This window comes from Cucurbita pepo, chromosome LG13 (assembly GCF_002806865.2).
Source record: "Cucurbita pepo subsp. pepo cultivar mu-cu-16 chromosome LG13, ASM280686v2, whole genome shotgun sequence".
Classification (NCBI taxonomy): domain Eukaryota; kingdom Viridiplantae; phylum Streptophyta; class Magnoliopsida; order Cucurbitales; family Cucurbitaceae; genus Cucurbita; species Cucurbita pepo.
Window position 1 is genome coordinate 6,604,424 of NC_036650.1, and position 67,111 is coordinate 6,671,534.

General features: G+C 36.9%; 12 protein-coding genes, 3 long non-coding RNA genes and 1 pseudogene across 20 annotated transcripts; 5 read left to right on the top strand and 11 right to left on the bottom strand.

Moving 5' to 3' along the window:
- The first annotated feature begins 363 nt into the window (after positions 1–363).
- LOC111809164 (cleavage stimulating factor 64-like) lies at positions 364–7,767 on the top strand. 2 transcript variants are annotated; one of them, XM_023695542.1, is made up of 11 exons: positions 364–802; positions 1,063–1,141; positions 2,069–2,243; positions 2,628–2,661; positions 2,769–2,986; positions 3,067–3,144; positions 4,300–4,335; positions 4,475–4,954; positions 5,984–6,268; positions 7,092–7,160; positions 7,272–7,360. In XM_023695542.1, exons 1-10 carry the CDS (start codon positions 772–774, stop codon positions 7,128–7,130), a joined length of 1,455 nt encoding a protein of 484 aa, XP_023551310.1. In that variant the 5' UTR covers positions 364–771; the 3' UTR covers positions 7,131–7,160; positions 7,272–7,360. The 2 variants fall into 2 exon arrangements, with proteins under 2 accessions (XP_023551310.1, XP_023551309.1); XM_023695541.1 differs by lacking the exon at positions 7,092–7,160 and having other exon boundaries at positions 366–802; positions 7,272–7,767.
- Positions 7,768–9,430: 1,663 nt separating this feature from the next.
- LOC111809447 (uncharacterized oxidoreductase At4g09670-like) lies at positions 9,431–11,440 on the top strand. The gene is made up of 2 exons (XM_023695913.1): positions 9,431–9,951; positions 10,634–11,440. Exons 1-2 carry the CDS (start codon positions 9,490–9,492, stop codon positions 11,252–11,254), a joined length of 1,083 nt encoding a protein of 360 aa, XP_023551681.1. The 5' UTR covers positions 9,431–9,489; the 3' UTR covers positions 11,255–11,440.
- A 1,054-nt stretch (positions 11,441–12,494) lies between these two features.
- On the bottom strand, positions 12,495–14,596 carry LOC111809446 (annotated as a pseudogene).
- A 1,294-nt stretch (positions 14,597–15,890) lies between these two features.
- LOC111808570 (G-type lectin S-receptor-like serine/threonine-protein kinase At1g34300) lies at positions 15,891–18,950 on the bottom strand. Its single transcript, XM_023694652.1, has 2 exons — positions 18,865–18,950; positions 15,891–18,783 (listed from the first exon to the last, which is right to left on the bottom strand). The coding sequence occupies exon 2, from the start codon at positions 18,648–18,650 to the stop codon at positions 16,101–16,103; it is 2,550 nt and encodes an 849-aa protein (XP_023550420.1). The 5' UTR covers positions 18,651–18,783; positions 18,865–18,950; the 3' UTR covers positions 15,891–16,100.
- A 2,266-nt stretch (positions 18,951–21,216) lies between these two features.
- On the bottom strand, positions 21,217–24,352 carry LOC111808579 (alpha-(1,4)-fucosyltransferase-like). The gene is made up of 3 exons (XM_023694666.1): positions 23,750–24,352; positions 22,058–22,231; positions 21,217–21,962 (listed from the first exon to the last, which is right to left on the bottom strand). Exons 1-3 carry the CDS (start codon positions 24,233–24,235, stop codon positions 21,402–21,404), a joined length of 1,221 nt encoding a protein of 406 aa, XP_023550434.1. The 5' UTR covers positions 24,236–24,352; the 3' UTR covers positions 21,217–21,401.
- A 145-nt stretch (positions 24,353–24,497) lies between these two features.
- LOC111808569 lies at positions 24,498–31,308 on the bottom strand. Its single transcript, XM_023694651.1, has 10 exons — positions 30,799–31,308; positions 30,354–30,463; positions 28,145–28,889; positions 27,909–28,053; positions 27,649–27,779; positions 27,351–27,539; positions 27,010–27,237; positions 25,752–26,085; positions 25,472–25,655; positions 24,498–25,154 (listed from the first exon to the last, which is right to left on the bottom strand). The coding sequence occupies exons 1-10, from the start codon at positions 31,003–31,005 to the stop codon at positions 24,677–24,679; spliced, it is 2,751 nt and encodes a 916-aa protein (XP_023550419.1). The 5' UTR covers positions 31,006–31,308; the 3' UTR covers positions 24,498–24,676.
- Positions 31,309–33,386: 2,078 nt separating this feature from the next.
- LOC111808590 lies at positions 33,387–34,718 on the bottom strand. The gene is made up of 2 exons (XR_002817099.1): positions 34,011–34,718; positions 33,387–33,822 (listed from the first exon to the last, which is right to left on the bottom strand). It is a non-coding gene; the product is annotated as an uncharacterized LOC111808590 (long non-coding RNA).
- Positions 34,719–35,206: 488 nt separating this feature from the next.
- Positions 35,207–39,926, top strand: LOC111808568 (receptor protein-tyrosine kinase CEPR2-like). 2 transcript variants are annotated; one of them, XM_023694649.1, is made up of 3 exons: positions 35,207–35,624; positions 35,980–38,638; positions 39,336–39,926. In XM_023694649.1, the coding sequence occupies exons 2-3, from the start codon at positions 36,082–36,084 to the stop codon at positions 39,707–39,709; spliced, it is 2,931 nt and encodes a 976-aa protein (XP_023550417.1). In that variant the 5' UTR covers positions 35,207–35,624; positions 35,980–36,081; the 3' UTR covers positions 39,710–39,926. The 2 variants fall into 2 exon arrangements, with proteins under 2 accessions (XP_023550417.1, XP_023550418.1); XM_023694650.1 differs by lacking the exon at positions 35,207–35,624 and having other exon boundaries at positions 35,899–38,638.
- Positions 39,927–40,040: 114 nt separating this feature from the next.
- On the bottom strand, positions 40,041–40,836 carry LOC111808591. The gene is made up of 3 exons (XR_002817100.1): positions 40,442–40,836; positions 40,281–40,356; positions 40,041–40,206 (listed from the first exon to the last, which is right to left on the bottom strand). It is a non-coding gene; the product is annotated as an uncharacterized LOC111808591 (long non-coding RNA).
- Positions 40,837–41,579: 743 nt separating this feature from the next.
- On the bottom strand, positions 41,580–44,620 carry LOC111808584 (adenylate kinase, chloroplastic). The gene is made up of 7 exons (XM_023694672.1): positions 44,248–44,620; positions 43,799–43,894; positions 43,298–43,426; positions 43,091–43,225; positions 42,583–42,729; positions 42,313–42,387; positions 41,580–41,967 (listed from the first exon to the last, which is right to left on the bottom strand). The coding sequence occupies exons 1-7, from the start codon at positions 44,437–44,439 to the stop codon at positions 41,863–41,865; spliced, it is 879 nt and encodes a 292-aa protein (XP_023550440.1). The 5' UTR covers positions 44,440–44,620; the 3' UTR covers positions 41,580–41,862.
- A 941-nt stretch (positions 44,621–45,561) lies between these two features.
- On the top strand, positions 45,562–46,290 carry LOC111808587 (protein phosphatase 1 regulatory subunit INH3-like). The gene has a single exon (XM_023694676.1). The coding sequence runs from the start codon at positions 45,680–45,682 to the stop codon at positions 46,019–46,021; it is 342 nt and encodes a 113-aa protein (XP_023550444.1). The 5' UTR covers positions 45,562–45,679; the 3' UTR covers positions 46,022–46,290.
- Positions 46,291–47,192: 902 nt separating this feature from the next.
- Positions 47,193–48,087, bottom strand: LOC111808586 (protein EPIDERMAL PATTERNING FACTOR 2-like). The gene is made up of 3 exons (XM_023694675.1): positions 47,970–48,087; positions 47,807–47,862; positions 47,193–47,625 (listed from the first exon to the last, which is right to left on the bottom strand). Exons 1-3 carry the CDS (start codon positions 48,073–48,075, stop codon positions 47,431–47,433), a joined length of 357 nt encoding a protein of 118 aa, XP_023550443.1. The 5' UTR covers positions 48,076–48,087; the 3' UTR covers positions 47,193–47,430.
- LOC111808589 lies at positions 47,496–49,387 on the top strand. The gene is made up of 4 exons (XR_002817098.1): positions 47,496–47,589; positions 47,743–47,836; positions 47,981–49,155; positions 49,271–49,387. It is a non-coding gene; the product is annotated as an uncharacterized LOC111808589 (long non-coding RNA).
- A 1,942-nt stretch (positions 49,388–51,329) lies between these two features.
- On the bottom strand, positions 51,330–53,868 carry LOC111808572 (ETHYLENE INSENSITIVE 3-like 1 protein). Its single transcript, XM_023694654.1, has 2 exons — positions 53,767–53,868; positions 51,330–53,679 (listed from the first exon to the last, which is right to left on the bottom strand). Exon 2 carries the CDS (start codon positions 53,613–53,615, stop codon positions 51,759–51,761), a length of 1,857 nt encoding a protein of 618 aa, XP_023550422.1. The 5' UTR covers positions 53,616–53,679; positions 53,767–53,868; the 3' UTR covers positions 51,330–51,758.
- A 185-nt stretch (positions 53,869–54,053) lies between these two features.
- On the bottom strand, positions 54,054–56,508 carry LOC111809300 (ETHYLENE INSENSITIVE 3-like 1 protein). Its single transcript, XM_023695742.1, has 2 exons — positions 56,342–56,508; positions 54,054–55,139 (listed from the first exon to the last, which is right to left on the bottom strand). The coding sequence occupies exon 2, from the start codon at positions 54,945–54,947 to the stop codon at positions 54,054–54,056; it is 894 nt and encodes a 297-aa protein (XP_023551510.1). The 5' UTR covers positions 54,948–55,139; positions 56,342–56,508.
- A 3,364-nt stretch (positions 56,509–59,872) lies between these two features.
- LOC111808576 (type I inositol polyphosphate 5-phosphatase 10) lies at positions 59,873–66,088 on the bottom strand. 4 transcript variants are annotated; one of them, XM_023694662.1, is made up of 12 exons: positions 65,852–66,088; positions 65,185–65,247; positions 64,905–64,980; positions 64,432–64,516; positions 64,226–64,330; positions 63,444–63,987; positions 63,162–63,355; positions 62,911–63,019; positions 62,235–62,383; positions 61,741–62,141; positions 60,176–60,579; positions 59,873–60,078 (listed from the first exon to the last, which is right to left on the bottom strand). In XM_023694662.1, the coding sequence occupies exons 2-10, from the start codon at positions 65,215–65,217 to the stop codon at positions 61,931–61,933; spliced, it is 1,506 nt and encodes a 501-aa protein (XP_023550430.1). In that variant the 5' UTR covers positions 65,218–65,247; positions 65,852–66,088; the 3' UTR covers positions 59,873–60,078; positions 60,176–60,579; positions 61,741–61,930. The 4 variants fall into 4 exon arrangements, with proteins under 4 accessions (XP_023550430.1, XP_023550431.1, XP_023550429.1 ...); XM_023694663.1 differs by having other exon boundaries at positions 61,657–62,141; XM_023694661.1 differs by having other exon boundaries at positions 59,875–60,078; positions 60,176–62,141.
- Between the last annotated feature and the right edge of the window lie 1,023 nt (positions 66,089–67,111).

Sequence of the window (67,111 nt, forward strand, 5' to 3'; positions counted from 1 at the left end):
GTACGTGGTGCACGAGATTCAGGACTAAGTAGGGTTTTGTTGGGATTACAAACTCAGGTACGTGATGCACGAGATTCAGGACTAAGTAGGGCTTTGTCCTGATTACAAACTCAAGTACGTGGTGCACGAAATTCAAGACTAAACCGTATATTAACGTGAATCACACATAAAACTCGTGTATATGATATATGAATTTCTCGAGGCAGATTATGGTTCCTTTCATGTATTGTATCGTCTGCGTTGTATATTTTTTTAATCTTAAATAGAAACCATTTAATGCGGTTTACTTAGAGACTCGAACCCATGGAACCGTTAGAGTCGCCCTAATTTTTATAATTCCTATGCAACTATCTATATTTGTTTTTATTTATTTAAATTACATTATTAAAAAAAAGCCGAATATAAGCTTGATGTTTTTATTTTATTTTATTTATTTATTTTACGAAGAAATATTAACATTTACTGAAAGCCGGACCTCTGAAATAAAATCTGGTCGGAACAGAATCCTCCCGGAACGTTTCATTCTTCTTCGCCGTCGCCGTTGTTTTGTTCGGAATCTTCGAACTCTCATTCGATTTGTTTTGAAGTCCTTGTTATTGAAGACGAACCATCGCTTAGTTACGAATTCAATTGATCTGCGTTCCATTTGCGGAGCTTGTGTGCAGTTTTGAGCTTTAGAGCGTCAATGGGAGGCGGTTAAGCTTCAAAGGTATGCCGAGGAGGAAGAAGATGAAGCAATGCTTCGGCTTCTTCTTCTTCTTCTGTTGATTCATGGCCTCCTCTCAGCACCGCTGTGTTTTCGGTATGTTCTGTATTCTTTTTCTACGTTGATAATTTTGATTCTCTGTTTTGCGATTTGATTTGACGGGGAACTGTTTGTGTATATTGGAGAATGGCGGATTTGAGTCGTATATATTGGCAAATCCTTAGTGTTGCTTTTTATTTCGTTTTGTTTCGCTTTCAATTGTTGTTGGCTTTATTGGCCACGGTTGATTTTTTTTGGTGATTTGATTTCTGATGGCTTTCTTTGCGTCTTATTGTGTTGTTGGATTTTGATTTCAGTCGGGAATATACCTTATGATGCTACTGAAGAGCAGCTTATAGAAATCTGCCAAGAAGCTGGGCCCGTAGTATCGTTCAGGTCTGTGTTCTATGCTCTTTTTTCCTGGGAAACGAACCCTAAAATTTATATTTTATTGAAATTTGGGAGCTAGAATGAGATTAAGAGCTTTGAAGTCATAAAGATGGGGTATCTTTTCGATTAAAAAAATTCCTTGAACTCTCTGTGGTTTCATTGCCTTTTAATTTCTTGACATCATGGTTTTCTCCTCTGCGCGTGGATTTTGTACCTCTGTTTCTCTTATTCCTCTTCGAAGTCTTGCTTCGGGGGCTTACTTCTATCATTATCTATCTGACACAGATCAAGTGGCTATGCCAAGCTTGAATAGAACCTTCGTTTTTGTTGCGTTTTGTCTACTGTCAGCCCCTGCTAAGATAGCCAAGATCTGAGAATTCGTTTCTTAGTTTTTTTCTCTCGGTCAATCACCGAAGATGACTGGGTTTTGTCGACTAAGTGATTTGCGTATAGTGTAGTTAAATCTATGGCATGACTGATAATTTGTCTATGTCTGGCCTGATTGATTGAGGGGGTGTGGTGGAATGCCAGTGTACTTTTAGAAAAATTGTGGTGTTTATACTGTTATATATCATTGCAGATAGACAGCCAAACTAACAAATGTAACTCACTTTTTGGTTCTGTCATGGTATAGTTGCATGATAAGGGGTCTTTCTTTGATCTCTAAAAATGTAACTCACTTTTGGAATTTGAGCTCAGTGTTGGAAGCTGCCCCACGTCATTCCTGGAAACCATTATGTTCTTAGTTTCCTATTCAGAAAAATGAAGGGAAAGACGATAAACGAAATGCGGGATATCAACTATGAGAATCATTATTTTCTAACGCCTTAGTCATATTCAAAAGGATTTTGGATATCATATTAATTTATCATTTCAGTCTATTGTTTACCACTACATTTTAAAGTTAAAATTAACCGTTTCTTCCTTTTTTAGATTAGTTATTGACAGAGAAACTGGAAAACCAAAAGGCTATGGGTTTTGCGAGTACAAGGATGAAGAAACAGCTTTGAGTGCTCGTCGTAATCTTCAAGGTTATGAAATTAATGGTCGGCAGTTACGAGTTGATTTTGCTGAGAATGACAAGGGTGCAGACAGAAATAGAGAACAGGTGAAGTATTGTTCTTCTTGCATTCTGTCAATTAGACTCATTGATTGTTCTTGTCCATCCAGCTAATTACATTGGTCTTTTTCAAAAGACAGAAAGACAAAGCAAGTATTTTTTTTTTTTATTGGAAAAGTTCTGGCGTCGAGTATACCTCCGAGTTAAAAACTGATTATAAAAGACATCTCGAATTCATAAATGTGAAGAAAATTTTCAAAGATCAAATACTATTGAATGGTAATTTTTCTTTTAAACATGGGAACAAACTCAGTCTTCAGCTGCATTTTTTCTTCAATTATCATTATCCTTCTTTCTAGTCAAATAACTCCTCAAATGGCTGAAACTACGCATCTGAAATTATTTGATTTGAAACAATTTTCCCTCTTTCAGGGTCATGGTGGACCTGGATTGGTTGCAAATTCTGGTTAGTTTTCTCTATCTTAGGCTTTCTTGCCTTATGGTTTGTGCAATAAAATCGGATTGTTTTCTTCAAGTTGTGTGTTAACGTCAAAGATGCTAAAAAACAATTAGGTGGCCCAACAGCCCTTGGGGAATCCGGTCAACATCAACCAATTGGTCTTCATATAGCTATAACTGCTGCAGCTATCATGGCGGGAGCCCTCGGGGGTGCACAAGCTGCTTCTAATCAGAATATTTTGCAGAATGCAACAATTTCCAATGATCCTTTAACTTTACATCTGGCTAAACTTTCTAGGAGTCAGCTTACTGAAGTTATGTCAGGGCTAAAGGTAACTTTTTGAGTATGTTCCTTCCTCCCTCCTCATTTTCCTGAATGGCTCCTGGTGATTGGTACATTGTTTGGACTTAGGTAATGGCCACACAAAACAAGGACTTGGCTCATCAGCTGTTGCTGGCAAAACCACAATTATCAAAAGCTCTTTTCCAGGTACTTATTTACCCTTCCTCCTTTGTGGTTTCTTCAAGCNTTTTTTTTTTTTTTTTTTTTTTTTTTTTTTTTTTTTTTTTTTTTTTTTTTTTTTCTATAGAATATTATTTTCCTAATTACGACTAGCTATTTTCTCAGTCCAGCGTCCAATTCCAATATCTCTGCTTCTGGAAGAGTTGATGAATTCCTTTCTTCTGGTTACTCTTATGATCTTATTGTCTATGTGCGTCAACTTTCTAAACATGTTTATGCAATCCATTGCTTCCCACTTCCTACTCTTGGAGATATTTGGGTAAACATGTATGCTGGAGAAGAAAATCTATTTGTAGCTCTTCATGACGTGAATAAAATGAGATTGAAGGTAGCGGGTGGGATACAGTTGGTTCTTGAAGCGAATGGGGTGCTGTAGATGTCAAGGGAACCTACATAGATCATAACTATACATGTTAATTATTGTTAGCTTGTCATCCACCCTCATATACGTTGTTGAGAATGTGTATGCACATATAAAAAAGCTCACTCCTATTTTTTTTGCTTGCATTTAAGTTCCATAGTTGCANAAAAAAAAAAAAAAAAAAAAAAAAAAAAAAAAAAAAAAAAAAAAAAAAAAAAAAAAAAAAAAATCTAATTGCATAGGGAAGTACCTTTATAGAATGTTCCACCACACACCCTTCTTTTGGTAGGTGCTCATAACTAGAGAACCCTCACTTTCTGCTTAAACTAAGAAATTTTTGCAAGGACATAATTGGATGATCCTATCTTATGTAAAAAGATTTCTAGCACACTAATATGCGAAGTGCACACCTAGAATCATCAAGTTTTAGTTAAGCGTTTGGTCGTTAGTTTTTAACATTTTGGCCTCTAAGCTTCTGTCGGTCCTGATCTCAGAACCAATTTTTGTGTTAATTTTAATTGAAAACCAATATTGTAAGAATTAAAATAGTTCATTATCTAGAGAGAGAGAAGGGAAGAGGGAAAGACTTCAAATAAATATTTGGTAAAGAAGAGTCCTGCAATATGTTTATATTTTCAGTTGTGCCTTATTTCTTTGACAACTTTCTTGTTCCTTCCAGTTTAATGGACTATATCTCTACCTGTATGCAACACCAGCTAAGCCTCTTTTCTTTTCTCTCTTTTATGTTATTTTGTTTGCAGTCACAGATAATGCTTGGAATGGTCACTCCACAAGTGGTATTTCTCTTCACTGCCTGTATTTTTTTTTTCATATTTTTAGTGTTTTTATTGTGTGTGTGTGTGTGTGTGTGTGTGTTTGTTATCGATAGACGTTAAGATTTTCTCACGAACAATTACCCTTCTTTGATGATTGCAGTTGCAGAAGCCTAATTTACGTCAACCTTCTACTCATCCTCAGCTTCCTTCGCATGAAATTCAGCCGGGTCAGCCATCGTCTCTTCAAATTCAACAAGGGCTGCCCCCTCTTGCTCCTAACAGGATGCAGACTGGTTTTGTACCTAAAAAAGAAACTCAAATGTCTCTCACGCCTCAAAATCCTTCAGCTCCCCATCAGTCTTCTGCATCTGCATCCCAATGGCCTCCATTCCAGTCTCAAATTCAGCCATCACACATTTTACAAGCCACTTTGACCGGAATACCTGGAGGCTCATCACTTCCTTCCACAAGTTTACAGGTGCCCATCTCCTCTTCTTTAAAGCAGCACATTCATCCCCCTTCTCAACAATATTCAGGGCATGGCCGGGCTCTAATTCCAGGGCATAATTCTCATATTGCTGATCCAGAAGCAAAACCTTCTCTTTTGCCTCACCCATCTTTATCAGATGCAGACTTTCAGGTTCTACTTTATGCTTTTTATTTATTTATTTAATTTTCATTTTGTAGTTTAATATATGAATGACTCAGAACTAGAACATAGGTATATCAATGGGCAAAAAAAATTACCAATTTTACTTGGAGAGCAGGTAGGCCAGTATGGAAAAAGTTGCTTCCCTTGAAGTCTACCTTAGATAGAATGAAAAGTTAATTTTAAGCTTTAATTCAACGCAAAGGTGGGCGATTTGGTGTTCTTAATTTATTTATCTCATGTGTATGGGTTCACTTAATGAGAAACTCTTTATGATCAATAAATGAAGCTTTTCTTATCAATGTTTGTAGTCCTCTATTATATGGTTATGTGCTTACTTTATCATTTCTTCTTCTTTTTTTCTTTTTTTCTTTTTTCTTTTTTCTTTTTCCTTCCTTTTTGAGAAGAAACAAAGTTTTAATAGGAAAGATAAGAAAGAACAGGTGTAAAAGAACAAACCACCAAACAAATAAAGTAGAAATCTCAAAAGTTACTAAGTTCAAAACAAAAATTTTAAGAACAAAGCACTCTGAGGGAGAATCAGCCATTATCGCAGAAGCAAAACAGCGACCAAAGAACCACTAAAGATAAAAACCTGTCCATCAAAAAGCAAAACCAGCACAGCTGCCCAAATGACAAAACTCTGGATAAGAGATTCAACACAACTCCAGCAAGAGAAAATAAAGAAATTCCTCCACCTCCTTCAAAGTTACTGACCACCATCAAGATTTTAACAAGAACAAAACTTTTCATTGAAGAAATAAAAAGAGACTAATGCTCAAAAGAGTCATGAAGAGTAATTGAAATCAAATCCTTACTCAAACAAGGAACCTGCTGCTAGCTCAAAAAATTTAAGAAGGTCCTCAGAAATATTTAACAAGTCTTTGGAGCTTGCTCCCCTTGGTTCGGAAGTCTGTTTTTTTTTTTTTTTTTTTTTTTTTTTTTTTTTTTCTTTTCCCCTTTTCCCCCGTTTTTGGATTTGGTAGTGTCTTCTTGTTTCTAACTTGCTCTTCATAACAGCCTGGCCCCTCCACAGCGAATAGTACATCTCAGATAGTGGGCAGTGATATTGATAAGTCTTCTCTAGTTCCTCTTGGTGTGGATGGTAAAAGAAATATGCTTCATGGCTTTTCAGGAACAACTAATCGCCCTGTAAAACAGATAAAATTAGAGGATGGAAAAGGCATTCCTTTCTCCTCCGGAGGTCTAAGTGCATCAATAGGTACCAACGGATCTGGACAGCTTGGAATTGCCTCAGATTCCCATCTGGCGGGAACGCATATCTCTGAGAAACCAACTTCAGTGGTACGTTATTTATTAATTGAAAATATTTACGTACTTATTCAAGGTAGCATTAGCTGCAATTCCCATTTTTTCAATCTGAATTCATTCTTTATAGTTCTGTCTGATTCTGAATTGGTTCTTTCTAGTTCCCAATGCTCATGTCATGTAGAAAAGTTGTGTATATTTATCTTTTGAGATATTAGACTCTCACTGAGAAGAATATAAGATTAGTGTGGTATTTGCGAGTGTATTTGAACGTATTTAGATCGAGCATGAGTTTGAGATGCCTTGTAAGGGTAGTGCTTTTAAATGACATATTTCTCATTTTAATGTTTTTAAAAATCTTCGAATCACTCTCGACTATCCAACGAAATGCATTGGCAGTACTCATGCTACAAGAAAATGATGAGTGCAAGGCTTAATTTCATGGTTCATATGTATTTTCCAAGTTCCCTTCCAGACTGTATGACCTTTATCCTATCATTTACCTCTAAATTCAATGGTTAATCCTGACAGCATCAACCATCCTAGTGAGATGAACCACGACCACTTTCATTCATAAGAGCATCAATGCAGCTAAAAATTTAATTATTCTAAGTCATGGAAAATTGATAAACCCTTGGTGAGATAACTGTAAAGTGAATATGAAAGATCTTGTTCATATTACTTGGATGAATTCTCACTGGAGTATCTTGTTTCTGTTTTAGTTCAAGTCTGTGGCCCAAAATGCTCATGGCATAATGGCATCATATGGATGTGGGTATAGAATTTAGTCTGGCCAATAATTTTAGTTCGTTTTCTTTTCTAATATCAACATTTTCTTTCTGTGTAATTGTATTCATAGCCAAATCATCCTACTTCAGATTCTAGTTCTTGTAGATGATGAAATTGCTGATATTTTAATGTCTTGCTAGTAAGTGTCATCCATCACTATGGCAAGATCTGTGCATTCTGTTGAAGTTGATTGATATCTTCTAAGCTAGCACTTCTGTTTCTTGTTTTCTGTGTCTGGTTCCTCCTCCAGCTTCCCCACAACGCCGAGTCGGTACTATTGCAACAAGTTTTGAGTCTAACTCCCGAACAGCTTAACTCGTTGCCACTCGAACAGAGACGACAAGTTATTGAGCTTCAGCAAGCACTTCGCAGAGATCAAATGCGACCATCTTAGCAAGAATATTGCCTCTGATCAACCCAATAACTCTCTGCAGCTCCGCTCCGAGCAACCAATGCCAACGACAGTGGCAGGTAACAAATTCAGCTAAGTAGATTGTAAAATATTTGGCTCCAGAAAGATTCACAGTCGAAACGCCTGTAAAATTATTGCTTGTCGAATGGGGTGAAAGCGATGGGTCCTGCCACAAGGTATGAGTTTTCCATAAACAACATTCATGTAACGCTTACAAGTTTCTGATTATAGTGATTCCTGAATAATAACAAATTTAGATAGGGGAGAAAGATCCAACGGTTGAAGAATTTTGATTTTTGCTGGGTCTCTTTTTTGCCGTTAGATTGGCAATTAATATTTTTGCCTCTCCTCTTTCCTTTGCATAGTTATATGGTCGTTTTCAGATTCTCGAGCTGTCGTCTTATCGGTCATTCGGGAATCATCCCATGGATGGTTTTCTTAACCCTACTTTTCACGATCTTTCCTTTATCTGAAAAATCATTTTGAAAAATGGCGAGAATTGAAAATACTCCTACAATAATTTTTTGTATCGAGATTAGATATGCATACACGCACAACATTAACAAGTCAAATAAATTGACCAATTTTCATTTTAAAATGGGGTCATTTGCTCGTTTAATTTGATCTTAATAGACACATGGAGGTACTAACTGCCTAATTCGTATGCGGGTGATGAGTCCTAAAAAAAAAGTCCATCTCATAGGTTGATCTGGATCACCTTGGGGTGACCTTGGTGACTAATTACTTAAACACACCTCGAAAAAAAAAAAAAAAAAAAAAATTCCGACTTTGTTTCATTAGCTTGAAAAACAAAAGCTTTCTCAAGTTCCTTATCTTGAACAATCCGAGTAACAATGTTTCTCCCTTTATTTACCCAAACTATTCTTTTCTTTTCTCCCTTTATTTACCCAAATTTATTCTAACTCTAAATTTATCTAAAGGCAGGTATCTCATTCGATCTTGACCATACTTACTACTAAAAATATGCCTAAAATAAAATACTTAAGGAACAAATTCTGCGTCATAATTCACTGACATAGATTGAGCTTCAATAAATTTAACTCTCGAAAAGGAGTGAGTATTCAAGAAAACAGTAAAAGTTTTATAGGTCATCTCTAAAGAATACCACAAACAGTGTTCACCGACATAGATTGAGATCCAATAAATTTAACTCTCGAAAAAGAGTATTCAAGAACATAGTAAAAATAGTGTTGTCCCTAGGTTGTCATTGGCCTGAGGAGACTGATTCGAAACCTATTAGGTTTTGCTCGAACACTATCGTCCACAGTAATTGCACAAATAAAATCAATATTTATTTATCTTTAAATTTGAAGTTGTTAGTCAACTTGGTGTGTTTATATTTTGAAACCTATTTTTGGAGTCGGTTATATGACAAAAGATTGATATGAATTGTAATAAGACCTAAAATTGAGTTTCTAAAAGGCATAAAAATAAGATTCCATTTTCATTTTATTAGGGTAGAAAAATGATTTTATCTGTAAAAGAAAATTCCTAAGTAAGACTCTTATCAACCTTTTCTAAAACTAGGGGATTAAAATGTCTCAACAATAAAGCTAAAAAAAAATCAATAATTTAAAAATATTCTTATAGTTAGTATTGTTGGATGAAAGTCACACATCCACCAATTCACTAATTTAAGAAATGATCATGATTTATAATCAAGGAATATTATCTCCATTGGTACGAGGCCTCTCGGAGAAACCCAAAGCAAAATTATGAGAGCTTATGCTCAAAGTGACTATCATTACTATTGTGGAGATCCATGAATCGTAACATGGTTTATTAATTTATCATAATATTTATAAAAAAAGAAAAAAAAGATAAGGCAAATATTTTTTAAACATTTTTTAGTTTAATAATATTAATGTTTTTTTTTTTTTTTAATTTAGAAGTTGAAGAAGGATATTAATGTAAAATCGACGAAATTAATTTATTATATCAATATTTACGTCATTAAAATTCTCTCTGGAGGCTATATAAGTGTAATTCGGAACACAAGCCGGAATATCACCGTCTAAAGCTCCGGGCGGCAGACATGGCCAACAAACCCGTCCGTTTCGGAATCCTCGGCGCCGCCAAGATAGCTCGGAAGGTTTGTCGAGCCATTGGCGATGCTCCGAACGCCACTCTGTCGGCGATCGGCAGTCGTTCAGTCGAAAAGGCCTCGAAATTTGCGTCGGATAATGGATTAAGTGCAGAGGTCAAAATCTATGGTTCTTACGAAGCTGTAGTGGATGATCCGGAAATCGACGCCGTGTATGTGCCGCTTCCGACGAGTCTCCACCTGCGGTGGGCGGTGGTGGCCGCGAAGAAGAAGAAGCACTTGCTCCTGGAGAAGCCGGTGGCTCTGAACGTGGCGGAGTTCGATGAGATTGCGGCGGCGTGCGAGGGGAATGGAGTGCAGTTCATGGACGGTACCATGTGGATGCACCATCCTCGTACGCCCAAGATCAGCCAATTTCTTTCTGATGCCAACCAGTTTGGGCAGCTCAAGATGGTACGGATATATATATATATATATATATATATTATCTTTATAATTTCTTTTCTATTAAAATGAAATTCGATAGCTAAATAAGGTCAGGGACAAAATTATGTTCTTCATCTCTACCCAATTTTTCATCTCGTCTTACTTCAACTGCTATCTGGAGCGTATGTCGTAGCATGGACATGAGAAAGTCCGATGCTCGAGTAAACTCGAATGGATGAATATTCGGGATGTTCCATTAAGATGATCGACACATGGGACAATCCCCAATAGATGTGTTTGAGAAAGCTAAGATGACCGATGTGTCCCGAGACATGGGACAACATCACGATGCATGGATCATGTTGTTGGGAACTAAGATGACAATAAAATGCGACGTTGTGTCGCAACGATTGAATATGCACGCACGAACAACGTGTGTGGGCAAACAAGCTTAGATTCTACTCGAGCAATATTTGATTGGCGAAAGCAAACCTCGCTGACAGTACTACGAAGCCCCAAAGTTAGACTAAAAGTGAATATGGGGCGTGAATTTCTCTCCAGACTTGTCGTGAGCGTGTCAAGATCTCAACACGCAAGATCACAACACTGCACGATTGAAGAGATACGACCATAACAATTGGATTACTGCAAATTCCTCGCCCCAATAATAAATTGACTTCTTTTTTTCTTTCTGTTACGAACATTGCAGGTAAACAGCATCTACACTTACGCTGCTGATTATGAGTTCATAGCCAATGATATTCGCATAAAACCGGATCTCGATGGTCTTGGTGCTTTGGGCGATGTCGGGTGGTATTGTATTCGTTCGATTCTCTTTGCTGCCGACTTCCAACTGCCTACAACAGTGCTTGCGTTGCCTAATCCTGTTTTGAATGAATTCGGCGTCATTTTGTCGTGTGGAAGCTCACTGTTTTGGGACGATGGCAGAGTAGCGTCCTTCCATTGCTCTTTCTTGTCGAACTTGACCATGGATACCACTGTCATAGGAACCAATGGGACTTTAAATCTTAATGATCTCTTTATACCTTATGAAGAGAAGGAGGCCTCTTTCTTCACCAGTTCCAAATCTCGGTTCAATGAGCTTCAGAACGGATGGAAACCGGTATCGAGCAAACATGTCGTCCCGACTGAGCTTTCTCAAGAGGCTCACATGGTGGGGGAATTCTCTCGTTTGGTTAAAGAAATTAAAGAGAAGGGCTCCAAACCTGAGAAGAAATGGCCATCTATTAGTCGTAAGACTCAGCTGGTGATCGATGCGGTGAAGGCGTCGCTCGATCAAGGATCCAAGCTGGTTGAAGTAGGACAGTGATTAAGCTTGCATCAAGATTTAGTGGGAGAAGCCATTCCTTCAAAATAATTGTGTTGTTACTTTCTGTCAATTGTCAATTGTGTTTGTATTGTTCAACTGTTGTATGAATGTAGAGTCTTCAACTCAAAAGTTTTCAAGACTACAAAAGTTTTCATTTGAATCGATCTTCTAAGAGTGCTCTTGTTCTGTCTTGAAAAGCAAATCATCGAGAGAGCCATATTGTTCTCTTTCGACTTTTCCTTTCGGCTCCCCTCAAAGTTTAAAAACACGTCTGCGAGAGAGCCATATTGTTCTCTTTGGACTTTCCCTTTCTAGCTTCCCTTAAAGTTTAAAAACACGTCTGCGAGAGAACCATATTGTTCTCTTCGGACTTTCCCTTTCGAACTCCCTTCTAAATTTGAAAACACGTCTGTTAGGGAGAGGTTTTAACACAGTACTATTGTTCATAGCTACCTCTATCCTAAATTGCTTCATTCCTTCCAGTTGCTTCACTGCAACAACTCTCCTATTCGTTAGAACACCTTTATAAACAGCTCCAAATGCACCGGCTCCGAGCTTTCGGCTCCGAGCTTTTCTTTGAAACCCTCGGTCACATGATGGAGTTCTTAATATGAGAACTGGACTGGAGCACCAGAAGCATACACAAGAAGAGAGTATTGGCTGGGCATCCCTCCAAAATTGGAGCTGTTTCTGCAATACCACCACCAAAAAACAGCCTTGAAAGCAATCATAGCAATCATGGTGACCAAAATCACAACCACTGATATCCAAGCCTTCACATTCCTACATTCACTCTGCCTTGGAACCGCAGACTGCTGTTGCAATTAGATATGCTGTAATTAGCAGTGTAGTAGGTTGGAAACCACGACCCTCCACAATGATATGATATTGTCCACTTTGAGTATAAGCTCTCATGGCTTTGCTTTTGCTTTCTTCATAAGATCTCATACCAATGGAGATGTATTCCTAACTTATAAACCACAGGCGGGACTCCTCTCCCAACAATTCTCAACATCCACGACCCTCCACAATGGTATGATATAGTTCACTTTGAGCATGAGCTCTCATGGCTTTACTTTTGGTTTCCCCAAAATGTCTCATACCAATGGAGATGTATTCCTTATAAATCCATGATCAACCCCTTAATGAGCCGATGTGGGACTACTTTCCCAACAATTCTCAACAACCACGACCCTCTACAATGATATGATATGGTCCATTGTAAGCATAAGCTCTCGTGACTTTGTTTTTGGTTTCCCCAAAAGCCTCGTTCCAATGGAGATGTATTTCTTACTTGTAAACCCATGATTATCTCTTAATTAGTCAACATGGAGCTCACTCCCAACCATCCTCAACATAGCACTATCATATCCCCTAATAAAACCTGATGTACCTAATAACAAAACGCACTTCCATCTGATGGTGCAGTGGAGGCAACACAGGGAGATCTTTGCCAACAATTCGATCGACACCCTGCTATCTGCATGGTGTAACCATGTATTCTTTGGATACGTTAGCATAAGCTCTCATGGCCATGGCCATGGCTTGGTATTAGACCATTGTATTCTTCTTACACCCTTTCTTCAAATTATTTGGATCAATTCCCTCAAAATTTGCAGATGGGCAGCCAGTGTGGACTGGTTTCGTTATAACTACAGATACTGAGTTCTCCACAAAACCCAAATATCTGACACTTATCTGGAACAGCGTCCCATTCCATTGTTTCAGTCTCACTGCCTCTAGGGACGCTATAAATTCCTAAACTTCCATCATTTTTCATCCTCAGAAACCAAAAATTATCAACTGGGAAAGGCTTATCTGCATAATCGTTGCTATAAGCAACCAGCGATCCTGCTCGCAGTGGTATGCTGGTATCAAAAATAGCCAACTTCCGGGTAGGATTTAATTGTAAAATAGGCGAATCCAGAGTGCCACTGATTGGCGTAGTCAAGCCTTGATTCCAATAAATTACATCATCGTTCCAAATAAGAGTTAAGATTTCCAGTATCAAGTAGTTTAAAAGAATACTGGCCAGATCGCAAGACTATATTCACTGTGAAATTCTGCAATGGAACAATCGTGTCAGTGGGATTGTCGAAGGAAGACCAAACGGGAACGAATTTACTATTTAGAAGTACAAGATTGCCGGAGTCCTCGAGTACAGCGGAGGAGACGCCACGGCCAGCGGTGTTAGATTTCCAAACGACGGCACCGGAGCCATTGACGAGGCGAAGGTTGCCGTTGAATTGAAAGTGAAGAGCACCTGAAGCATCCACCGGAGCACCGCCGCCAGCGGACCAGATGACAAAAACTTTACTCGAGAGAAAATGCCGGCGATATAAGAAGAAGAAGAACTGGATAAATCCGATGGAAGGAAACAAAGAGAGAAAATGGCGCCAGGCGAGTTCCACGCCTGGTCGGGATCGGAAGCTTTCAAAGATGAACCTAGAGATATGGCGGCTACCGACATAGAAGCTAGAAATGCAAGAAGCAAAGAAATGCAACAACAAAACAAACGGCTACGGAGGTTCATTTCGGAGAAGTTTCTGAGAAGCGTAATCCGAGAAGATCCGAAAACTCTCGGAAGATTTTGCTTCTCCGATCGAAGTGCGATGGTTTCGCATCACAGAAAAAACAGGATAGTTCACATAAATTGCAAAAGAAAAATCACAGTCTACCGAAAGCAGAAAAGTAGACGATGAAAATGAGAGATGATTTACCATGGCATTCATTGGATTGGTGTTCATTTCGGAGAAGTTTCTGAGTAGCGGAATCCGAGAAGATCGGAAAACTCTCGGAAGATTTTGCTTCTCCGATCGAAGTGCGATGGTTTCGCATCACAGAAAAAACAGGATAGTTCACATAAATTGCAAAAGAAAAATCACAGTCTACCGAAAGCAGAAAAGTAGACGATGAAAATGAGAGATGATTTACCATGGCATTCATTGGATTGGTGTTCATTTCGGAGAAGTTTCTGAGTAGCGGAATCCGAGAAGATCGGAAAACTCTCGGAAGATTTTGCTTCTCCGATCAAAGTGCGATGGTTTCGCATCACAGAAAAAACAGGATAGTTCACATAAATTGCAGAAGAAAAATCAGAGTCTACTGAAAGCAGAAAAGTGGACGATGAAAATGAGAGATGAATTACCATGGCATTCATTGGATTGTTGTTTCGTCCAAACATGAATCCGTCAATCAAGCCTATCCAGTTTGAAGAAAACGAGTCCCCTTCTCCATTTCAACCGAACAGGACTACGATATTTTTCTGCCCCAATTTGAGGGTTCGAATTTGATTCATTTTCTTCCCCCATTTTTCCTTTGTTCTTGATGTTGTCCCTCTTACCCTCACCGTTAACCTCACGTTGACGAAGTAAAATGTGTCTGATTCACACTTTCAATTAATTTTGAATTATATTTTTAATCTAATATGTGCATCGTGAACATTTTAAATAAATAAATGCAAGAAAACAAATGGACGTAATCATAAATAAAAATTATTATTATTTAATCTATTAATTAAACAAAAATAAATAATATTTTTACATTAAAGTTTATTTAAATGTATTGTTGATAATTAAATTATTCAATTTAATTACTACAAAATATTCAATAATGATTAACTAATATTAATAAATAGGTACAAACATAATAATCAATAATCATTTAATTTAAAATTACGGATGAAATTTATAATTTTGAAAGTTTAAAAACCGAATAGATACCGACCTCAAAATTCAAAACTAAATTTGTAATTTGTACTCTCGACCTTAAAGTAGAAATATATGTCAATTATAGTAAAGCTATGCTCATAAGGGCGATTTTGAAACAAAAGTGATCAATGTCTTGACTAGATAAACTATACTCGAGTTGAGGCATCACAAGCCGAATACAAGAAGCAAAACTTCGTAGACTCAACAATAGGGGTGTACATGGTCCGGGTTGGGTCGGGTTGGGGGATTTTTTTGACCCAACTCAAAAGTTCGGGTTGGTTGGATTGGTAACCCAACCCAAAATTTTCGGGTTGGGTTTTCAAATTTTTTTTTTTTTTTTTAAGTTTTATTTATCCACCATCTATAATTAATTCGGATACAATCTTAAATAAAATATATTAAAAGTTCTAAAAAATACAAAATTATTTTATCATGAAAGGAATAGGTAGAACTCGGGCGTAAATGTTAACCTCAGTACCACTCTCGCAAACCCATTAATATGAAAGAATCTTCATAATACTTCTATATATTTTATTTGGCTCGGGTCAACCCGAGCGTTTTGCCCATGAACCCGAAACCGAACCGATTTAGTTCGGGTTCAGAAAAATGAACCCAACCCTACTCGAAATGCTAATCCAACCCAACCCAACCCTTATAGTTCGGGTTGGGTTGGTCCGAGTTGTCGGGTTGAATGTACACCCCTACTCAACAAGTCGCTTATAGAATATCGACTACTAAGTTAAGACTTTCCACTTCATTGAAAAAGAAAAGAGAGAGAGAGAAGCGAAGCTTAGCGAGCTTTCTGCCGTCCAACCACTGCATAAGTCACTCGAGAGAAAGCAGTTTGAGCTCATATAATATCAACGCTTATGGGTCTTGTTTCTAGGAAGCTTCTCTAAGAGAAAACAATAAAGAACATAGAAAGATTGAAGAATTATACAGTTTGGAGTTACTATTAACTTTGGTGGGCTTGCACCCTCAGCACCAAAACAAAACTGAACAATGATTTACAAGATTTTGTCATAGTTTATATGGAACACTTGGTTATTACAACAACAACATGACTTGGAACTGTAAACCTTTGTAGCAAAGATTTGAGCAATTTTTGCACAAAGATCAGTGTAAGAACTGAAAAGCTAGAGGCTAGTTGGAGTGTCGTACCTTGAGTGCAGAAGAGATGAACTTGTTTTCTCACAAATGCTGCCACCAGGAGTCAAGTCTGCTGCAGCAAGCGACGACGAAAATGAGGCCGGTGTAGCGGGTGTTTCAGCGGTCGAGAAATTGCTTATATTGCTGCTGATATACGTGCTGGTTCCACTTGCAGAAACCATGGATGTTACCTTTGGTGCAGGAGGCCTCTCGATGTCGATGACGCCTTCGATCATCTGAACCACTTTTCCCATTGTTGGCCTCTGAGATGGTTGCTCCTGGATGCACCAAAAGCTCACCTGAACCACCCTGCTCACTTGCTCCATATCAATCTCTTGATCCACCAGCCTTTTGTCAACAATTTCTCTGAGATTCCCCTTTTCAAACTCTTCATAAGCCCACAAAGAGAACCTCTTGTGATTTGTTTCGGCAGTAACGTCGAAGTTCCTTCGTCCGCTTACGATCTCTAAAAGAACCATACCATAGCTGAAAACATCAGATTTTGAAGTCAGTGGCAGATTTGCGAGCCATTCGGGTGCCAAATAGCCTCGTGTTCCTCTTACGCTAGTCAAGGTTCGATATCGGTGATCTTTCATGTTAATGAGCTTTGCCAGGCCAAAATCTGAGACTTTAGCGTTTAAATTCTCATCTAAGAGAATGTTTTCTGGCTTTATATCGCAATGAATGATGCAATCACGGCACTCCTCATGAAGGTATGTGATCCCCTTGGCAGTGCCAGCAGCAATTTTGAACCGATCTTCCCAGCTGAGGAACTTCCCAGATTGTCCTTCTTCTCCCTTGAAAAGCAAGCTATCAAGAGAACCATTCTTCATGAGCTCATATACTAACAGCCTATGCCGTCCTTCCGAGCAAAAACCGACCAATCTCACGAGATTCAAATGGTGTGTGCTACTTATAGTTGCTACCTCCATCCTAAATTGCTTCTCTCCCTGCTCGATTCCCTCGAGTTGCTTCACTGCGACGACCGTCTTATTAGTAAGAACGCCTTTATAAACAGCTCCAAATCCACCAGCCCCAAGCTTTTCCTTGAATCCATTGGTCACACGATGGAGTTCTTTAAATGAGAATTGAACAGGAGCACCAGAAGCATACTCAAGAAGGGTGTATTGGCTGGACATCGCTCCAAACTTGGGGCTGTTCCTGCAACACCACCACCATAAACCAGCCTCACAAACAATTATGGCAAAAAGGGTGACCAAAACCACAACCACCAAGACCCAAGCCTTCAAATTCATACCACCCGGCCTTGAAACATCAGAAGATTCCAATTGGCTTTCAAGCACTTCTCCACAGACCTTGAGAAATGAACTGCTTGGCAACGCAGCACTCTGATATCCCCTAATGAAGCCCGACGGTATGTAATAACAAAATCCATTCCCATCTGATGGCGCAGTGGAAGCATCACAAGCAGAACTCTGTCGACAATTTGATTGACACCCTGATATCTGCATGGAGTAGACCTCTAAGTTCTTTGGATATGTTAATAGCTTTGTGTTCTTCAACTCCAACATCGTGATGCCGCTGGAACAGTTTCTGATATCCAATTTCGCCTTACACCCTTTCTTCCAATCGTGGTGATCAACTGGCTCAAAGTTTGCAGATGGGCAACTACAGATCGGACTTGTATCATTATAGCTACAAATACTAAGTTCCCCACAGAACCCAAATATTTGACACTTATCTGGAACAGCTTTCCATCCCACGGATTCAGACCCACTGCCTCTAACAACGCTATGAATCTCTAAATTTCCATCATCTTTCAACCTCAGAAACCTAAAAGTAGCACCGCCACCATTATCTGCGTAATCGTTGCTATAAGCTACAAATGATCCAGCAGGTATTCTGGTATCATAAACAGCCAACATTCCAATAGGATCTAATCGTAAACTAGGAGAATTCAAGGAGCCATTGATCGACGTATTTAATCCATGATTCCAATAAACTACATCACCATTCGGTCCATCTCCATTCCAAGTCAGAGTTATATTCCCAATGTTAAGTAGGTTTAAAGAATACTGACCAGATCGCAGGACCATGCCCACTGTGAAATTCTGCGATGGAACAATCGTGTCCGTCGGGTGATCGAACGAAGACCAGACGGCCTGGGAACTACTATTTCGAAGGATGAGGTTGCCGGAGTCCTCGAGCACAGCGGAGGAGACTCCACGGCCGGTGGTGTTAGATTCCCAAACGACAGCACCAGAGCCATCGACGAGACGAAGGTTACCGTCGGATTGAAAGTGAAGAGCACCAGAAGCATCCAGCGTAGCACCGCCGCCAGCGGACCAGATAGTAGGAACGCCACCAGTAAAGACTATGCCGGCGATAAAAGAAGAACCGGAGGAATCCGCCGGATGAAACCTCAAAGAGAAATCTCCATTAGCCGAATCCCACGTCTGATTGGGATTCGAAGCTCTCAAAGACGAACCTAGAGATATGGCGGCGACCGACAAAGATACTGAAAAACAAAGAACCAAAGCAATACAGTAACGAAACAAATGGCTACGGAGGTCCATTTCTCTTCAATCTCGCTTCAAGAACAGAAAGAACAACAGAGTCGGAGTTCCAAATTAACAAAATCCGAGAAAATCGAGACGAAAAGCTCGGAAATCCCTTGGAAGAATTTGCTACTTCAATCAAAATCTGATTCTGTATATAAATTGGCGAAGAAAAATCGCAATCATCTGGAAGCAGAAGATTAGAAAATGGAAGTGGAAGAAGAATTCTTACCTTAAAATTCATTGGACTGCTCGTTCTTCGTCCACTCATCTTTTCTTCTCCAGTAATTTTTCAAAAATATCCTCCAAACGTTTTTGACTTTTGAGTGAAAATCCATTTCAAAAACATTTTTTTCTATTTTTTATTTTTTTGCCCTTAGAATTTTTCTTTCCACGTGAAAAGACAAACGCAAATTTACACTTTTACCCCCAACTGGTCGTTCCGTCAACTTTTCAGTTAATCACGGAGAGAGCTTTATTTTTATTAAAAATATTTTTCTCCATTATTTCCTATTTTTATTAAAAATATTTATTAGGCTCAATAAATAAAAACATCTAAAATAAATCTCAAACAATGAAAAATAATATTTTTGCATTAAAATTAAAAAATAAAAACATATTTTAATAAAATAAATAATTGTCATGTCAGTCCTCATCAATCATTAACGAAAAATTTGATGAAACGATAAAAATGAGGTTAAATGCATAATTTACGTGTGTATGTTGCCCTCTGCATGCACACGCACAGTCAACATCCTATATCATAAGGTTCGACTAATATATATATATATATATATATTTATTGGTTAAAATATGAAAATTAAAGGTTAATAAAGAGGTTAGTAAAAAAGGTTGGTGAAAATTAAATACAAATATAATTAATGCATTCGGGGTATATAAGTAATTTAATATCCAAACTTGATCATAAGGTCCAAAAACAAATTATTGTTTGAAAAGGGCCTTTTCTCCAAAATCTCAATTTTGTTGGGTTAAAATTTGAAATTACCCTTTTTATTCGTCAATTTTCCCGGGTCAAAATTGGAAATTCATATAATTTCTTTGCCCCAATCTGCGGGGTTACAAGTTCGAACCGGTTCTCCGTCCTTTTCACGCTCATCCCTTGTTATTTTCTTATTATATATTAAAATAAAAGAGAAATCCTTTTAAATTAAATTATAAATTTAATCTTTTAATTTTTTAACTTTTACCCTCTTTAAATTTTTAAAATTATAAATTTTGTCTTGAAATTTATGATTTATTAAACATAAAATTTAAAATTATATCTATTATATCAATTAATTTTTTTAAACGAAATGATCGGAAATTTATTTATAAAAAATAAAATAAAATTTAGTGATTTGTTAGAGAAATTGAAAGATAAAACAAATACAAATACCGAAGTTTAATAAATTTATAATTGAACTTAAAGATTGGGTTGGTGACTCGAGTAATCAGTTCACAACCTAATCTTGATTGGGTCGGGTTGTTAGTTTTTTTTAAATTATTATTATTTAAAAATCTTATTTATATTCTATACATGTTATATTAATAACTAAATTTGAGTAAAACTCAAATATTAAACATTAAGTAATAAGCGTAAAATATTTTTAATATTCGTTTTAATATTAATAGAAAGGTAGGGTTGGCTCGGGTTGGATTGTAACCCTATTTTTTAATTGGTCGGGTTGACTCGACCAAAATAATACCAACCCATGAAAATTTTCAATTTGCCAAAATTTCAACTGAATCCCAATCATTTCATTTATTAAATAATTAAAAAAATATATATAAATATTAAGTATCTCACTTTCCAAACTACTATATATTTTATTTATGACATTAATGCCCTTCAGCTTTATTTAAAGAGTTTAGAATAATATTTAAATCAAATTAAATTAAAAAAAAAAATTATTTATGACATTAATGCCCTTCAACTTTATTTAAAGAGTTTAGAATAATATTTAAATCAAATTAAATTAAAAATATACCATTAGAAAAAAAAAAAAATGAATAATGTAACTGCCTAAGGACTAAAATTGGTTGTATTTAATTAACTAAATAACGGACTTGAATTTGAAATTTAGGTTCCTCGTAGAACCCGACCTTTTCCCGTCATATCTTTAGAATCGCTCTTATTCGAATGTGGTCTCGGTTCATTCATGTACCCTTCCTTCAAGAGAATATACGGAAACAGATATAAAAATTTTCTGAAGAGTAATATTGTAACATCCCAAACTCACCGCCAATAGATATTGTCTGTTTTGGCCCGTTACTTATCGTCTACTTCTGATCCCACTATAACAGCACAAACCTACCGTTTGCAGATAGTGTCCGTTTTTGCCCGTTACATATCACTGTGAACCTCACGATTTTATGACGTGTCTATCAAAGAGAAAGTGTACCGATGTCTACCGATGTCTGCTTCTGACAGCACTATAACAGCACAAACCTACCGTTTGCAAATATTGTCCGTTTTTGCCCGTTACATGTCAACCTCAAGATTTTATGACGTGTCTACGAGAGAGAGATTTCTACACCCTTAAAATGAATGTTTTGTTCCCGTCTCCGATCGATCTCACAAATATAACATATGACCGAGTAATTATAATAAATAAAATATATTTTTCTCTGATTATTTATGATCTTTCTACCTACATTCATTTCCTTACACCAAACCCATTCCCCTGTCTACCGGTGACAACAAAAACAAACCCCATCACAGTGAAAAACAACAGAGGAACAATGGCAGCCAAAAAAAACTAGATAAGCTCATCCATTTCTACCACCCCTTCTGCTCACGGCATTACATACCCGGCACGGCAGCGTGTCGAGGCTTGCAGCTCGGGTCCTCCTATAGTTGCCCAACGCACGGCATCGTCTCCAAGCATGGTATTCAGCATAAGCTACCGGATCATCAGCAAGTCGTTTAACATAAGAAGCTAACTCTTCCAACGAGCTGAATTTAGACCCATCAATTATGGAATGTGGAGGGACAAAGTCCCAGACATTTGGAGCACCAAAATAGATCGGAACCGAACCGGAGTCTAGCGCATAAAATAGCTTCTCCGTTACGTAACTCTCGGTCATCGTGTTTTCGATTGCTAGAACGAATTTGTAATGAGACATTGCACAATGCAAGTGATCCCACCATTTTGGGGTGACACTGGCATCGTTTGCACATTCAGGGTACATATCAAGGGCCATGTCAAGCCCGCCTACATTGTTCAAGCACTTGCCAAATGAATGGTGAGGCAGCAAGCTTAGAAGCTTCCTAGCAAGCTGGTTTCGTTGGGGAAGACAACGAGACGACGACCAATAAACGAGCGTATCCTAAGAAAATTTCAATATCATTAGTATCACGATCCTTATAGAACGAACAGATCGGGTGGAGTTGCAAAGACGAAAATCAGAACCAAAAAACTCACATTGTTTTTAGAAGAAGATACGTGATAGTTTCGACCATTGTGAAAGAGTGCTCCTGCATAGGTTGACTGAACATCGTCTTCCGCATGATAACTAACGAATAGATCCTCAAAACCTGAGCGCTTCCGACCAGCCTCGAGATCCATATAAATACGGAGAGGATCACCCCTGCGCCTCTAACGAACATTAAGGAGAACAGTGAACAAAATCGGAACAACACGATCATAACAATATCGATAACAATAACCAAGGAATTATTACCCAGCGTATTGTCATGTGTAAGATAGGGAAGTCGAAAAGGTATATCATACTAACTTGTACCGTGGGCAGAGATTAAGATATCGCAATCAAATTAACATAATGAAAGCACATTCATTCATATTTTTTAAAAAAAACAAACAGAGGACCAATATCACCGAAACAGCGCAAGCCCAACGCTAGCAGATATTGTCCGTTTTGGCCTATCACGTATCACTGTCAGCCTCACGGTATTAAAACACAAAAAAAAAATCTCACACCTTATAAAGAATGCTTCGTTCCCCTTTGCAACCAATATCGGATCTCAAAATCCACCCCCTTGGGGGCCAACGTCCTTGCTTGCTGCTAGCACACTGCCTAAAACCTGGCTCTGATACCATTTGTCACATCCAAAACCCACGGCAAGCAGATATTGTTCGTTTTGGCCCATTACGTATAGCCGTCAGCCTCGCGATCTTAAAACGCGTCTATTAGGGAGAGATTTTCACACCCTTATAAGGAATGTTTCGTTCCCCCTCCAACAAATGTGGAATCTTACAATTTACCCCCCTTGGGCGCCAGCGTCCTTGTTGACACATTGTTTGAAACCTGGCTCTGATACCATTTGTAACAGCCCAAGCCCACCGCTAGCAGGTATTGATTGCTTTGACTCACTACCTATTGATGTCAGCCTCACGGTTTTAAAACGCGTCTAGGGAGAGGTTTTCACATCCTTAAAAGAAATATTTCATTTCCCTCTCTAACCAAGGTGGGATCTCACAATCCACCCCCACTCACTGGCACACTGCCCGAAACCTAGCTCTGATATCATTTGTAACATCCCAAACTCACCGCTAGCAGATACTAATCGTTTTAGCTCATTCACGGTTTAAAATGCATTTGCTAGGCAGAGGTTTCCACACCCTTATGAGGAATAATTTGTTCCCCTCTCCAACCGACGTGGAATCTCACGTCTAGTTTACAAAAATCTGGGATTCCGGATTCTAGGGGATCCATTCAACAGCCTATGAATTCAACCAATTTTCTTCCCTCAACAAGTAATATCCATAGATCGAAAAAAACAGTCCCCAAATAAGGTACAGAATTTGTAACAGCCCAGCCCCTTGACGGAAAACAGCAGAAATAAGCAGTAAAGCATAATCTACAATGGCTTCAAGAACATTTTAGAGATTTAATACCAAACATCATGCATTTCTCAATATCCTCCATGGATCAAGCTATTAGAACTAACAATGGCTTCATCGAAACAGATCATAAGAACTGAATGAACCAGAACGAACAATTATCCAGAATCGAGAAAAATGTAATTTATGTAGATAGATCTGGATCTCTTCAAAAACTACCAGATTATGATCTTAAAATCATTGGAAAAATCGGCATCCAAACAGATTGTAAAATTCGAATGGAATAATGGAAAATTATGGCTGAGAATTTACCTGACGCGGAGGCGTACTGGTCTCGAAGAACAAGGCGTCAGGTTTATCGGCAAGAACAGAAGATTTAGTCCAAAGACAGCTCAATCCACAAGAACACGAATACAAATTGTCTAAATTATCAGGGATCCATGTCCATCCTTTCACCAAAACAGAGACATGATTCAGTTTCAGCCCTCCACATTCCGAATTAGAGTCGCCGCCGACAAGCTGTAGCGAAGTCGACGAAGATCCATTTCCCATACCGCCGCTAATTTTCTCCCGAAATCGATCGCAGCCAACCTGAGCGTCCCATTTCTTAAAGGCGGTGATCAAATCGGAGAAAGGATCGAAAGCGAACTCGGCTACGGATAGATTCAAATCATCGACGGCCGGTACGATGGAAGTGGATGCCGGCGGAAATTCGAGGAAGCCAGTGAAGAAAAGGATGAAGAACACGAAAGCGAGCATGAATACGACGGCAACGGTGTTGAAGGGCTTCAAGAGCATGGTTGGACGGAGACGGCGGTCGCCGGTGGATTTTCTCTCTCCTCGGAGAGAGAAAAAGGGGGAAATCGTTGTAGAGAGTAAAAGTGAAATTATTCAGCACCGATTACAAGACGAATTCAAGACAGATCACTAAATTAGTGATTAATTTTGTGATTAGTGACTAATTTTGTGTTTATGACTAAGCATTAATTTCACAATTTATTTATAAATTAACACAATCTAATTACTTATTTAAAAAAAAATTAAAATTAAAAATCAAACCTTTCAACATAATTAACAAATTTTTATATATCTAAACACAAATATTATCTAAAACATTAAATTTTTGCACTGTCAAACTCAAACAAACACACCAAATCTTCCCATTTGTGGAGAATTTACATATGAATTTACCTTATTTACAAACATTTAAGACACAATCTGTTACCATTTGAGACGATCTCACCAGTTTTTTATCAGTTCTCTATACCAATCTCCATGAACGATCACAGACACAACAGCCATAACAATCAGAGATTCTGCTGCCTCGACCACCTTTCCGGTGAGAGATCCTGCTCCGATGGGCAAAAGGGATGCCTCCGCTAGTTGCCTTCCCTTTCTGCCGCTTCCTCCGAGCACAACGCCCCGCATGGCCAGGTAAATGTTGCGTGAAACTCGATTGTATACTACGTCGCCTTCTTGTAAGCTTTTTATCAACATGTTTGCTATGATTTGCTTTCTTGCTTGGAGCCTTTTAGGGTCCGAATCACAATCGACTAAGACAATGCCGAGGGCTTCAACGATCTCCAGTATTCCAACGTTTTCGACAATGTCCAAGAGATTGCAAAGGCGTTTGGCGCATGTCGATAATATAGTATCGACTTCACTTGGATTGGAGACCAGTCTCTCGTTGAGAAGAATTTGACGCATGACCAACAAGCTGGACATGATATTTCCAAAGTAAGACTATATAAGAATAGATTATATGACACAATATTATCATAATCTAAAACTATACTTTGTAAAACAGGAATACAATAAGATTTCGATTTATATCTTTTTGCTTTCCTGTTTCTCGAACTTTCGAACGTTTTGTTATAGCGCCTCGACTTTCAGTGAATAACTTATTATAGACTAAGTTTTAAGATAAACTATAATTAATTTAAGGAAACAAAAAGACTAAACCCTATAACTAAAATAGAAGATAATTTAGTACCAAAATAGAGCTTAAAGGTAAGAGCTGCAAATTTCACCAACCTGGTAGAAATGACGATGATCCTCTGAAGTCGAGATTGAACCGTCCTGAGCCTGGCGAGATTAAGCTTAAGAGTCTCCGGCAGAGTATCACTGCTGAGCCCCTTTATTTGATTTACTAACTTTAGCAGACCAAGCCTAATTAATAAATCAAGCCTCTCACCCTTGCACTCTGGTTGTTCTTTGCCTGAATACATTGAAACTCCATTGTTAAATCTGATGAGTTTGGATAAAAACGAAGTCGAAAAGAAGAATACGAATACAACATGACAACTGGAGTTACCATGGCTACTTGTTCCAGAGGTTGGGCTGATGATCTTTGATGGAATCAGACTACTTCCTCCGGTTCGTATGGTAGATGGGAGGCTCTCTGGCTGAACTCCTGCATTTTTTGATATAGCAGAAGCCACAGAATCAGTGTGTTCTTTCCACTCCAGCTCCACGTTCCGCCATACAGATGAAAGCCATTGCCTTGTGAGAGGCAAAGAGGTAGGTGCATCGGCAGGAGAACCACATCGCTTAGAAAATGAACTTTTCAGATACTCCAAACCAGCAGGGCTCTTGATGAGCGGTTCCACCATCCTTAAATGTGCATTTGCTATTTCTTCTTTTAGATTCTGCTACCAAATATAGAAGTTCAGTCAAAATCAACGTGGAAAAGTATCTTACAGGCATAACCAAACAATATATATTTCCAACTAGCAAAACCAGAAACGTAAAACCATTTGTTCGTCCGATAAGTGAGAAGAAAATATGTTTTCTGTGGAGTTCTAGAGGGAGACACAGAAGAAACACAGAATGGGATAAAGAAGGATCACACAGCTCTCCCCAAATGGAGACTCCGCTATGCGCACTTTTCCTATTTACGCTATATCTGTCATCTCATTGCATATATAATCAAAGCTCCAAATGCCATTTAGATAGGTGAAGTTTAGGGCCTTGGGTCATCTCATTCATTAGCTTCTGAGAAAGATGATACCCCTAAAATATCATAACCTGCCTTTTGGCTGAAGATAATATGATCATAACATCATTGCTTTAGAATTTAGTAAGAAGTTGGACAGGAGGAAAGAAGCTTGAGAATTAATTGCGGAGCATACTATGGGCAAAACATACCCATTTGTAAAATTCCATGAATGGACATTCCAGCGCAGCAGCAAAGGTAATTGAGAGAATGATGAAGACTTAATTATGAGACTGATGAAGACTTAATCATGAGAATAGGTGGAAGAGGAAAATAACAATTACTCAATCTCCTATAAAGGACTCAAAATCCATGTTTTAAGGAAACTCGGACACTGATACCATGCTATTTCTTTTTTCTTTTTTTTTAAAAAAAAGAGCTATACTTGGCAATCTGTTAAGGAGGTTTCACAAGAACAGACTGGTTCTGGTGATAAGAAGTTCAAAACGAAAATGGATGGGGAAGTGTTACACCTTTGAAATGGTTTACTTCTATCATCCCTTGCATATACTTGAATTGGAATTGTATTTAACTGTACCCAGAATTTGAGGTAGGAAATACTAGACTAAAAACGGACCTGAATCTGATGTAGAATGAAGCGTAAACCTTTGACCATCAAGAGAGCGAATGGACGCTTTGAGTTCTCTCCAAAACAGGAAACGTCTCCCAGCTCTTCCATTAACTTCTGGTAACTTGCTTCCATCTCTTTCTCTTTCGCTGGAGCGGAAAGCTTTTGCAGTGTGACTAAACTAAAGTCCAGCAGTTGTTTGAAGTAACCCACATCCGGGGTTCCTGAATTTAGAATCTTCAACCACCAAAGAAGTGAAGGACAAATTAGTGAGAGAGATCGATACTCCATTACCATTTACCATTTAATGTGGCCACCAATTGTTAAATAAATATTCAAATTAGATGTACCTGTGAAACAATTTCAATATCAATTTTCTCAGCAATCTCTGATCTCCAGGACGGCGGAGACATCTCACACAATTCATCCCTGACCTCCTTCAGGACCTTGATAACCCAACTGAAATCAGGCTCATCTTCTTCCATAGACTCCATGATGCCATCCCAAAATGCTTTTTCCATCGTCTTTTTCAGTTTTTCCTACGTAAGTCAGTATAATAGCTAAGTCCAGGAATCACAAATGCATGCTTCCTTCGCTATTTGTCATTTACATATCAGAAAAGAGAACGAAACATTCAGAAGTGCCAACCTTTAAACTGTTTTCAGCTTCAGTTGGAGCATTCGAGGAGACTGTAAGGAAATGGTGATAATCATGGACAATCTCATTTGCAACCAACTCATTCTCAGTGACTAGCATTTCACTGGAGCTTGTAGGTTGCTCTGCAATAAATTTGACAGAAGGAAATTGTCATTTTACTATAGGAAAAAGAATTAAAACATCTATCTTAAGCAAGATTAGTCATCATTACAGACAAATAACCAACAAAGCATCCAATATGCTATGCAGACCTGGCTTAGAACTTTCTACTGGTCGGAACCCTGGAGAATATTCAGAATTGGATTCCAAGGAGCTTGACCCTGCAACTGATGAAGAATTTTCTAAACTGCCAAGTTGTTGTAACTTTTCTCTCTGTATCTTCTGCTCTTCACTGACCTACCATCAACCAGATGAGTCCAACAAACCATTAGCCAACTAGGATTTAGTTGCTCAAAATGCTATAGAAACTATAGCCAAAGTGAATTACCTGTGTATCATGTGCGATATTACTATTATCACCTTCCAATCTCAGCTTAGAAGTTTGTGCCATAAAACTCTCCAACTGGCGAGCAACACCCTTCATGTTCTCCTCGAAAAATATAGCATCCTTGTCTTTCCACACCACAAAGTGATGAAGGTAAGAGCACCATCTTTTGTCAAATATCTCTAATTGGGATCTAATCGAAGATGGTGTTGAAGATTGCTCCTCATGCATGGTTCGTAAGGGACCCTCCAATATAATCTTAATCAACAACTCAAATTCCTGAACAAAATTTGATGCTGACTCCAGCAATGCATTTTCAAACTCACTCTTCCCAATAATAACTGTCTCCGGATGCCCCAATATCATATAAGCAAAAAGCACTACTTTGGCAGGGTACCTAGATAATTTAGAGGGAACCTTTGCAGCTTTCCTGAAGCCAATAGTCTGTGATCTACCTGTCTTGTTTACTTGATTACTGCTTCTGCCATGAAATCCAACACGCTTGAGAAGGTGATCTACCTTCTCCATGCTTAATTTATTTCCAGAAGTTGTTCTCAAGATTGAGAATCCACTCTCTAAGCGAACAAGTAAAGCTTTTACAGTTTGTATGGTTGCAGTTGCATTGATCTTAGAAGCAAGCTGCTCAAATTCCATAGACTTCACAGATTCTTTTGTAATATCTAATGCTTGAAAAGCTTTTGCCAAAGCAAAAGTAGTTTTTCTCGTTTGTACAAAACTCCTCCAGCACCTGAAGATGGGACAGATTGCATTATAATTCATAATATTTCACAGGAAAAAGAGATGAATGATAACTGAAGGGAAAGTAAGCAGGCAAAGCATAGATACAGAGTCAAGCTAAAACTGAACCAGTATCCTTGACAACAATAGAAATAGTCACAATTACACTGCATAGCATTAGGTTTCAAATCTTCCTTTCTCTTCCAAATCCTCCTAAGGCCAAACCATTTCTTCTACTCTTCCTCTTGATGCCTCAAATTGATGTTCCAGCCCCTAAGCATACTTGCCCACCAACAAAGGGAACATGAATTTATTCTCCCGTATATCCTTCAATCGGTTCTTAGATATAGAAGAAGAAACAACATGGGCGTCAATCAGATTTTTCAATTATATGGCCAACACAAATGTTTAGAGGTTCATTTAAATCACATAGGAGGTTTATTTCTTCTACCATAGATCTTGTTGCTTTGCAGGTGCAAAGACGTTTTGGCAATGGAACTCTCACGTCTTTCTGGGCATGATTCCTAGTTGAATTATGGGGTAGCTACTACAGCCTTTCCTAGAATTTTTCAACTGTCTACTAGCCAAGTATTACAGTTGCACAGGCTTGGACTTCTTCCCATGATTTAGTTTATCTCATCTTCTTTCAACAATCTTGTAAAGTTTGGTGAATTAACTCTTGGGTATGACCTCTTGATTTCACCAAAGCATTCACAATTAAAGCTCTCAAGTGAGTAAATTCATGATATTGTTCCTGACTTGAGCAACCTCTTTTCGGTGATTTGGAAGGACTCTTATCCTAAGAAAATAAAAAATTTCTTATGGAAACTTAATCTTGGTGGGATTAATACAGCTGATCGGTTGCTAAGGAAAATGAGATGGCATCTTTCCTTCATGGTGTGTGATGTGTGTTTCCTTAGAGCGTCCTTCACATCTGCCCATTGTTCATATGCTTTTCAATTTTGGAAGTTTTTGGTTGGTCTGTAGTTTTACCGAATGAAATATTTGGTGTTCTTGCCTTGGTCTTTGTGAGACATCCCTTCCATGATGCAAAAAAGACATTATGATTGGTGATAAACAGAACTTTCTCCCGCATCTATGGTGTGAAAGGAATGCAAGGATTTTCGAGCATGGTTTCTCAACCTTCGATAACTTCAAAAACGATGCAAAAGCATGGTTTCAAGCAATACAGACTAAAAATAAAATGCAAAAGCCTAAAATACGCCAAAGAAGATGTAGAACTACCCTTTTGCCACTCTTATCTTGATCGCAAGATGCATAACATAAATGATCAAACTGTGTTACTTGATCACCATGTCGAAACTTTCAATACCACAGGTAAAGACCGAATCATACCAAGCAGTCGAAATTACGACAACGCTAACATCCAAAACATCTTAATGGGAAAATTTTAAATTATAGTAAACAGGGTAGAACAGAATTCAAAAAATGAAGAAGTATAAGGATCTTGTACCTTGCTATAATTGCCGCTGGGTCCTGCTTAGACATCCCTTTCATATTAGCACGAACAATATCACTTGTTCTTCGTCTCTCCATCGAATACCCAGCTCTTTGTCTCTTGGCCTACTCGCACATATAAATAACGTTCTTATATTCTTAAAAAAAGAAAAAAAACAGAAGAGGGAAAACAACTGAAACGACTCATGAACGAGTCGGGAACAACTTTTCTACAGAAGAAATCGAAGTCTATTGTAATTCAAACGAAAAGGGCACCCGGCGATGGTTGTCGCTTAGCATTTCTTGGTTTTTATTTTGGGGCAACCGACAAAAATAAATTCTATAACTTCCTTCAAAACAAATCAAGGTTGGACTATCTTTATCCAGTACGGCACGTCATACTGAAGAAAGAAAAACAATCGGAATACGTATATAAGAACAATAGGGCCCGAGATAGAAACCTGACGACGGAGATCAGCCTTTCGGAGCTTGGCTTCAATCTCTTCCGCAGTAGACGGCGCCTTAGACTCCATTAGGCGACGGCTAAGCCTGCGAGGCAGTTTGGGAGGAGTAGATGACGATGCCGGCGAAGGCTCATCGTCATTTGCAGGAAAATAAAGCGCTACTCCGCCCTTCCTCTCCGACTTCTCCTCCAGTCCCACAGCCATTGAACTGAAACAGTTCGAACAAGAATTCACCAACTTAACCGACTCGAAAACTTCGATTTGATCAAAGCTTCACAAGATAAAAGCCGATCTCACAGATTCAGCTGCGGATTTCAATTTCGAGGTCTCGATTTCGTCGTCGAATTGCAGAGATGATTTCTGATGGACTATGGAATCCAAATAATTTCTTCAGCGCATCTGAGCATTGAAAAGGAGAATAATGATGGATTTGGATCGCGCCATTTTGTTCTAGATTCTTCGATGACCTTTTTGGCGTTCAAAAATTTTGAAAACTCGAGAAACAGCTGGATTTTTTTCCTTCCTTATTTTAATAATTTTCATTTACAAACAAATAAATTCGTAGGTTTTTTTTTTTTTATTATTATTTTTTTTTAATGAATTCTTAATTCATTTTGATTTTAATTCTTTTAAAAATTATCTTTAAGAACATTTATTCTGATCTCAACTTTTAAAAAATTATTATTTTAGCCCTTAAAAATACCAAATCGATAGATTTAAATATTTTTAAAAATCATAAAATTTAAAAAATAAAAAAAATAAAAATAAATATTTTGTATATGCATATTAAAATAATTAATCTAACAATTCATCAAACTTTTTAATATTACATCTGAAATTTTGTAATTTTTAAACGTGATACTAATAATAATTGTATTTTTTTTTTAATTTAAAGGTCTTTTTGTAATTTTTAATAAAGTTTAGAAGTATTTTAATTTTTTTTTAAATGTGTATTAATAATTTTTTTTAACATTTAATCGTATTTGTTTAAACATTTTTTTAAAGTGTAAGAGTATTTTTTAAATAAAATATTAACATTTAATTTTGTTTTAAAGTTTTAAAGATATTTCTTAGATTTTTTTTTAGTTTAAATTATTATTAAAAGATTTGAAAGTTTGTGAAAAATTTATAGTTTTACAATAACTTTAGTTCGGAAGGCCCATTGGGCCGATTAGTGGGCTGCGATTTAAACGCAGCCCAAAAAGGGAGCAACAGATCCAGTGCGGTGGGCGCTGGCCCATTGAATTGCCTAAATAAGGCCCATAAATAGTTTAGACTTTTAAAAGTTATTTTCTAACAAATATTTATTGGGTAGTTGACTTTTTAGTTTTTTTTTCTTTTTTTCTTTCTTTTTTTTTTTTAACGAAAATTTTAATTTAAAAGAGAACGTAAATATTGAACTAATTTTATTTACGATAAGTCTCCAACCCATTAAATAAAATGAAATAAACTAATCAACTTCTTCTTGACGATCTATCAAGAAAACGGCAAGTTCAGTGTGGAATTCGTCAAAAATCCTATTTGGGTCTCGATCAAGTGATTGGGATATCGATCGAGCAAGTGTTAAGAGGGCAAAAAACTTTCATTGTAGCATAACATAAGGCATTTTGTTATTCTGGATCCCGTAGCCGATGATTCGCTAAAAAACAATTTTTAGAGAGATTCTTCATCGATCTAATAACCAATTACTGATCAATCTTGAAGACAATAATTCACCAGTACAGCCTATTAAAAAATCATAACGTAAGTAACTTAGTGCTTTATGTGGATGAATGTCGGCCCCGTTAGACAACGAGGACTGAATGTCCTAATCGAGGTCTTGTCTAATATAAAACTATATTTACATAACATAATTCAACAAAAATCTATTCAAAATTCAGTGATGACGATTGTGACAAAATTGAGTGGGATAATGAATCCGACGCGCCTACATGTCAAACGAAGGGCCACTCGCTCGAAGCCAATGCGATTAATATGGTTTATTGAGGAAAGTGGACTGAACGCGCGTAGCCTTCGTCGGCCTCTTCACTCGCCGGGGGCCCACCCCTTTTCTCATCTTTTTTCAATTCCGTACGTTCACTCTCATTTCTTCTAGAAGATTACCTTTTTCTTTTTAATTATCGCTTTCTTTGTGAAATTTTATTTTTTTATTATTTATTCCCTGCTTGAATTTTCGAGGACAGATTTACTTCCTATGTAATAAAAAATAATTAAAGTGATAATTATTTTAAAGGGGGAAAAAGTTAAATTATGAGTTTACTTTGAGAATCTATTTAAATTAGTCCTTTTATTTTCAAAAAGTATATTACAAATTTATAAATTTAAAATTTAAAATACCCAATAATTTTAATTTTATGTCCCAAACTAATTATACATTTTTATTAAAAAAAAATCAACTAAGTCTAAGAATTCACAGGACATAATTGCTGGTTTGGAATTAAACGGTATGCTTAATCTTCAAGCTTATAAACACATTAGAAAAATAAAACAAAATTTATTTATTTATTTTGAAACTAAAAAAGATATGAACTTTCTTATTTTGTGTCGGCCAAAGAGGTAAATAATGAAAAGAGATAAATTGTGAGTTGGTGAATTAATATGTAAATAACTAAATATCCCAAAAATGGTGGGTCCCAATGCCCTAAAATAATAGGGTCATTTCCAGCAAATTAAGGGGTGCTGAATGGCTGTGCCCATTCGCTTTCTTTAACCTAAAGACAAAGGGCAATGGGCCATTGTGGAAGCCATGTGACTCTCATTTAAATTGTCCCTCTTTTTTAAAATTTTTGTTAAAAAAAAAAAAATTAAATCCCAAACCTTAAAATAAAATATATTATTGTTTGAAAGATATAAAACTAACCGGTTGAACTATGATCGATTGACCATTATTCATCACTCTCGTAGCTATTGTAAATATTTCTAACTTCAATTATGAAACCCAAGATATTGTGCCTCGAGAGGTAAATAGATAAGACTTACCAATTACTCGACCCACGAGGATCCCAAAAGCCTCAGCACATCCTATTAAAAGTTCAGAGAAAAATCAAAATTAATGCACGGATGAAAATTTTTAAGAAACTTAATAACAATGGAATAGAATTACCATGAATTTTCACCCCCAAAAAGTATAAACCAAGGCAAAATTTGAACTCATAATTAATAATTTAAAATTTTTACCACCTCGAAAATTACAAGGGAAATAATCTTACCTGCCAATTATGGGATTTTTTTTTTATTTTTATTATCCAATCCTGCCAATCCTGCCAGTCTGACACAAGTAAGAATTAAAAAATAAAATAAAGAAAAAGGAAAAAAGGTGGAATAAGAATAACTCAAATATATTCAATGATTAGGCTGAAAGAAAGGGTAATAATAAAGAACAGAGAAAGCTGCGTATTTGGTTAGACAAAAATTGATGATTCCACTCCTCTGGGTACCATTCCAGAGACAGGGTGCGGTGGAAGAATCAAAAAGAGGAGTGGAATTATTATTATTATGTTTATACATCCAAATATGAGAAGGCCAAAGAAAAGTTTGCTCACTTTACCTCTCTCTCTCTCTCTCTCTCTCCTTGGCCGAGAAATGTATCGATGAAACTGCACAATGTAGCCGACAGATTAGTACCGTTCTATATACCAAAAAAAAAAAAAGAAAAATGATGCGAACTCTCCTCCTTGGTCGGGAATGAATCGATGAAACTGCACAATGTAGCCGATAGATTAGCATTGTTCTATATAAGAGAAAAAAAATGATGCAAACTCTCCTCCTTCGTTGGGAATGAATTGATGAAACTGCACAATGTAGCTGACAGATTAGCACCGTTCTATATACGAAAAAAAAAAAAGATGCAAACTCTCCTCTTTGGCTGGGAATGAATGAATGAAACTGCACAATGTAGCCGATAGATTAGCACTCTTCTATATACGAAAAAAAATGATGCAAACAATCCTCCTTCGTTGGGGATGAATTGATGAAACTGCACAATGTAGCCGACAGATTAGCAACGTTCTATATACAAAATAATATATATATATATAATGATGCAAACTCTCCTCCTTGGCTGGGAATGAATCAATGAAACTGCACAATGTAGCCGACAGATTAGCACCGTTCTATATACGAAAAAAAAAATGATGCAAACTCTCCTCCCTTGGCCGGGAATGTATCGATGAAACTGCACAGTGTAGCTGACAGGTTAGCACCGTTCTATATATATAAAAAAAAATAATAATAAATAAAAAAATGATGCAACTATCTTATATTTGGAACTTGTAGTGTTTAGAGATGAAAATTTTAGAATTCACGTCCAATAGTAATACCGAACAGTAATGATGAAGCAGCCCTGCTGGGGCAGCTCGATGTTCGATAAATTCTCGTCCCTATCTAACACAAGCAATTCACAAGTCGCCAAAGTTGGTCTCTCTCAGTCTCTCTGGCTGCTTGCTTAAGTTTCCTTACCTGTTTTGCAGTCTCTTCTTTCTCTCTCTCTCTTCTTGCTTTAAGTGCTTGTTCTCATTCATTATGGTAACGTTCCACCAGAGTGAGAGTAGCATATCCAAGGAACTTCACTTCTACTCATAAGTTCCTTTCATTTCTTCTATAATCTTCATAATTTCTTACAATTTTCCCAGCAACCAAACAGCAGAAACTATCACTTTCCCTTCTTCTTACCCAAAAAAAGTACGGTGAAAGCTTTCTGTTCTTCCTTGAAAGACCTACAATAAGAAACCCATTAAGATTTGTCAGAATTTATGGTCTGTTTGAGAAGGAAGATGGAAAAACAGTAGAGGATTCATGGAGCAAGATGAACTAACTTCCTGCAGGTAAGATTTAAAGATGAGAAAGCAGTATGTCAATATATGGAATGATATGCAAACTTTTTCTTTCCACTTTCCTTCCATTATGAGCAATAGTTTTGCTATGAGTGGCTTTGAAGTAAATCTCTTTTCTTCTTTTCTACTAATCATGAATATCATACATCAATTATGGAGAAAAATCAGGCAAAAATGACATCCTAACGTAACTCTGTCTCCTCTTACACAGCTGTTTTTGTTTTTGATTTTCCTTCTTTGATTCATCCAAAAACAAACACTGGTTTTGTGTAATATGTTTCCAGATTTATGAAGCTTCAAGGTTGATGATTTGGGAGTTTTTGTTATTCCTTTCCTCTGATTTCAGGTGTTTGGAGTGTAGTCGAATGGAACTATCCATCATGGATTAGATTACACATAGATTGAGGATTCTCAGCCTCCTTGAGTTGGCATTTTAGTCTCATTTCTAATGGAGAAGAGCCCAGTTTATCCCCTTCATTCCCTGTTGATCTTTCTCTTCATTTTGAGTCTCTTTGTTCCAAGTTTGCCTCTTTCGACCGAGACTCGAGCATTGCTTCGTTTCAAAGAGAATCTCAATGATCCGATGGGGTTTCTTGATTCTTGGATTGATTCTGAACCCCCTTGTGGATTCTCTGGGATTACTTGTGATCGGGTTTCCGGGAAAGTCGTAGAGATTTCCTTGGAAAACAAGTCGCTTTCTGGTGAGATTTCTCCATCTATTTCTGTTCTGCAAAGTCTCACAATACTTTCGTTGGCCTCAAACCACATTTCTGGGGAGCTTCCCTACCAACTGATCAACTGTAGCAATATTAGAGTATTGAATCTCACTGACAATGAAATGGTTAGGAGGATTCCTGATCTTTCTCAGCTGAGAAAATTGGAGGTTCTAGATCTATCAATCAACTTCTTTTCTGGCCAATTCCCAATCTGGGTTGGAAATTTAACTGGATTGAATTCTCTGGGACTTGGTGAAAATGAGTTTGAGGCTGGTGACATACCAGAATCAATAGGAAATTTGAAGAACTTAACTTGGCTATATCTAGCAAATGCACAATTGAGAGGGGAAATACCAGAGTCTCTCTTTGAATTGAAGGCCTTAGAGACAATGGATCTTTCAAGGAACAAGCTTTCTGGTAAACTCTCCAAGTCAATAGCCAAGTTGCAGAATCTGAACAAGCTTGAGCTTTTTGAAAACAAATTAACTGGAGAAATTCCACCAGAGATTTCAAACCTTACCCTTCTGCAAGAAATTGATATATCTGTAAATAGTTTTCATGGGCAGTTGCCAGACGAGGTTCGGAACCTCAGGAATTTGGTGGTTTTTCAGTCGTATGAAAACAACTTCTCAGGTAAGTTCCCTGAAGGGTTCGAAAATATGCAAAACCTTATTGCAATTTCAATCTATAGGAACAATTTTTCTGGAGAATTTCCAGCGAACTTCGGCAGATTTGCTCCACTCCTCAGCATCGACATATCTGAGAATCAATTTTCAGGGAGCTTCCCCAAGTTCTTGTGTGAGAATAGGAAGTTGCAGTTCTTACTTGCTCTGGATAATAGATTTTCAGGTGAGCTGCCACTTTCTTTAGCTGAGTGCAAATCACTGCAAAGATTCAGAATCAATAATAATCAAATGTCTGGCAGGATTCCAGATGGGGTATGGGCTCTTCCTAATGCAAAAATTATTGATTTTAGTGACAATGAGTTTACTGGAGTTATAAACCCAAACATTGGTCTATCTACCAGCTTGGGCCAATTGATATTGCAAAACAATAAGTTTTCAGGTAACCTTCCATCAGAGCTGGGCATGTTGACAAATTTAGAGAGGCTTTACTTGAGTAATAACGACTTCAATGGAGAAATACCTTCTGAAATTGGTTTCCTCGGGCAACTTTCATCATTCCACCTGGAAGTAAATTCTTTGAATGGATCAATCCCATTTGAGATTGGTAATTGTAAAAGACTCGTGGACATAAATTTTGCTCAAAACTCTCTTAGTGGTAGCATTCCATCTTCATTTTCATTAATCAGCTCTTTGAACTCGATGAACCTCTCAAGCAACGAACTTACAGGTCAAATCCCAGAATTCTTGGAGAAAATGGAACTAAGCTCGATAGATTTGTCGGGAAATCAGCTGTTTGGAAGAGTTCCATCCAGTCTTCTAGCAATGAGTGGAGACGAAGCCTTTTTGGACAACAAAGAACTCTGTGTTGATGAAAACTACAGAGAAAGGATAAATACCAGTCTGGTTACTTGTACTGGAAAGCATAGGCAGAAAGGGGTGCTTGTGGATAAACTTGTATTTTTCAGTATGATAGTCTCCATCTTGGTTTGTGTATTAGCAGGGCTAGTTTTGGTAAGTTTTAGTTACTTGAAGCACAGTGAGACTCGCCTGGAGACCAATCAGGAACGGGACCAACAAGGAGCTCCAAAATGGAAAATTGCATCATTCCATCCAGTGGAAATTGATGCAGATGAAATATGCAGCTTTGAAGAAGACAATTTGATAGGGAGAGGAGGAACGGGAAAAGTTTATCGGTTGGATCTGAAGAACAATGGCGGTACAGTGGCTGTTAAGCAGCTCCGGAAAGGAGATGAAATGAAGGTTTTGGCAGCAGAAATGGAGATTCTGGGAAAGATAAGGCATAGAAACATCTTGAAGCTCTATGCCTGCTTAATGAGGGAAGGATCTAGTTATCTAGTTTTTGAATATATGACTAACGGAAACCTGTGTGAAGCACTTCAGAGACAGATCAAAGGTGGACAGTCTGGATTGAACTGGAATCAGAGGTACAGGATTGCATTGGGAGCAGCAAGGGGAATTGCTTACTTGCACCATGATTGTTCACCACCTATAATTCATAGAGATATAAAATCAACCAACATACTTCTTGATGGAGATTATGAACCAAAAATTGCTGATTTTGGAGTTGCAAGAGTTGCAGATCAGTTCCTAATTGTTTCTGAGCACAGCACTTTTGCTGGCACTCACGGTTATCTTGCTCCTGGTGAGTTTTATATCTTTCCAATCAACCTCCCCATTTTTTTTTCTCATTATATTTTCCTTAACATGACCTTTCTCTCTGCAACAAAATTTATATCCTACCATTCATACATTAATAACTAGTTAAAAAAACACTTCATTCATGGAAGTAACAGCTTAGTCCCTAAACCTTAGTTTATAATGATGTACATTCAAAATTGTAACAATTTAGTCTCTCTGAACAATTTATTCCTATATTTAACAATTTGTAACAATAAAACAAAAAAGTTTACATGCTTAGATTGATAAACTAATTTATGGATCAAACTTGTTCATAAGCTATAAAGACTAGTTCATTTACGTAATAAAAAATGATACTTATATCGATGAAATTTATCACAATAGAGACTAAACTGTCATAAATTTGAAATTATAGTGACTAAATTGTTACATACTAAAGTTTAGGACTAAATTATATAAAAAAAAAATTAAAATCTAGGAATTATATCAGTTTAGAGACTCAACTGTTGATTTTATGAAGTTGAAAGACCAAGGTTTCATTCTGATCAACTTGCTTTCTTCTTTTGTAAGAATTAACTCGAAGCTTAACTTGTTTCTGCTCTATTGATACAGATGTATTGTGTTTTTTGTTCAACATTATCAGATTCAAGTTGAACATGAAAATAAGACGAACTAATTTCTGTAACAACTTTCCTCTACAGAGCTAGCATATACTCCAAAAGTTTCAGAAAAGAGTGATGTGTACAGTTATGGTGTGGTGCTATTAGAATTGATTACTGGAAGGAGACCAATAGAAGATGAATATGGAGAAGAAAAAGATATTGTCTACTGGGTTTCAACACACCTCGATGGCCGTGACAATGTCCTCAAGCTTCTGGACATCAAAGTTGCATCTGAAGTCGTCCAAAATGACATGATTAAAGTCCTGAAGATTGCTGTACTTTGCACAAGAAAGCTTCCATCACTTCGCCCTTCAATGAGAGAGGTAGTGAAGATGCTGTTAGACGCTGATCCCTACTCTTCTTCAACGTCCCTGAACAACAATTCAAATAAAAACAGTAAGGATTTTGTTTAGTTCTTCAACAAGAATGTAAGATTAGTCTTTGCTGTAATGATCAAAGCACTTGAGATTTTTGCGGCCGTGATGAGAATCTTTGCCTATCACATGTAAGAGCAATAACCTGTGCCCAATTAGCTAGCTCCGAATTTTCAGTCAGACCTTAGCATAAAACTAAGGATAATATATTTGTAGAGCTCATCAAATGAAGTGTGCATAAGAGAATTTTCTTTTTTGAAGACAGCTAAAGTTATCTTCCTCACCATTTAAAAGAACAAAGTTTCTGTTATATGTAACTACATGTGCTATCAAGACCATGTTCCAACTTTCAAGTTGGAAGTGTCACAACAGAAAATTATCGAGTCTTGTATTTTTACCGATCAAGAGTGTAAGTGAAAATTTACAGTAGCTTTGATGAGATCACTCCGACCGTAGAAAACATGGAAGAGAACCTACTGCATATGAGAAATGGTATTAGATGCTGCTTTTCAACAATCCATCCACCAACCACCTCCCTGCAAGCAATGGTGTCAATGTGAACATCTACAGGCATGTTTACAACAAATTTGATGAAAGTCTCAATTCTTACAAACAGCAGATTTGTTTGGAAACTGTGTGTTAGATCCAACACACCATTCCCTTCTGCACGAGGAGCTCTTGTTGTCCTGCAAAGAAAAGAAGAGACACATGGGCAAGAGATAGGAGGGATCAGAGAAGACAAAATGAAAAACCTCCACCTCACAAGCCTACCTAAAGATCTTTCAACCCCATAAAAAATGATATTATTCTTCTCAAGTCAGGCCCCAACAAATCATAAAACAACACGCCTTCCACAACACTCTTTCCTTGTCACGAACGGGACAGTACATCAGAATCTCCTTGATCAACGAGCGACAGTTCCTGATACGCACCCACACAACCCCAAACGAACTAGAGAACTAATTCTAAAAAGAATGAGTAAATTGACAGTCCCATAAGAGATGGTTTAGATCCTCTTCATGACATATGCAAAGAACAAACTATTGTAGCCAAAGTACAAAGATTTATGCCGCTGGATATGATCTTATGTGTTCACTCTCCCATGCAAGATTCTCCAATAGAAGAATTTACTTCCTAAGGAATTTTAATCTTCTATATAAAGAAGATAAAACTAAGAGACTCTGAATGGAAGAAAGAGGAACAAAGAAAATGGAAGTACAAGTGGCAGGAGAACCCCTCATAACAGAAGAGGGTTCCAGACCCTCACCTCCATCAGTATCTCCTATTGTGTTCTTAAAATGGTTACAATCATAAATTATTAACTGCACCTACCACCAAAAAAGTAAGTATAATTTACAATTGTGTTAAAAGTTAGAACTAATGTTTTTGTCCCTCAAATAATACGCATTCCTTATTTTGGTCCCTAAAATTCTCAACCCATAACATACTATCTCAACTCGCTGAAATAGAAGGAGAGACCAGAGACTTACATCGAAAAGTATGGGGTTTTCCCCCTCTTTTGGTTTGTTCTTCAAGTCGTGATCTTAATCCAAAAGAGATGCTACAGTCTATCAAGACGCAACATTTAGTATTATGTATGACAAGACATCTAAGAGTAGGAGGTTTCTCAAACCATTTTTTCAATTTAATTCAATCAAACTTATTACATTATTAAAAGCTGATAATCTCAACTTATGTAAAGATTCAAAATTAACAGTTTATGATAGGTAATTCATCTCTTGATGACATTTGCTTCAGTGATAATTTTCTCCATTACACAATCAATCCAGTTTCCATTCAACTCTTACCATACAAATCATCGAACACTACAAAATCAAAAATCATATGCTTATCATACAAATTACCTCAGAAAATGAAGCAGAAAGTCCTAAAACTTCATTGCTCTTCCTTAAAATTTCAATTCATTCAATCACTCTATTGATATTGCTCCATAAAGTAAGAAGAAAAAAAATAAACAGGTTTTTCTCGTCTCAAGCCACCCCATAACTACATAATGCTATTTTCACATGTTTATTGCTTCTGTACAGAGCCATAGTACAAATGCAAAGTAATAGATAGGGAACACCTTCCCTACCCACCGAAAGAAAGAATAAATGATAACAACAAAATTCCATTTGACAAGAATGTAATCTCACATACTGAAAAGGGACCTAACCATGGTGCACAGTTATCTATGCAGCCAGAGATTCTATAGCATCCTTTCGTTGCTCTAAAAGTCCTGCTAGCAATCTATCTATTTGACAAAATACATCTGTCTTTGGTGCATTTCCATTCACCTGAGGAGGAGAAAATAGTTCATCAGTAGTATTTTTCTTATGAGAAACAACATTTACACAAGCATCCAAAAAAAAACAAGCCCACAAGTAGGGAGAATAATGAACAAACCCACAAAAAAGGAGACCACTGAAGGACCTCGAGTATTGTAAGTATTATATCGATTAACTGATGCAGAACGATCGAGTCAATTGATACTTACTATACAAGTCAGTAATGTTTTTTTTTTTTTTTTCTATAAGAGGCAATTTGATTGCTGTTTGAACTTAACAATAGCCATTTACCCCAGACTTCCTCCAAATCTCTCTCTCTCCTGAATGGTGGATGATGGGGGCTAGATTACATACCTTCACTGTTACATCTTGATACATGGAAAGAACATCCTCCACATTCTGGTGATGGGTTTTCAATCTCAGCCTCACCTGAATAAATTCAATTGCAGGGAACACAGTCAATACTTCACCCACGTAATTGTTCGGAAACAGGAAAAAATAGAATATGGAGATTAAAAGGCTTGCCCGTGAATGATCTAAACAAAACCTTATGAAATATATACACCACCGTAGAGAATAATTTGAAATGATAGACCAAGTTAAATAAAGTATTGAAGAAAATACCTTTTCTTCAGTGTCATCAAAGCGCTGTGTAAGTCTGGCAGCAATTTCTTTAGTGTCAGGTGGAGAATACTTCAAATGATATATCTTACCAGTAACGGGATCCAGTCTTCTTCCAGCAACTCTCTCAACAAGAATTTCTTCTGGGACCTACAATAACACGAGAAAGTTATTGTAAGTTCTGGACTTGAAGCTCTGATAACATGTTGCTTAAGACTAGACAATAACAAAAGCTATAATCGCCTTAGCATACAATTCACGGAAGGTAGCGGCATTTTCCTAAAAGTTATGCTGGTACACTAGACATTAAAAATTCAAAATACCAAAAATCAAGATCATATCTGCACATGCAATCCAAATCAATCTGTCGACATTGAATTCATATTTTTCTCCTGATAGAAACCCAACCATAAACAAAGAACCATCAGTACACATCACTCCTCAGTGTTGGCAATTCAATGTAAAAGTGAAAATTTTGAAATTACAATCAGCATCAATAAACAACCCTTACTTCAAGAAGAATGAAAAGATCAGGCTCAAAGCCAAGTTCCTTAAGAGCAACTGCTTGAGAATGACTCCTGGGATAACCATCCAAGAGCCAACCATTTTCCTGAGAATCAGGTTGCGACAGCCGCTCTTTTACCATCTACAAGATACTGACAGAAATGTTACAGATGAAAATTACCAAATGCCAAAACAATATTATAGATTTTCCTACCAGCACAACTATTTCATTAGGGACTAACTGTCCTTTCTCCATATACTCTTTTGCTAGCTTCCCATTTTTGCTGCCACTATTGACTTCTGCCCTAAGTAAATCTCCAGCAGCGATATGCACCAAACCATACTGCACATAGGAGAATGACTTGATTCAATCTGCTATTCTCCACGGGCAATAAAGAAATGATAAATTTATGGGAGCACAAGCAAAGATTGTAGGTTATTAAGAAAATGGCAATAACAAAAAATAAAGTGTTAGTGAAGAGAAAACAGATAGGTTCGGTCAAAACATATAAGATTTCAGAGGATATATAGGCATCAAGAAAAATGGAAATAATACAACTCCAATGATTTGGGAACTAATCAATTTCAACACACATTGAATTACACTTGATACTCTTTTTTCCGCAAATAATAAAGAAAACGAGTACATTCCAAATCAGTAAGAGCCGAGCGAAAAGAAATGCTTGGCGGAGGCTCAATTGTTGAAATTGCTTACTTTCTGAGTAATAAGTTCGCATTGTGTGCCTTTACCGGAAGCGGGAGCACCAGATATCATGACTCTGAGAGGCTCTGGTGTTGCCTGAGACGTAACCTGCCAACATATACAAACAAGTTCAATCGAAAAAATTAACAAACCACACAATTAACCAAAACGTTGTTGGGATCAAATGGAGTGAGTTCCCGAAGATCAGACCAGAACATTGTACATACTGCAACTAAAACGTGTTTAATTGTAAATTAAGTTCTAGAAATTAGCAAGCAACTCCAGTTTACATTCTATTTGTCCCGGAGTTCACCAAAATAAGTAAATGAATAAATACGCATCCTGCTTTCATTCAATTCGACTAAACTACACCACTAACACTGATAACATTCACTGCATGCGAGATCAAGCACCAAACCGACTCCAATTAAAAAAAAAAAAAAACAAACACCGGATCATACAGTTAATGCAGGAGAAAACGTAGCCTTCAGTGAGGGAGAAACATCATAACACGGGAAACGTAAGGTTCGACAGTGACGAGTATACAAGATTGAACTGTTCGAAACGTAAGGGAGGTGAACTGGTTGCCGTTGCCTAGAAGAAGAAACTGGATTCGCGTATCCAACAGCGGTGAAACTGGAATGGAGCGCCATGGTAGAGCTTCCTCCGCCGCTATTCGTCGGAAACTTCGGCACTCAGAGCAGTAGCAGCTTCACTCTCTCTCTATCTCTCCCCAGTCCACAGCGCCGCGCCCTGGATCTCGATTTTATTATATCATCGAAGCGAAACGACCGCCACTTGCCCTTCACTCGTTTTCGTCCACAAGCTCAAAGCAAATTCCCCATCCAAATTTTGGATGTTTATTTCATTCCTTCACCAAATGTACGATATTTTACATTAAAAAATTATAATTAATTACATAAAATTTAAATTTTAAAATATATAAAATATAATTAATTACGATATTTTAAAATTGAAGATTGTAATATTTTTGTTATACATACAAATTTAATTTTATGACTATAATATGTCGGGACTCAAAAGTTTATTGACCTATTAGACATTACTTAACGCTTAAGGACAAAACCGATACAAATTTAAAAGTTTCTATATTAAATTTGTGTCTACGGGTGTGTACGTTCGAAACCCTGAATAAGATTTTTTTCCCTTTCCGCATGATAGCGTCTTCTTGCTACGAGGACGTTGCATGAAGTAAGACCGCTCCTTTACATGATCGAGTACCCGTAGACCCACTTGATCGAGTACCCGTAGCTTTGTTGGCATACCCACTTGAGAATAGGAGTATCATCCCTTAGTTCTTAACAACCTCGGGAGCGTGTATAATCGATAGTGGACTCTTTTGTCGTTTAAGATCCCCTTGTAATAGTTGTAGTATTCGCATTTGATTGAAGGGGTATTTTTGTAATAAAAAATTTAAAACTCGTATAATTTCATTCAATTAAGTCAAACCTTTGATCGACTTTAAAATATCGTATATTATCGACAGTAAAAAAAAATTGAGTGCAAGCTCGTAGCCTTGAGTTAAATTCACGAACCAATTTTAGAATCTCAGTTGACCTAGAAAAGAAAAAACGGGACTAATAATTTACTAAATTAATTTATAATTTTTTTAATATTTATTGAAAATTTAAATTTTTTATATTTACCATAAATTCGTATTTTTTTTAATATGAAAAAAATTATTTGTTTAATTTTAAAATTTAGATAATAATAATAATAATAATAATGGAATATTCGAATATCATTGGCGGCGAGGTTCGAGATACGCGGGAACAGATTCTTCGGTTTGGTGGGGAATTAAAAGGAGAAGCCATCGCAGGCTCCGTCTTTCTCAACAATTCATATTCCGGTAACTGATTTCTTTGCTCGGAGATGGCTAGGGCACCGACGACCGCTGCCGGAGCGTTAACGGCCTCCTCCCCTTCGCTCACCACCACCGTCATCTTGGCCAACGGATCCTCTTCCTCTCAGCCACCCGAAACCCTAGTGCTTCGTCTCAATCGGAAGAAGAAGAAGGTCTCGTGGAAGGAAGGGACCGTCGACAACGAGTTCATGCAGAAGAAAAGCTCGAAGAAGTGCTGTATATTCCACAAGCAGAAGCCCTTTGATGAGGACGATAGCGATCAAGAGGATGATGAGAATCACCATCACGGGGATGGAAGCCCTTGCTGCTCTAGGGGAAACGGCGGGGATGCTTCCAGTAGAGTCAGTTGATAGTGCGGATTCTGATGTAAAGATGATATTTCGAAAGGTTACTGAATTTGAGTGTGTGCGTGTTTCTTTCTTTCTTTCTTTCTTCTTTTTCTTCTTCTTGAATCGGATTGGTTGTCAGATTATCTCATTACACTCAATTTTTTCGTCGGAGTCACCGATATCAGAATCTGCTCGACGAACGATACGTTATTTAATTCGAATCGTCGTAGGTGGATGTATATTGGTCACCAGTTTACCAAATGAAAGTCTGCATTTCGTTTCTCGATTTCGATCGCCTGGATTATCGTATACGTTCTTGATTATTTTTGTTGTTGTCATGAATTGGATTTTCCTGCAGTTTATTTGGCCAGTAGCGGCTATAATTACACGGGAATTTCGTATTGATGATCGATCCCTTTGTCTGCTATCATTCTGATTCGGGTAGATTGGATTTTCGATTGGATATTGATAGATATGATTCTCTCACCATATTTCCATCGTCAATTGCCAGCTTTTTCAATGCCTAATAGTGAGCTTGAGATCTAAAAGTAAAACCCATTTGATATAGAATGTGTGTTGATTGTTTTAGTTTGTGCAGTTGTTTAATATCTGTTTGAATTGCAATCGTTATTTGCTTATTATAATCTCTGTTAACTGTTGTTTGCTCTATATGATAGGACACTCTTCCGTTTGTTTCTCTATTGATCAAGGATTTTTCTTTTTGCTATCTGATAATTTCCAGCCAAGCAATCTCATCAAGAAAATTTTCACCCAATTAATCACTCTCTTGATCAGATAAGCTTGTACCTTTAAGGCTGTAACTACCCCACTGATTGTTTTATTTCAAAGTCCTCTTCTGTAGATGGTAGTTTTCAAAGACCACGAATTCCCATAGCAATTGGGTTTATGGATTGGGATCTCTAGTAGGCGAGAAAATCACCCGTTTGATCGAGTAGTTTGTGACTATATCCATACGAACTCTTCCTTATTCCTTCCTTCGACCTGAAGTGAACCGAAGTTTCTTGAGTTCATGCAGAATGAATATGTTTTTGGGGTGAATTGAATGAAGTTTCTTGGTTTGTTTTGTAATCTCCATGCAACTTGGAAACCTAGAAAGGTAGGGAGCAGGATAGACCAGATCTCATTTCAAGTAGAACTAGAACAAAGGAAATGATATTGGACACGAACAAACTAGAAAAAACCGACTTCTCACTTCCTAATTGAACTTCCCGATGCTCGAAAAAATTTGTTTTCTGAGTTAGTTTCTTATACAGAATGATCCCAGTACAAGGAAATGAACCCAAATGAAATCAACAGAGATTATAGTCTCAGTCTTCAATGTATCCTTAGTCACCACATCAGTGCAAGTGCTAACCAAATCATTAATTGCTTTGTTCTTTGCTGCATACTCCTCCAGATTGAATTTATGCTCAATTGGAAGGTACGTGATAATATTTCCCTTTACACATGCATCTGTAGACAGTGGGACAGGACTCTGCAGCTGAGCATTTGAAGCTCACCATCACCCTTTTGCACGGAAAACATGGTCCACATGCATGGGAACAGTCTGGGAGGTTGGATCCTGTAGGGTATAACTCCATACCAAGTGCTTCTTCAGTTTTTTCCTGCACAGGCATACATGACAAGGAAACTGAATTAAGTTCTTTCCTGTTAGCATGTTGTCATGCTTCGTCTTGTTCGATGAGCATCTATTATTCATGTTTTTCCTATTCTTGTCTCAGATATATTTATTTTCTCACAAAATGTTTGATACGAAGTGGCGAGGAGACGAAGAAAACACGGTACCTCCTGGTGCGTTGAACTGCCTACTGGTCTGTGAGTATCTTCTACATTAAAGCTCACTGAAATATCATACACTTAAAAGGCTTAGGGATATGAGTGCATTTTCCTAGCAACTAGAATAGCAAAATAAGTTGACAAAAACCATATAGATGATGATTTTTCTTACTGTGATCCCAGCGGGTCGATGCATCAAGACGTCTTCCGATCATTAGTATGATGAAGAAAATCCAGAAAAGTAGAGAAGTTTGAGCCACAAGTGGGAATTTCCACATTGCTGTTTGATAATGCAAAAGCCAAAAGGATATAAGAAGTGGTAGAGATCCTAAAGGAGGAGAAATAGACTGCAAAGTTTGTTGGAAATGTTGGTGACATATGGTTTAGTATGCAGTGGGCATTTTATGGTGTAAAAATGGAATAAAGGTTAGTTTTTAATGTGGGAAGAGGTACATCTGATTCACCTCACATGATCCACGGCCCATTTTGAAGGTTCACATGTTTTCGCAAGTAAACTCAAAACACTTTCTGAAACTTTTAATGAACTGTGGCATTTGATCTTATACGTACGAAGGTACATATTTTTTACTCTTAATAGATCAATTTTTGAATTGCTGAATCTTTGGGTCTGATATTTTGAAAATTTAAGAGCATTGTCCCTTGTTCATGAGTGGATTTATCTTCCCGACGTTGTGTTACCTTTTGCTTGTATGCCATATAACATCGCTTTCAAACTCCCTTTTAAAATCTCTCTGTCTTTGTTTTCTAAAACCTTCTTCTTAAATCGAGGCTAGAGGCTTGAGCATACATTGCCCGGCCGTAGGTGACTTAAATACAAATTGGCTTGACTCACTAGCTGCTGAGAAGTGCGATTGTGACAAGTGGATACATTTTTATCTTCATGTGTTGTGTTGCAATGGTAGGTAGATACATTTATAGTCAATGTGGTTTCAGGTGTTCAGTCTAGGGGTCATTTTCCAGTTGGATATTGCCAACAACGTAAGATTGGGAAATTCTGTACATGTAATTGAAGCTGCTTGAATTGTCTATGCTATTTAATGATTTTTTAATTTTTATTTTTATTGTATCTTAAAATTATAAGTATTAGAAGACCCTGTTTGATAGGTTCTCCAGATCCTTTTCTTTTCCAGATAGATGGAATGAAATGAATTTAGAGCATTTTCTGTTTAGTGGGTTTATTTGTAAAAACAATATTCTGATTATGTTTGGATTTTTAGTGTTCTTTAAGATTTTTAATTTGCAACCGAACTATAAACCAATTCTTTGTTTTCATCCTCCTGTTTTTGCAGATTTTTCTGGAGTTCAAAGGTCTCGACTCTTGGGCCCATACCTTTCGGGTTACGTTGATTACATTTCTTTATGTTATTTGTACCCGTAACGGGTTTATAGATGAGTGCTATTGGAGTAGTTGGTCTGGTTCTGAACCTACATGCCTATGACTCCGTTTTTCAGGAATCCTTTTCCTTATCAGGATCGAAACTTAGAAAAATGGTTGGGACAACAAACATCCAGCTCGAGGAAGGGAAATCGACTGACAGAGGACATTTCTGTTTGTGGATTCCCAACCAAAGGCAGCATTGCACTCTAAGTGATTCTGTAAGTAACAATCTGTCTGTGTATATGATTATCAACGCTTTGTTAAGTTTCTTTCACCCCTGACCTTTTCAGCTCTGTTTTGTTGTCTTTTGAGGGAGGGGGTGAAAGGAGGATTATAGTCCCAAGTGAATGGGAAATGGGGAAATTATTTGGGTAAAATGGTTCTCTCTCTTGTTGTCTGTCTAAAGAACAAAAGTGCAGTAGGGTTTTAGTTGCTACACGACAGAAGGAGTTCACGTGTAGTGTAGTGCAGTGGGGGAGCACAAATTGAACAACACTCCTCCAATGTTTATCAGTTCTCTCACATACATCGAACACTTCCTTAAAAGCTTAGAATAGACGAACACGTCTCCACAATGGTATACTATTGTCCTTCCTTAAAAGTTCAATACTTCCTTAAAAGCTTAGAATAGACGAATACGACTCTCCACAATAGTATAATATTGTCCTTCCTTAAAAGCTCAATACTTCCTTAAAAGCTTAGAATAGACGAACCCGATTCTCCACAATGGTACAATATTGTCCTTCCTTAAAAGCTCAATACTTCCTTAAAAGCTTAGAATAGGCGAACACGACTCTCCACAATGATATAATATTGTCCTTCCATAAAAGCTCAATACTTCCTTAAAAGCTTAGAATAGACGAACACGACTCTCCACAATGGTATAATATTGTATATTTTGAGGACAAGTTTTCATGGCTTTGATTTGGGTTTCTCAAAAGGCCTCATACCAATGGAGAGAGTATTCTTTGATTAAAAATTCATGATCATTCATTAAATTAGTCGATGTGGGACTTTCATCATCCAACACTTCCCCTTGAACAAAGTACGCTTCTCCTTAATCGAGGCTCGACTCCGTTGGAGTTTGTCATTTTTTACTATGCCTCGAGCAGGCTTGACTCATTTTCTTTTGAAATCCTTTATTCGACATTTGAGGATTTACCAATCTAATTGGCATGACTAAGTTTAGGGCATAGCTCTGATACCATGTTAGACGAACGACAGTCTACAATAGTATGATATTGTCCACTTTGAGTATAAGCTCTCATGGCTTTGGATTTTCCAAAATACCTCATTCTAAGGGAGAGTATTATACTATCTCTGCTTTAATTTCTAAAGTTGAGTTACTTTTTACTGTGTATGACAAACTTATTATGCCATTGCAGGTCTAACGAATTCTCTCTCAATAATATAATTGAGAGAAAATAAATAAATAAATTTATACCCCTAATTTATTTAGTTATATCAATTAAAAAACTTGACAAATAATTGTATTAATTAAAGCTCAAAACTTTCATAAGAACTTTGGAATATAAATTAACGTTATTTATTTATTTATTTATTTAATCTACGGATAAATGAAATTGTAGGTTTAAATGAAAAAGAAAAGATAATTCATCAACATTGTGTTCTATCTTTTCATTAAAAAAATAATAAATATGTTTCGAAAATTTATATCTTACCAATTTGATGAAATTAAAACCAAGTTCAAACGCAAGATATTAATTTAATTTTTTTAAGATTTATATCAATTTCTGAACATTTAAAACTACAAAAAAGCACCCAAACTTTCAAATTTTTTAAAATTCAAAGATTAACTAAAATACAAAATACAAAATACGCGTATTAGACAAAGTTGAAAGTTGAAAATACGAACTTCAAAGTGAATAAAAAAAATAATAATAAATAAAAGAAAAAAACAAGAAAAATTCATCCCCTCATCATTTAAATCCAATTAACTGCTTGTTTGTTGGCTGGTTCACAATAAACAAGCACCCCCAACCAGATGCATGAATATGCCAACTTGAACCCCTTGCGCTCATATCCCTCATTCATCCCCCATGCCCACATCTTACGTAATATTGTTAAGAATTATTTAAAAAAAGAAAAAGAAATAAATCAAATGCATGAATGTCACAATAAAGCAAATTCAAGAAAAATATCCAATATAGTATGAACATTCAAAAGCAACAAGTACGTTTTAAGTTCCCAGAAATACACTAATAATAATTGAGAGCTTATGATTCCTCTACTACTGAACTCGCCTACTACTACTACTACTACACATGGTAGCATTATATTATTATATCATCCTACATTATGTAAAAGCTTCTTAATAATGTATGTAGCTGCAGAACAGAACCATCTAAACACACAAAGCATATGTTATGTGTATATATATATGTGTGTGTGTGTGTATTAAACAACTAGCATATAGTAAGGAAAAAGTTTCACCTTCTTTAGGGCATGGCATGAAGATGGCCTTTTCCTCCTCCCTCTGAAAATATATTTACTTCCGATCATCGGTGCGATCAATGCGAGTTGTCGTACATGACTTTGGCATCAAAGGTACCACAAGGGTGTGTCTTGCTTGGGCAATGGTGTGTCTGCTGCTGCATAATCAATTGATGCAAGGTTAAAAGGAGAACCAAATCTTAAGTCTGGGATGTTTTCGTTGGGATACATGCTGAACGGAGAATCAAATGCTGCCGCCTTGTATTCTTCGAATGGAAGTTTTGTGGAAGAAATGTCGGGGTGCTGTATTGGCATGTTATTTCCCACGATCGCTGCTTGGCCATACATGTTAATGTCGACTTGGGGTTGGAATTTTGGCAGCTGTTGGTTGGGATTGTTGTCACCTCTAGCATCGACATTACTGGGATTCAATGTGTTCTTGTCCTGTTGAAGGTTAGAATCGTAGCAACTCAGAAGGTCTGAAATCATTTTCTGGTCGTCTTCCGGAAGTCCGAGTCCTGATACCCTGAAGGGTGGAGTCGGGTTCATCGACCGAATAGGTGGTGGCTTAGAATGGTTTAAGGATGGAGGAACTGGGGATGATGATTTGTCACCATTAGTTTGAAAGCTTGGCATGCTAAATATATGCGAAGAATCATGCCTAAATGGACAATTCAACTGGTGGTTGTTTCTTGAAGTCCTATCGAAAAACCCGAGGCGCTGACTGTTATATGGGCATTGAGAATACTCGCAAGTATATAGCTTCTGATTCATTATTGTAATTGACTCATCTGTCAGCTGCTTCCTCTTTCGACTAAGGTCCGAATTGTTCTCCATGAATTCTTCCTTAATCTGAGTTCCCACAGGGGGCATCACAAGCCTCTCTCTAGGTCCAGGGGCACCCATATTAAAGAAATTGAGATCGTGGGGTTTGCTTTCCCCTGCTTGGACATTTGGTTCATCTTCTACACCTTCAACATCGTAATCACTAGTGTCACTGATCAAAAGAGATCCGCTCCCACATATCGGCATAGGCGGGCATTTATCAGGATACAATTTCCTAGCCAAAGCTTCTTCCTGGTTCACAATTGCCAACCATGTGGCACTCTCCTTTGCAGTCATCTTGTCTTGCAAACATTTAGACTGACGAACGAGTTTGCGAATCTTCGCAATATCAGGTGACATATGCTTAATCACAGCAGTAAGAACGCTGACTTTCCAAGCCTTCTTCAGATCATGGGGCTTCTTATAAGGAGGTGGCCCCTGATCGTTAGGTAGTCCCAATTCAGGCCACCATTCCTCGTTTCCGGTGGGCCACCACGGTGGGGAAACTCCCTTCTCCAATGGAAAACGCCTTTGGGGTGGATCGCAGTGCTGCATCAGAGCTGACAAAAGTGATCCAAGGGTTGTGTCTTGGAGCTCTTGTAAAGTATGAGGAGTGGATGTCACTGTATTGCAGTCATCATTGTTCCCAGGAATTGCATGTTCAGCCTGATATTTGGCAATAGCTGCAGGACCGTTTCGATCGAATCTGACTTTCTCTTTCCACCAGGCACGAAGATTATCAGACGCTCCGCTTACTGGTTTTCCTTTCTCAGGAATGATCCCATACACAAATCCTTGAGCCTTACAGACCTCCATCATTTTCAACATATATTTCAGGATGCAATCTTGAGCCCGAGACATCTTCTTCCTTCGGGCTTGCTCCTGGGATTGACGCTGCTTTGAATTATCAGCGCTTTCCTTCTCTTTGCTTTGTTCTTTGAGTCGCCTCAAAAGCATTCGGTCTCGCCACATCCTTCTCTCAAGCTCATCAACATCCAGCTCTTCATCACTGTAATCTTCCTCCAAAGTAGCCTCAGCTTCATGCTCCCGAGCTGTCTCCTGTTCCCCAGGAGGAGCTGAAAAATATTCAAGATTTTGGCAGAAGCTAATATCTTCAAAGATTCCCATGTTGTTCATCATTGGAACAAACCACAGCAACAAAAGAAATTAATTAAACCCCAATATCGTTAGCTTCAAACAACTTGCTTGAAGATGGGATTGCTTTCTTATCTAAGCACTGTCCAAACAAAAATGATGACTTAGGCGATTTTAAGATCCACAGAATTTCACGTTCTGGCGAAACATCCCAGAAAATCGATCATTCAACATATCCTGTAAAAAAATTAACAACTCAATAATCGGTTAAAAGCTTAAGTGCTACCTCAAGAAGCAGGATTACTTTGAAAACAGAACACTTGAAAAATAATAATAATACTAAGTCAAACTCATCATATAAAATAAATAAAAGAAACGAAGCGTAGAAGAAACAACAAGTATATGCACAAGCGAATCAAAACTATAAATTATATATTTTCAGCCTGGAAAAGAAAGAAAAATCATTCATTCTAGAAGAGAAAGTCATTTAATCACTTGACAAAGAAAGAAAAAAAGACGGNCCTTTGCAGTCATCTTGTCTTGCAAACATTTAGACTGACGAACGAGTTTGCGAATCTTCGCAATATCAGGTGACATATGCTTAATCACAGCAGTAAGAACGCTGACTTTCCAAGCCTTCTTCAGATCATGGGGCTTCTTATAAGGAGGTGGCCCCTGATCGTTAGGTAGTCCCAATTCAGGCCACCATTCCTCGTTTCCGGTGGGCCACCACGGTGGGGAAACTCCCTTCTCCAATGGAAAACGCCTTTGGGGTGGATCGCAGTGCTGCATCAGAGCTGACAAAAGTGATCCAAGGGTTGTGTCTTGGAGCTCTTGTAAAGTATGAGGAGTGGATGTCACTGTATTGCAGTCATCATTGTTCCCAGGAATTGCATGTTCAGCCTGATATTTGGCAATAGCTGCAGGACCGTTTCGATCGAATCTGACTTTCTCTTTCCACCAGGCACGAAGATTATCAGACGCTCCGCTTACTGGTTTTCCTTTCTCAGGAATGATCCCATACACAAATCCTTGAGCCTTACAGACCTCCATCATTTTCAACATATATTTCAGGATGCAATCTTGAGCCCGAGACATCTTCTTCCTTCGGGCTTGCTCCTGGGATTGACGCTGCTTTGAATTATCAGCGCTTTCCTTCTCTTTGCTTTGTTCTTTGAGTCGCCTCAAAAGCATTCGGTCTCGCCACATCCTTCTCTCAAGCTCATCAACATCCAGCTCTTCATCACTGTAATCTTCCTCCAAAGTAGCCTCAGCTTCATGCTCCCGAGCTGTCTCCTGTTCCCCAGGAGGAGCTGAAAAATATTCAAGATTTTGGCAGAAGCTAATATCTTCAAAGATTCCCATGTTGTTCATCATTGGAACAAACCACAGCAACAAAAGAAATTAATTAAACCCCAATATCGTTAGCTTCAAACAACTTGCTTGAAGATGGGATTGCTTTCTTATCTAAGCACTGTCCAAACAAAAATGATGACTTAGGCGATTTTAAGATCCACAGAATTTCACGTTCTGGCGAAACATCCCAGAAAATCGATCATTCAACATATCCTGTAAAAAAATTAACAACTCAATAATCGGTTAAAAGCTTAAGTGCTACCTCAAGAAGCAGGATTACTTTGAAAACAGAACACTTGAAAAATAATAATAATACTAAGTCAAACTCATCATATAAAATAAATAAAAGAAACGAAGCGTAGAAGAAACAACAAGTATATGCACAAGCGAATCAAAACTATAAATTATATATTTTCAGCCTGGAAAAGAAAGAAAAATCATTCATTCTAGAAGAGAAAGTCATTTAATCACTTGACAAAGAAAGAAAAAAAGACGGATCAAAATATATTATGTATGAGAGAGAAAATCAAAAGATAATATAAAATCGATCCAAGATTCAATTATCATAAGATGTATTTTCAACATAAAAAGAAGGAGAAGAAGAAGAAAAAGAAGAAATCAACATGAATATATATCAGACTGCAAGTAATTCAAGCGTTCCTAATTATTCGCTTCCAATACATACCCTCAACAATAAGATTGGAAACTCTGCGTGTAAGAAACGCCACATTCGATCCGCGTATAATCTTCAATCAAAGAATTTCCAGCAAATTTATCCGTCTCTAAAGCAAAACTAAACTAACTTTATGACCAAAAACAGAGATAGACTTAATACTCCACATGAATTTATATTCACGCCGACTGAAACTCCACTTAAATAACAAAAGAAGACGGCCTCAGCAGCCTTTAGATCGAGAAACTCGGAGTCCATCAAAATCTCATCCCCGAACGAAGAGAAATAAACGACGACAATCAACAACTAACATAATGCTCAAAGGCGTTGAGGACGAGAACTAGTGGCATAATTTGCAAAGAAAGTCAGCAATACATACCAGACGAAACGCCTGTATTCATCAAACAACATGCCGAAAAAGCGCATAGCTCACCCGATAACAAACAATTCAGAATGAAAAAGTATCCAAAAAACTCCAACCGCAAACTACGGAATGGATAATCATAGCAAGAGATCAACACAAACTAAATCAAAAGAAAAAAAAAATCAAAAACAGAAGAGCTACATCCACAACAACAACCAAATTTGATTGAAAAACGAAAATATACCAAAATTTCAAACTCCAGTAATCAAATTCACATATCAAACCAGTAGCAAAACCAAAAACAACAAAATCAACCAGCAAAAAATCACAAAATAGTACAAGAATTACACTCTATCATTTCCAGAGATTCAAATTTACCTTCCATAAGCCATTGAAAATCCTCTCCCTCTCCACGGAAACTCATCAAACACAGAGAAAAGAGAGAGAAACGTAAGTGACGGTGCCGAGGCTTTTGTTATTATCCTCCTCTGAAACTAGAGAGAGAAACAAAAAATGGTGTGGGTCCTCAAATGAAAAAGACAAACAGTAAAATTCCAGGGGAGAAGGAGACTTAACACGATCTCCAGTATTTAACCGTAGTTAGGTTAACGTTTCAACCCGCGGTTAAACCTCTTAAGAACTGCCGTTTGGAATTTTGCATGTGAGGTTATTTTCCTCTGTTCCGTTCTCATTATATAATCCATGCTCTCACTTCCAGATTCCGACACGTGTTCAATATGCACCTTTTTTTCTTTTCTTAATTAAATTAAAATTATTTTATCCAAGTATTAATAAACGTGCGAGGCGACTCTTCGCGTTTCAATTTATTATTATTAATAAAAGGCACCGCTTGGCTTCCACGCACCCAATCATTAATTATAATTCCGAGTTTTAATTAATTTCCAACGTTAAATAAATAAATAAATAATATTGACTTACTTGGAAAATAATTAAAAATAAATAAATAAATTATCTAAAATGCATTATTATTATTTTTAAAATAATCGGCTAAAATTCTACAAAGAAAATATCTGGAAAAATTAAATAAAAAAAAAAGGACCGTACGGAACTTACTATAAATGTTTATATTTTTTTGGGGAAAGTTTTTAGTGTCAATAAATCTTTGAAGGATTATTATTCCATATAACAAATTACCTAATATAAAATAGTCACCTAAAACTAAATAAAAAATAAAAATTGTTGGAAGTGACGTCATAATTATGAAAATATCTTATATTAAAAAATAATTATGAAATAAAAAATATTTTAATGGCCAATTATCGTTTAATTTAGCCCGAGAAAACAAGCTAAATTGAATTAAGAGATAATTCTTTATCGTGATGAATTAAAATTAGGTCGATTTTGACCCGTGACGTGTTGATAGACATGTAGCGAGTAAGTGAAATCATCTAGAGATTTGACTCTGTGAATCTCGAATATATGAAAAATATTTTTTTAATTGAGTTGACTAATTTTATTTTATTTTTATTTAAATTAAATAATAAAGGGGAGAATAAATAATGTATATATATATATATATATATATAAAACTTAATTTTAATAATTTTTGTGACAAAACAATTAAATAATGAAATAATTTTTTTATTTAAATTAAATAATAAGGCTCGCTTCGTGGAAGGAGGAAAAAGTCTCAACTTTTATTTTTCGAGGGTTGAAAAATAACACAAAATTATAATAATAGATTAATGGTGGGACCCACTCGGCATGCAAGTGACACGTCAGCTTACTAAATTAATATATATATATATATATATATATATATATATATATTTTTTTTCTCGAACAAAGTAGTCTCTCGAATAAGTATTTATTCGTCTACGTACGTCGTGCTGCACTCTAGATGGCAAGAGTCCAGTAGCTAAAAGCATCACTAGCTTACGCTCTGACCTGAGTAGCATTGGGCACGTGGAATCCCGTGTGAATCAGTAAGGACCATCTTACAAGGCTAAATACTCTTGGGTGACCGATAATGAAGTAGTACCGTACGACATTACGAGCTTACTTTTATCATCAAAAAGTAAAAAACTAGTCAAAATATGAGCACATATCACATCGATTGACGAGCGACGCGTTGGTTTTTACTCTTAACGAGGCTAAACACGATTAAACCCGGCACAGCTACATGTTAACCCGTGAATTTAATAGCTACCTCGTCACATAATCTCTCGTGGATTATGATGATGAATCCGACGCAACTATATACTTATACAATATTATAATATGATTTAAATAACATTTATAATCTAATAACTCTAGCACTAAGCTTACTTAGATATTTAATCACGTAACACGTGGCACCATTAAAAAGAGGGTTAAGGGAGTTTAATTAAACTAATATAATATAATAAATAAATAAATAAATTCATGTGGAGGGTGTGTTTTAGTGTTACTTTTAAGAGGTTTATCACGTGATTTCTATTTTCTTTTTATTATTATTATTATTTTTAAAAATTTATCCACTTTAAACAAAAGCCACGTCACCAAAAATAAATAAATTAATTAATTAAAAAGCGTCCCTCTATCCACCGACGTTATCTGCTCCGGGCCCACTTAAATTCATATTTTTTGTAAATTAAAATTAAAATAATAAATTTGGATAAAAATTTATGGGCATGCAATTTTTAATAATATTTATAAATTAAAATTGTCCGAATAAATATAATTTAATTATTTTAGATATATATGATTAATTAAAAAAAAATTATTTTTAATTATTTTCTAATTATACGTATATGTTTGTATAGCGTACTTTAAAAAAATTTCAAAAGTGTATTTAAATGCGAGTGGAAGTCCGCAGCAGCCGCCGCTTGACAAAAGAGTGGGGCCCACAGCCCACGTGTGGATCCTTTAGTACTAATTGTCTGAAATTGCCACATGTCAAGTGGGCCCCACCAGTAATGGAAGACGATGGGAAGTCTCCGTAAAAGGTTGGTCAATGGTCAAGGACTTGTCCATGGGCGATGTGATCACATTGAAGGGGACCCTCCCCCGTATATTGTTTATATCTTATCACTGTTTTTCCCCTACATTTTAAATATATTTACAAGTTTTTTTTTTTTTTTTTCGAAAAATAAAAAATAAAAATAAATAAATGTCGGTTGGTTCGGTTTCACGGAGAGTTGGCCGATCGATTCGATTTTGATTGATCTAATTAATTGGATTCGATTGCACGTTGCAGCTGGTTGACTAAATTCGGTTAATTCGACCCGACACCTTTATATATTATTATAGCATGTCACGTCATCTAATTTTTGTAACGTCGAAAACTTTAATATCTTCGGTTTTCTTCTTCTTAATTAATAGGTTTATCTCGTCTATTACAAAAACTTTAATAATTCTTTTTGGGTACAATTTCACATATTTTTAAATAAAAAAAAAAATCTCGGTGTAATTTAAGAAACACTTCATCATCACCCGCGTTTTAAAACCGTGGAAATTCAAATGGAAACGGTTATCAAACGAGACCTTAAAGGAGAAAGACACGTGTTCGTGTTCGAGAATTATTAGAGTTAGGTAACTTTATAAAGTCCAAACAGGCTAGCCCAATCCTTATAAGGTTTGGGCCCTCCACACTATTTGGATTAGATTTTGAGCCATTCCTATGGATTGAGGATTACATTTCTCTTTCTCTCTCTCATTTGCTTTGTTTATTTATGAACCTTTTTTCCTTCCTGTTCTTGTTGAATGGTCACTAACAATGCCCTACATCAGAGTTGCTCTCATCCTTGTGGATAATAACTCATCAACCTTCTTGTTGGAATGCATCAGCCTCTCATCTGATAGAACATTTGAAGTAATTGATTGATCGAACATGGATCGAGTTGGAGTCGTGGAGCTCAAATGATACAACGGATCATCATCTTTGTATAAGTTTCGGACCGAGAAACAGATCAAAATGGTAAAACTTGATTAACATTGAGATTCTACACATACACACAAGAAGTTCTTGATGTATATCAGTCAGTTCTACTGTATTTCTATAGCTATGAATCTTGTTTCTTAGTATATAAAAGAAAAAAGAAAACTAAAGTAATCTGTTTCTTGTTCATCTTGATGATCCCTATAAGATTTAGCTTCTCAACTCAGGCTTCATTCTATCCCCAAAACAAAACAAAACAAAACAAGAGAATCTGAGTCAAAACTCGAACATTAACACAAAACAGAAACCGAACTAGGATTCAGAATCATTACCTGTTCTGTGTTGGATTCGGGCCGCTACGAGGTATTCGGCGAAGGCTGGAGGAAGTAGACGATGCTGTTTCATGGAGTTTCCGAGCTGTGAGAGGAAGAAGATGAAGAACATCAACTTGATACAGCGATGACGACGACGTAGAAGCAACCCGAGGGAACGGGAGGAGCAGTCTTGCAGCTTGAGTTGGAGTGTGGAGAAGAGACATCAGTAGAAAAGAGCAGAGAATTGGAACCAATGATTTGCAGATCAAAGGTTTCATGTTTTTTTGTGAAGCTCTGAGAGAATCAATGTCTTGTTTGTCTTGCAACTCCAACAACTTGGACTGCTTCCCTTAAATAACTTAACAAGTTTTCAACTTTTGTCTTCAACTGCCTCCTATGTTTTCAGCCCACACCCTTGTATTCTGTATATTTTGCAAACCATACCCTTGTATTAAAGGAAATTTCAAAGCATACCCTTTTATCAGATAGCTTTGACAAAACCAGACTCATATGTACTACTATCAAGACAGTGATTTCGTGGGGAGGGATGGATCTGCAAAGTAAATAACTCTAAGGGACCGATTTGCAATTAATCTAAACATGAATAATAAGTATTATCAAGACAGTGACTTCAGGGGGAGGGGAGGGTTGGATCTGCAAAGTAAATAACTCTAAGGGACCGATTTGCAATTAATCTAAACCAGAATAATATGCATTATCAAGACAGCGACTTCAGGGGGGAGGGGAGGGTTGGATCTGCAAAGTAAATAACTCTAAAGGGAGTGATTTTCGGGTTGGATCTGCAAAGTAAAAAACTCTAAGGGAGTGATTTGCAATTAATCTAAACCAGACTCATCTGTATTATCAAGACAGTGACTCCGGCGGGGGTGGATCTGCAAAGTAAAAAACTCTAAGGGAGTGATTTGCAATTAATCTAAACCAGACTCATATGTATAATCAAGACAGTGACTTCAGGGGGTGGATCTGCAAAGTAAAAAACTCTAAGGGAGTGATTTGCAATTAATCTAAACCAGACTCATATGTATAATCAAGACAGTGACTTCAGGGGGTGGATCTGCAAAGTAAAAAACTCTAAGGGAGTGATTTGCAATTAATCTAAACCAGACTCATATGTATAATCAAGACAGTGACTTCAGGGGGTGGATCTGCGAAGTAAAAAATTCTAAGGGAGTGATTTGCAATTAATCTAAACCAGACTCATATGTATAATCAAGACAGTGACTTCAGGGGGGGTGGATCTGCAAAGTAAAAAACTCTAAGGGAGTGATTTGCAATTAATCTAAAAAGTTTGAAAATATCAATGGCCTGCATTAATCAGCAAAGATCAAACACAGTTTTCAAGGCAGATCCAATGGGTGAGTGAGTGTGAGCCATGTGATGCAAACATGTATGTATGCTTTGACTTGACGAACTTCCAATTTCCAAAGCAAAAAAATCAAAACTTGGAGTTTTTGCTAATTTTTAAATAATTTGTTCACCTTCCATCACGTGACCCTGCACGTGATCAAAATAGCAGAATATATATATATATATATTCAAATAATCAAATAATAAAATGTTACTGCTGCAATCTGATGTGATGCATCTGTAAGCAACGATCTGCATCCATGGCTGATGAGAGTGTTATCACCATCAACTTGCTGGTTTTGTTATGATCTCTCTACATGATCTTACTAGTTTCGGTGTCGGGCAAAACTTCGACGATTCATCGTTTTCATGATGAATGGTTAGATTAAGCTATTGAGCTTTCAGTTAGGGGTAATATCTACGGTTTGTTGGTAGCAATTCTTCAGCCCCAACTTTCATGTCAGAGTTAGCCATTTTCTTCTTAAGCCCTCCTTCTACAACCATGACATCGGCTAAGAATGTTGAACAAACCGGACGGTGATCGGAGAATCGGGACTCCCCACGGATGTAAAAAAGTTGTTGTATTCCATCGCCGTGCCATAAAATTCTGTCACACCTGCATTGTTCCGTGAATTTTCATGATCACTTGTTAGGTGGGTGGGTTGATTAGAACAAGAGTTTGTATGCTTTTCAATGCCATACTACTTACCAAGCTGGAGTTCTTCTGTTCTTTTTCGATTTTTTCAAGTCTCCGGCGTATGTGTCTGAATTGTAGTAGTATTTATACGTGGGTGCGAAGTATATCTTCCCTTCTTTCCATCCACAAAACACTCGACCTGCATCCCTTTCGATCTTCAACTACAACGTCCAACAAAACATAAGAATCAGCTCGAAACATCATCAATTTAAGAACACAATCTCAAACTTCAATCAGAATTTGTCCTATAGCAAACAGTAATGTAACGGCCCGGACAATGTGCCAGCGAGGAGGCTGAGCCTCGAAGGGGGTGGACACGAGGGGGTGTGCCAACAAGGACGCTGAGCTCTAAAGGGGGCGGATTGGGGATCCCACGTTGATTGAAGAAGGGAACAAGTGTCAGCGAGGACGCTGGGCCCCGAAAAGGGGTGGGAATTGTGAGATCCCACATTAGTTGGAGAAGGAAATGAAACATTCTTTATAAGGGTGTGGAAACCTCTTCCAAGCAGACGCGTTTTAAAATCTTGAGGGGAAGCCCGAAGGGGAAAACCCAAATAGGACAATATTTGCTAACAGTGGGGTGGGCCTAAACTGTTACAAGTAACGTTTAAGAAAGTGAAGGTGTAAACGAGAATGAATATTGCTCCAATGATTAGGCATTGTTAGTACAACTCTATAGGACGGTTACCTGATCTTTGTTGAGAAGTGCATCCCAGTGATTCGCTTCCATGAGTCTTCGAGTTTCCGAGTAGCTCAAAGCTATCCGGTAATTCAAGTCTCCTAACCATATTATTCGTCTTGAGCCAATTCATCAACACAAATGAGAAACTCAGTAACTAGAATACATACATGTCATATAGAATAGATTACCAAGCAGCATTATTCTTATTTATACGAACATGTTTTTTTTTTTTCAAATAAAATAATTAAGATGCTCACTCGTGTCCGAGGATTTTGTCTGGCATCCGACTGTAAGGCAGTCTGCATATTTTCGGGAACTGAGTGTTCTTGAGGATTTCGATGACGTCCAAATTTCTCCTTAGCTCATCCCCTTCTTTCTCTCCAGAAGCCAAGTGGCTGCAGATGAAGCAAAAGGTTGTCTGGTGAAGTAACATGCTCACTGAAATGCACCCCTGGAAAACATGAACCAACCTCACGATTTCAAAACAATGTACAATGGATGTTATGTAGACAGGGGAACTCAAAATATATAAGCGTTACCTTGTTCCCGAGGCAGCCCATGATCCCGCGACTGGTACTCGCAATTCTTAAGTGGCTAACATGAGGAACAAGCTCCTTCCTCATCCAAATTGTGACAAAAATGCCAACCATTTGTTTACTCGCAATTAGACCGTACTTTGTCTCATTACAGCTTTCGGGAATGGACATTTCTGAAATATCAAAGGTGTTCGGGTCCTCCTCGTCGTCATCTTCTTCTGAAGAAATGCCATCTTCACTCACATTCGATGGTTGGCATCGGAACCAGAAATCCTTGCTGCGTTTCCTTTCGAGTTCCAGTGGCGTACAATTGCAACTTTTTAGCTTCCGTTTACTTACGGTCCTGAAAGTTTTACTGATGCTTTTGAGGGAAGGCTTGGGGAAGAATTTCGAACCTCCAAGACTGGAGGTAGGTTTCAGTCCTCTTGAGCCGCCATTCATTGGGTTGTTCAATGATTGGTTAATTAAGGATAGCCATCTTGCAGCTGGCTCGTTGTCTTCAATAACAAGAACATTTCCAGCATTTAGAGGCACAATTTCCTGAAAACTGATAATAGAAAGAGTTTATAAAACACATCAATCCGCTGGTACGATTGGAAATATAAACAACCAAATGGAAAATTATAAAGAAAATAGCGGTCGGAGGCTACTACTATCCACGGTGTCGTTGGAAGAACAGATTAAAAGAACTTCATAGAATAGCAATATGAATGAACTCTGTTCCTAACAACCACCAAACCTAAAAGAAAATGGAAGAAAACAGGGTAAAGGGGAAGAAAACATACCCGAAGACGTAAATATCAGCACTGTTGTCGTTCTTAAGAAAATCGTTCAAATTGAGGTTGGTATGGGGAGATTTTCCTCCAACATTCCACGTTGCAACAAAAACACTGAACCGAGAAAAACTAGATGTTAATGCACAAAAAAAGTACAAGCTCATCATCTGGTCAAAACGAAAAGAAGATCAAAGCGATCATGTTGTAACGAGTACCGGATGGACTGAACTTCTCCAGGAGCCATTACAGAGTTTGTGCTGCCTAAGAATGTACTGTCTAGCTGTAGGTCTGAATTCCGTTCTACATATAGATCGAAAAGAGAAAAAACAAACGAAAACGACTTAAAACACCAAGAAAATATCCACTGATCTTGTTTCAACCCAGTCAAACTCTATAGTTTTAACCAACTGATTGAAAAATATTCGAACATAGCTTCCTTTCTCATCTCACACAAGTATAAAGATGAGAATTGAATATATTCTCCATTTGGAGTTAGTCGAAACAATTCTATTCCTATCGCTATCGTTTTACATTATAAAATCTTCACAGAGAAGTAACAATATGCTTGAAAAGGCACACCAAACTTATCCTCAATGACTATACATACACTTATCTGAATAAAACTTTGCTTTCTGTGGTGAGATTTCTATCTTTCTTTATCTAAAAGCATATCTCTTTTGAAACTCACCAGTGGACTCAAATGAGCCTTTGAATTCTTTCTTCCCATTTCTTTCTCCCATGGCAAATATTTTTCTAATGAAGGACTGAAAGCAGAAGAGAAAAAGAAAAGGAAAAGGTATTATTCAATGATATTAGCTTCAAAAGTTGCAAAGTTTGTGCCACTTTTTTGTAAGATAAAAAGATGAGTACAAATTCATGATAACAAGCCACCAAAAAACACTTTAGGATTCAAATAAACTGGGAAGAGAGAGAAAAGGGGAGAGAGAGAGCATTGAAGATTCATTCACCTTCTTTCCTGAGTCTTGTTTTCTGAGAGTCATTGTTGATATTGCAATTTCTCATCAATCGCACTGACCCAAATCAAAAAAGTAAATGAAATGGCATTTTGACAAACAGTTCATGTCACTCTCAAGAATGTTTGGAAGATCAAATAAATTGCTATCCAAAATGAACAGAACAGAACATAAAACAGACAGAAAACAAGAAAGAACCAGCAAAAATGTTCCAATGAAACCAAGAACACAAGAAACAGAATCAAAACCCAGAATTCAGATTTGTTCTTAGAGAGACAGATTTGATCAAATTTCTAATTCACGAGAAAGTCAACTGTCGTAGCAATGGCTATATACATACATAAGAAGAATCAAAACAAAATGAACTTAAAAACAGAGAAAATTCTTGAGATTCTAGAAGAAATGAACCAAATGTGTGATATTCAATGGAATAGTCCGAGAAACTTGCTGTTCCAAATGCATAGATATCGACAAAAGGAGGGCACAGTGATAGATGAACAGAACACGATAAACACAATCGACAATCGATTCGATTAAAATCAAAGAGGGAAAATAGGGTGAATTTTCTCGGGAAAACAAAGCGAGAAAGAAAATAGTTTATATTCCTTTTCCTTTCTCGAAAAGAAACGGTCAAAAGCAAAAAGGAGAATCTCAAGAACACCTTTGAAGAAACGCCGAGTTCAGCAGTTTGTAGTTCGTTCCTTCCATTGCTGCACTCGGAAGAGATTTTGCTCGAATTTCTTCAAATGGCGAAGGAACGAATCATTTGATCGAAAACCCAAGCGAGTATCAAATGTAACGATGTTTCTTTAGATCAGAAATCGATCTGTTTCATGAAACTGACAGAGATGAATGAATGAAGTTCGCAAATATTTTGTCAATCTCAACAAAATGGAATACTTCGCTTTGTTCTTCCCCTTTTATAGAATTCAGATGCTTTAATTTTGGTCTGTTCTCCACATTATTATTATTATTATTATTTTTGCAAAAATCTCATTAGTAGAAAATTATCGTGTAATTCTTTTTAATTAATTATTAAAAAAAAATTTAAAGGAATATAACGAGAAATTTATGCCCCTCCATAAATTGATTTTTTAATGTAAAAAAAAAATTATTTTAATTTAATTTACGGTGACATATTTTTAATTAATTGAACTATATTCAAGTTGATAAAATTATAAATTATTATTATTATTATCACATTCAAATTTCAAGACAATGGAAATTGTGGTTGCCTTTTATTTACTGTTTTGAAAACACAAAAAAATAATAATAATAACAATAATAAATAATAATAAATAAATAAATAGAAACTTTTTTGTATTTTTCCTACAATTTAGTTAAGAATTCACTGTTTACTAACCTATTATGAAACCAGACATAAAAAAAAACATTGAAATTCTCTATAATAAAATGTTCTTATTATTGTCTTGTTAAGTGGAAAGTTGACAAACCCCATTATTTTCTCCTAAAAAATTAATTAATTAATGTTTTTTTTTTTAAACTAAACAAGTGTTATTCTTCTTCAAAAGAAATATAAATATTGTGAAATCACATTTACCCATATTATAATATTTAAATTATTCTAGAACAATTAAAGTAAAAATGGGAAAATTCTTATTTAAAAAAAAAAAGAATAAAGAGTTGGAGAAAAATGGGAAAATGTAGTATTATTATATAAAATGGTCCCAATGAGAGAATTATATAATAATTAAGAACCAAAAAACATGAGGAACCAAATGTTGGGTTAGTGTTTGCTTCATTCACAACCCAAAAATAAATAATAAATAAATAAATAAGATAATATTTTGAGATCCTTAAATAAAGGCCATGAGAAGACCATTATTAGAAATTTTTTAATTATTATTATTTATTATTTTATTAAACTATTTAACAGAATGTTTGAAAACAGTAAAATAAA

Bases quoted from the DNA above. Each gene is read 5' to 3' on its own strand.
- LOC111809164 (XM_023695541.1), top strand. From the start codon at position 772: ATGGCCTCCTCTCAGCACCGCTGTGTTTTCG. The intron at 2,987-3,066 runs GTAACTTTTTGA...GTTTGGACTTAG, and splicing joins AAGTTATGTCAGGGCTAAAG to GTAATGGCCACACAAAACAA. The intron at 3,145-4,299 runs GTACTTATTTAC...TTTTGTTTGCAG, and splicing joins TATCAAAAGCTCTTTTCCAG to TCACAGATAATGCTTGGAAT.
- LOC111809447 (XM_023695913.1), top strand. From the start codon at position 9,490: ATGGCCAACAAACCCGTCCGTTTCGGAATCCTCGGCGCCGCCAAGATA. The intron at 9,952-10,633 runs GTACGGATATAT...CGAACATTGCAG, and splicing joins AGTTTGGGCAGCTCAAGATG to GTAAACAGCATCTACACTTA.
- LOC111808570 (XM_023694652.1), bottom strand. From the start codon at position 18,650: ATGGACCTCCGTAGCCATTTGTTTCGTTACTGTATTGCTTTGGTTCTT.
- LOC111808579 (XM_023694666.1), bottom strand. From the start codon at position 24,235: ATGCTCTTGAAGCCCTTCAACACCGTTGCCGTCGTATTCATGCTCGCT. The intron at 22,232-23,749 runs GTAAATTCTCAG...AATGTTCGTTAG, and splicing joins CCAGTACGCCTCCGCGTCAG to AGGCGCAGGGGTGATCCTCT. The intron at 21,963-22,057 runs GTGAGTTTTTTG...AAATTTTCTTAG, and splicing joins TATCTTCTTCTAAAAACAAT to GATACGCTCGTTTATTGGTC.
- LOC111808569 (XM_023694651.1), bottom strand. From the start codon at position 31,005: ATGGCTGTGGGACTGGAGGAGAAGTCGGAGAGGAAGGGCGGAGTAGCG. The intron at 30,464-30,798 runs GTTTCTATCTCG...ATGTGCGAGTAG, and splicing joins AGGCTGATCTCCGTCGTCAG to GCCAAGAGACAAAGAGCTGG. The intron at 25,656-25,751 runs GTAACTCCAGTT...CAATGTATTCAG, and splicing joins CTCTGGAACAAGTAGCCATG to GCAAAGAACAACCAGAGTGC.
- LOC111808568 (XM_023694649.1), top strand. From the start codon at position 36,082: ATGGAGAAGAGCCCAGTTTATCCCCTTCATTCCCTGTTGATCTTTCTC. The intron at 38,639-39,335 runs GTGAGTTTTATA...TTTCCTCTACAG, and splicing joins TCACGGTTATCTTGCTCCTG to AGCTAGCATATACTCCAAAA.
- LOC111808584 (XM_023694672.1), bottom strand. From the start codon at position 44,439: ATGGCGCTCCATTCCAGTTTCACCGCTGTTGGATACGCGAATCCAGTT. The intron at 42,730-43,090 runs GTAAGGGTTGTT...GTGTTATTGTAG, and splicing joins ATCTTTTCATTCTTCTTGAA to GTCCCAGAAGAAATTCTTGT. The intron at 41,968-42,312 runs GTATGTAATCTA...TCTCCTCCTCAG, and splicing joins ATCAAGATGTAACAGTGAAG to GTGAATGGAAATGCACCAAA.
- LOC111808587 (XM_023694676.1), top strand. From the start codon at position 45,680: ATGGCTAGGGCACCGACGACCGCTGCCGGAGCGTTAACGGCCTCCTCC.
- LOC111808586 (XM_023694675.1), bottom strand. From the start codon at position 48,075: ATGTGGAAATTCCCACTTGTGGCTCAAACTTCTCTACTTTTCTGGATT. The intron at 47,863-47,969 runs GTAAGAAAAATC...ATGATATTTCAG, and splicing joins ATCGACCCGCTGGGATCACA to TGAGCTTTAATGTAGAAGAT. The intron at 47,626-47,806 runs GTACCGTGTTTT...ATGCCTGTGCAG, and splicing joins GCAGTTCAACGCACCAGGAG to GAAAAAACTGAAGAAGCACT.
- LOC111808572 (XM_023694654.1), bottom strand. From the start codon at position 53,615: ATGATGAACAACATGGGAATCTTTGAAGATATTAGCTTCTGCCAAAAT.
- LOC111808576 (XM_023694662.1), bottom strand. From the start codon at position 65,217: ATGACTCTCAGAAAACAAGACTCAGGAAAGAAG. The intron at 64,981-65,184 runs GTGAATGAATCT...TTCTGCTTTCAG, and splicing joins AACAAGACTCAGGAAAGAAG to TCCTTCATTAGAAAAATATT. The intron at 62,384-62,910 runs GTAACCGTCCTA...TGGACGTTGTAG, and splicing joins CACTTCTCAACAAAGATCAG to TTGAAGATCGAAAGGGATGC.